The sequence below is a fragment of the Dermacentor silvarum genome, chromosome 1, assembly GCF_013339745.2.
Source record: "Dermacentor silvarum isolate Dsil-2018 chromosome 1, BIME_Dsil_1.4, whole genome shotgun sequence".
Lineage (NCBI taxonomy): Eukaryota > Metazoa > Arthropoda > Arachnida > Ixodida > Ixodidae > Dermacentor > Dermacentor silvarum.
The window spans coordinates 393,695,981-393,767,560 of NC_051154.1; the positions used below are offsets into that span (position 1 = coordinate 393,695,981).

General features: G+C 47.2%; 3 protein-coding genes across 3 annotated transcripts; all 3 read right to left on the minus strand.

Annotated features, from left to right (window-relative positions):
- Positions 1-26,213: 26,213 nt before the first annotated feature.
- On the minus strand, positions 26,214-36,235 carry LOC119446462 (uncharacterized). The gene is made up of 8 exons (XM_049660685.1): positions 36,177-36,235; positions 35,983-36,042; positions 35,306-35,359; positions 34,993-35,052; positions 32,498-32,551; positions 31,454-31,548; positions 28,885-29,107; positions 26,214-26,416 (listed from the first exon to the last, which is right to left on the minus strand). The coding sequence occupies exons 6-8, from the start codon at positions 31,511-31,513 to the stop codon at positions 26,256-26,258; spliced, it is 444 nt and encodes a 147-aa protein (XP_049516642.1). The 5' UTR covers positions 31,514-31,548; positions 32,498-32,551; positions 34,993-35,052; positions 35,306-35,359; positions 35,983-36,042; positions 36,177-36,235; the 3' UTR covers positions 26,214-26,255.
- Positions 36,236-36,454: 219 nt separating this feature from the next.
- Positions 36,455-43,321, minus strand: LOC125942485 (uncharacterized). The gene is made up of 4 exons (XM_049660679.1): positions 43,203-43,321; positions 42,022-42,116; positions 40,427-40,721; positions 36,455-36,932 (listed from the first exon to the last, which is right to left on the minus strand). Exons 1-4 carry the CDS (start codon positions 43,207-43,209, stop codon positions 36,712-36,714), a joined length of 618 nt encoding a protein of 205 aa, XP_049516636.1. The 5' UTR covers positions 43,210-43,321; the 3' UTR covers positions 36,455-36,711.
- An 8,183-nt stretch (positions 43,322-51,504) lies between these two features.
- Positions 51,505-53,703, minus strand: LOC125942486 (uncharacterized). Its single transcript, XM_049660680.1, has 3 exons — positions 53,444-53,703; positions 53,285-53,384; positions 51,505-52,432 (listed from the first exon to the last, which is right to left on the minus strand). Exons 1-3 carry the CDS (start codon positions 53,689-53,691, stop codon positions 52,289-52,291), a joined length of 492 nt encoding a protein of 163 aa, XP_049516637.1. The 5' UTR covers positions 53,692-53,703; the 3' UTR covers positions 51,505-52,288.
- Positions 53,704-71,580: the final 17,877 nt, after the last annotated feature.

Genomic DNA, 71,580 nt, shown 5'->3' on the forward strand with positions numbered 1-71,580 from the left:
TTTTCTACGATATCTCGTTGAATGTGCGTAGCACATCGCACACTTCTCGTCAAATCTGTGCGATATGCATACATCTCGCACATTTCTCGCACAATTCGCGTACAAATTTTTCAATAGGGTGCCCATTGCCAAGATATATTGCAGTGCTTATTGCCAATGCATTGAAAAACTATACGTTCACTAAGAAAAGTGTGCTTCAATTAACATACGTTTTACACATGCCTAATGTTTTTGCAGTAAGAAGACCTGCTGAATTAAGGAGCTACAGCCCAGCAGCCTGTTCGAAACCAGGTTTATCAAGGTCGATACCTGTAATGGACGTTACTCGGAGGCACTCATATTTAATGTTGATTGCTAGCTTGTCTAGTCGTGTTTACTTTTTGCAATAAAAAATGTTATTGCTGTATGTGTTTCGTGTATTGCACAAGCGCAAACCTGCATGCCGCCGGCCGGCGAAACGCCGCAGGGGCATGGGGAGAGGGAAGGAAAGGGAGACGAGGGGGGCGCTAGAGGGGAGGGTGAAAGAAAACGGATGTCAAAATCCTGATTGTAGCAGGATTCAATCTGTATTTTTTAAATGCTTGTAATGGTCTTACAAAATCCCATTTCAAGACAAGATTTTTCGAAACTACTTTAAGCAGGATTCTAGAACTTCTTGCAATAGTCATATCCGCTGGACATTAGCAACGATATACGACCGTTTATCACCTTCTAAACGGATTGCACGGATTTTTTAGTGCGTCTTTCAGACGTTCATTTAGTTTTGGCGAATCGGTATGGAAGCAGTTTTCTATCGCTTTTGTGCTAGCTGGGAACACGCCTTCACTCAACGCTTCTCCTCGACTCAGCCAAGTCGAGGCGACGAGCGTTCCTTCACTCAAGGCGCCGTTGCGTTTCATGAACACTACTTCACATTTCCTCCGTCAAGGAACGCCTTGAAAATGCGACCTTGACTCGAGTGAAGTGCGCCGACCGAGAAAAGCGTCTGATATCGAGGCTATTCTTAAATGCGCTTAGCAAAAGCCCAATTATTTAAGACAGATATGTGTTTCCGTTAATTTAGCTTCGTTATCAAATGACAACACGGCGCAATGCACAAATTTAGCTCGGCAGCGCTGCCACTGTTAGCGTTAGACTGATGGATCAAGCGGGAGCTGTGTTTGAGGTCTGGCAACGATCGCTCCCCAGCAGCTGAGCACAGCGCATGGCTGAGAAACAAGAAAATTTGCGCCCGCATTTGTCTGCCGCTCATTCTTTCCTTGTGCTTAATTTGTGGTTCACGTTGCAGTTGTTAATCGTAGTTATCATGGATGATGTTGGCCGTGTGTGTACTGTGACCGAGCCGGATTGACTTCGAAGGAGGCAACGCATGGAACTGCCGATGGGCAGCTTTGTTTACCTTCAAGACCAAGTGCTGCTGAAAGCTTTCTGAAACAGGGACAAAAAATAAAGGTGAGTGAGCAGTTTATGCACGGAACCACATTAGGCTGTTGCGGGTTTGGTGAAGTTGCCGCCGCGCTATCAATAAAACGTGTCCGATGTATCCAAGCATGACTGGCTCCAGTTGCTCATGCTGCGGGCATTAGCACCCGAAGCATACTATTCGAGGCAGCATAAGACTGCGCGAGACGTTATTTTTTTTTCTTTTTTGCTTTGGAGCTTGTGGGATATTCGGCGCGACAATCTTTTATCGGTTCAGCTGTTTAAATATAAATTCAAAAGGCACCGCTCCGCGCCTGTGTCCGATGATCATTCCCGTACCGCGTAAAAATCTTTCAGTAGAGAAGAAGCAGTTGTAGCATACATGTGGCAAAATGCATATGGTTGAGTGCGTAGCTCCGGCAGTTTTAAGGAAACAAACGTTTTTCAGTCCTGTACTTTATTTTAGAAGCCGTGGTGGTTAGTCGGTTTGTTCAAATTGTAGCACATATCGTCAATGAGCCAGCACTGGTGCCTGTATTTCCAGTGCTGCTTCACTTCAAATATACGCTACGCAATCTTTTACTCGTCCCAAAATTCACTTGTCAGTAGTTCATTGCCCGCATTAGTGTTTTTTGCGTCTTACCTTTTTTCAATGTGCTATGTCGTAGCATCTCCTGCACGTTCCATAAACAGTGCTTTCAAGTTCACGCAACGGCTAAGTTTTTTTTTTTTTTAGTTGAGCTATGTCTCTTGTTTCAGTTGCTTAGCTGCACTGAACTTAGCGTGCGAACGCCCTATATACATATCATTTTTGACATTCTGCTGCAGGATGTGGGCCTTGGAAAGACCAGCTGATGGCAAAAAGTCAACGTCTGTGTTGCACGGTAAGGAATGTGACTGACGTTAAAGCATCGATAGATACGGTGCCTGCCTGTTGGAAATGCACCATCTCGCTTCCCCTAAAGAACCTAGGTGCTGCGGAAGTACTTGACTGATCTGCCCGGTAGTTAGTCTGTGGTTATATTTCATAGTTATCACTGATAATATTGATGTTTTGTCAGGCCACATTGATAAAATGGTGAAATGCACGCCGTGTTATTTAAAACCGCAAACATGAAACAGCTATCCCATAATGAAATCAAACGCGTATTTCATTCCTCTTCAACAGTCATGTATTATTGTTTTGAAGAGCATAGTTACTAATATGATGTGCGAAGTCATGAGTTGCTCGTAATGTGTTACGGTTGAGACGTGAGCTTTGTTACTGCCCACAATTTGTAATGCAGCCCGTTAGTATTTAGTGGAATGCTGAAGCTACGTTTGCATGAGCAAGTGTACATCAAGAAATATATCATAATTGTAATGGTTGATCTCAGCTTTGTTGAACTCATGGTAGTAATGCGCTCTATACTGTACTTTTCAGCAACGCCATTGTGACTGTCTGCATCTCCATTTGGCCTGTTGTGGGATCCCACAAGACACGCTTTGTTCCTGGGTCAATTACTGAACTTCTGCAAGCCCCATGGAAGCCAAATGTCATCCGCATCGAATGGAACAAATTCATGGTTCCGGCCTTAATAATTCATCTTAAGCTGAAGTTAGAACTGGAGCTCAAACAGCGTATATTCTGTATAGATTTACCACTGCATACCGTCCGGTGGCCACACCCGACGGTATGCTACTGTCTAGAACACTGCTAGTCTACTGTCCAGAACACGGATGGTGTTTTATTCTAGAATAGCTTTGTCAGTAGTACTACTGCTTGTGTTTGTAGGATCAGAGTCCACGCTCTTTTTGCAATCCTATCAGAACACAAAAAGACGTGGATAATTTTAATTTATTGTTTCAGAGATTGGCACTTCAATTGACCAGAAATAATTCAGTGATACAGACGGCTTTATTAAATATGGATTAAGAAAAGATACCTGGATGAAAAATACAGACTTAAGCAGCAAGGTGCCTATGAAGGCAGATGTATGCAAAATGCCTTTAGTAGTGATGTTTGAGCTGTTAGGATGTCAGAAAAGATATTGAGGTTTTAGCCAAAATAGTGCGACAACTACAGTGCAGCACGACACATTAACTGGAGCTCCACTCTTCTACGCTTGCAGACCAACGCAAGCGCAGCGCCCTTGAAAAGGCAGTTGCTCTGCGTGGTTGCGTTGGCAGCCTGGTTCCTGCATAAGAGAAGGGGTTGGTCATAAACATACAATGATGTTAACGCACATAAAAACTAGCTTTTAACTAATTTACTAGTTTGATTTTCATAGTAAATACATTAGTTAAGAATTTTCATTGTGTTCAGGAAACCGTTTTTTTTACATTGATGAGCTCGGACTGTTTTCATTTATGTTTGCAAAGATACAGTTTTAGGCTGGTTTGGCGTTTGCACAGCCAGACCGACATACACCAATCTAACACTTACATAATGCACTCACTAAAAGCTGGAATGTGCACAACAAATATATGTGACATATATCTGCTACCACTTGCTAGCGTTTTCTGTATTAGGAGCTGAGTCAACTGCTACAGCCTTTTTTATTACAATAAAGATAATGTGATGTACAAAAACTATCCTCTGTTGTATTGTTATTCAATGTTTTGTATTGGAATAAAATATTACATTCCCTCTGTATACGTGCAGGTATAATTATGAAAACCATTTCATGGTTGCTCACTTCCTCGTTGGGCTTGGATTTTCATTAGCATAAGCTAATTAAACTAAATATTTTGAAGCAAGGATCACGTAATTATTGCTAACGACTGTAAATAACAGCTACTGTCACACGTCCCACGCAAAAAACAGTATACTTTTTTGGTTTCCCTATAGCATCTAACTGCATGAAATTATAAAGAAACAGAAAAGTGAACGCACCTGGTCGTTTTTAGAGAAGCTCGCCTTGCTGTGGTACGCTACCCCGTCCTTGGAATAGCGTAGCAAGTGATGCACACGAGTACAAGCCGCTCAGGCGGAGGGAATTCCGGCGCTCGCGCAGCCAGACCAGCGATCGAGCACACAGGCACCCACTAACGGCAGGAATTTTCGCAGTTGTTTTCTTTTCATAGGTTCGAAGTGCGCCGCAGTTATGTATCGTGCAGCGTTTCAAATGGTGCTGCTTTGTATGATCCCCCGCGAGAGACACGGCACTGGCGCTGATAGTAGTTTCGGAGCACTCACACGAAGAATACACGTATGCAGGTCATCAACTGGCTCATGCACAGAATAAGACGACAGGTCACTGCACTAGCTGGCAGTCTTCTTGACAGGACGGCCGGTCTGTCTCGGTGCCACAGTAGAATTACTCCGTTTCCGAAGCGCTCCAGGGGATTACACCAGTCCGTAAAACGATGCCCTTGAAGATGCGCAGCATCGTTAACCAAATAAAAGCTGCGAAGGCAACTGGCGTCCAACTGAAAAAGCCGACGAGGCGAGCGACAGATCACGACGCAACCATGTTTGCGCACTATCTTCACTCAAGGAGCGATTCAAGGTAGCTGCGGGGCTACCTTGAGATTCTCGAGTAAAACGCTCGACGTTTCCTTCACTCAAGGCGCGTTTCGAGTGGAGGGCGATTTGTGAAATGAAAAGCCGCCCTCAAGGAGCATTTCGAGTGGAGGGTCGAGTCGAGGTGCGTTTGTGAATACGGGGGTAAGGCCCGGATTCCGAAACGCTCCTTTCCTTACTAAGGACGTCTTACACGCTGTAAGGCGACCTGGCGTCAATTCTGGAACGTCCCTTACTAAGGGGCACTAAGTTAAGGCCTTCTTGGTGCTTCCTCACGCTTAGGAAGCCGGCATGCTACCTTCATGCTTCCTAACCGCGCTCCTCTACCTGAACGTATGCTTCTCCGCAGGACTTTGCACGCGGTACGCTCGGCTTGGATAAGTGCCGTGCGCAGCCAACGCCGCGGCAGCCAGCCGCCGTGTATTGACGTCCATTTTGGCTCCGCAGACTGCGCTTTGTGCCATTTCTTTTGTGATTCCGTTTTATTGCGATAGCAATTATATGGACACTTCAAGCGGATTTCTGCCGTCGGCGTCGCCGTCGCCGTCGCCGTGAGGTTCCGTATAGATAAAATCTTCACCGCGTGCCGTATGCCCGAGCGGAAGCGTGCGGGGACGCGCGCTATCACGGAGAGCGAACGCACTCAATCTCCCACGCGCAAGCAAGGAAGCCGGAAGCCAGCGCCGGAGGGAGCGGTGGGGGGGGGGGGGGGGGCGCACTTTCACTCTGCCAACAACCGCGCTCGTCGCTCGCTCGCACCGTCTCTTATCTCCACACGGCTCTGACCTTTATGCGCCGCGTGCATTCGCCGCTCAGTTTCCGTTGAAGCGATAGACCGCACGTACAGTGGTGAGCACTGTTAGGGTGAACACGCGAGCGCGTGGCCGACGGCACTATCAGCGCCGCGTTACAGCCATCGTTGGAAACATTGCACATGCGCAGCATGTGCTTTGCGAAACACTCTTTCCACCGCGCGCATCACGTCATCGATACGCTTGTTCGTCGTCTGCTAGCCGCATTTTTTGTTCGCTGAGCTGATACCTTCTGCATTTCAAGGTCCATCTGGATTGAAGATTGGCGCGTGAAGGAAAAAAGTGAGTGTAAGAGGGATAATTATTAAACTTTTTATTCAAGAAAATTGCACTTTTGCAATTCAAGTTAAACAAGACCATGAGAACAAATATAAAAACATGAGCAAATCTAATAGCGAGTCATGTGACCACTTACAGCAACGACTGCAGCTATTCTGGACGGTAACGAGTCGTAAAGTGATCGAACATATTGCCGATCGGCTTTCAGCCTTTCCCACTCGTTGCTGACTTGCGCCCACAACTGGTCCGAAGTCGCGGAATAAAGGGGCTTCCTTGCCAAAGAAGCTTTCAGACGGCCCCACACGTTTTCTATCACATTCAGGTCCGCTCCTTTCGGAGGCCATTCCAGTAGCTGCATGTGCTGCTCCGCCTGGAACTCCTTGACAGCCCGCGCCGTGTGTATCGGTGACCGGTCCTGTTGGAACAGGTAATCACCGTCTGGGAATAAACTGCTCGCATATGGCAACAGCACATTGTTCAAAATGTTGCAGTATTGTTCCGACGATAAGTGTCCACGTATACGTTGCAGGGGCCCTAAACCATATCTTGAAACAGCACCCCACACGTTCACACTCGATCTCCCACTGGCAGAAACACCTTGCACGTTGTCCGGGTCGTTCCTGCGTGGCATTGTGACGTTAACTAAAACAATTGCTTTTCAAAGCAGGAAGTTTGCCTCACCGTGTGCCTGGTAGTCTCCAAACACGCAATCTTTGGTCTTGTCGCGTCGAAAACGTCGACTCATCCGAAAAGATGACGCGACCCCACTCTTCTGATGTCCATGCTTCGTGCAGCTCAGCGAACTGCCGTCGTGCGTCCTTGTTTGCCGCCGTTAGTAGTGGCTTCTGCGCTGCGACGCGACTGCGAAGGCCCGCAGTACGCAGGCGACGTCGAACAGTGGTGTCCGAAACGTCCAAATCCAAGTCCTCGCGTATTGCTGGGGCTGGCAAGAAAGGGTTACGAACAGCAGCTGCAACTATGAGGGCGTCTTCATCGTCTGTGGTAGCTTTAGGGCGGGGCGCGCGGGGTGCATCCTGAATGCGACCTTCATACTTGTAGGCTTGAATTGTAGGCTGTTCACAGTCTTCAGGGGCCTATTAACTAAAGCGCCAATATACCGCTGGGAATAACCTTTCAGGGAAAGATCGACAATTGAGCGCCGTTCATCATCGGGAACCCTAGCCATAATACGATCTGGCGACAGAATGAACGGCTGCGAAAGATGTTTGGTTGTTTTATATACGGCGTTGCATGCACAACAACTTTGAAGGGAACGAATAGACACGCCCCCATAGATATACAAGTTTTTTTGTCTTGTTCTGTTCAAGCACAGATGTTTAAAGAAATCTTAAAATGCAGGATGCATGGGCTTAGAAAACAAAAATGCGGCTAGCAGACGACGAACAAGTGCATTCATGACGTCATGCGCGCGGTGGAACAATTATTTCGCGGAAGGCGTGATGCGCATGCGCAATGTTTCCAGTGATGACCGTAACGGGGCGCTGACAGTGCCGTCGGCCACGCGCTCGCGTGTTCACCCTAACAGTGCTCACCGCTGTACCTTCGCCGCTGCGGCGTATCCGCTTGCTGCCAGAGTTTTGACGGTCGTTGTCTGCAGTCATTCAGTGTGATCTATTCATGTTTGTTTGTGCGCGCTCACACCACGCTTGTTCATTCAGTTAGTAATACTCGGGCCACATTTTCCAACGCACGCTACACATGTAATGCTGCCCGGATCGGCAGTGCAGCGCTACAGGTGTGTCCCTTCGTACGCGCTGCCCACGCGAAGCGCTTCTCATCAACACCACCGTTTCACACGCGCCTTCTCGTGGTCATCGAGTCTCTCTTCATGTCGGTCTACTTACGCCGCAGCACACCTGCTTACTTAATCAGCTCATGTTTACTACAATTCATATTGCTACCAAAGCCGCTCACCTTACTTCGTATGACATTGCTGTGTTGCTATCGCATTCATTGCTTCGCCCTTAGGGCGAAACTGTGACATTTTTCTGTGAAAAGCGAGCGGCGAGAATGACGGCCTTGCGATATTTATCCGAAGACGATAGCTTCGAAAGCTATGCAAGGTTTCTTCGGCGTGTAAGTGAACTTCTTTACGGGACTGTGTACAAGCCTCCGCCGTTGACTCCAGTCTGGCATGTGATTGACAGGCATTATCCACTGGAACACTACAACGAAGTGGAGTTTCTAGCCCGGTATCGTTTTTCCAAGCGAGCTGTTGCAACCATACTGACAGAGCTGCAACTGCTTTGTAACACTGACAGCAGAGGAGCGCCGCTACCTGCTCTGTTGAAGGTCCTCATCGCACTGCGTTTTTACGGAACGGGTGCCATGCAAACTGTTGTAGGGGACCTTGTGCGTGTATCCCAACCCTCTATATGCCGATGCATTTGAGATAAGACACAGCTGATATGCCTACGTCTGTATCCCAAGTACGTTCGGCTGCCAAACGCCAGTGAAGCGAGGTCAGTCATGACTAGGTTCTATGCCATTGGAGGATTCTCCGGGGTTACTGGGTGCATAGATTGTACTTATATACCCATTAAAAGCCCCGGTGTAGACGACGCAGAAGAGACGGAGGAAGAACGAGCCACACGCCTCGAGAAGCGTCGTAAGTACGAAGTGGCCAGGCGAGTGGATTCAGATGAGGATAGCACCCGAAACGTGTTCAAGTCACTGGACGACAACCCCTTATCCTCCCGCCTCACCGACCATCTAGCCGTCTTTGTGGCAATTGAGAAACAACAAGATGAAGACTTGCATAATAAATACGTTACCATTTAATAGTGTCTAGTCTTTAATATAACCATAACTTAACGAGAGGTAACAACCAAACCTAAACATTCAGACGTAGGAAGCTAAATGAAAAAGACGTAACCGTAGAGAGAACCAAGCTAAACAATAAGATTAACCGTACCTCTAGCTACGCACACCCAGGCATAACTGAGTTAAGCCACAGCCAATTTTTCTTCCTCCGTGAAATAAGTTTTGCCCGGCATGGCACACACACACACACAAACACACACACACGCACACACACGCACGCACACGCACACACGCGCGCGCGCGCGATACAAAACGCAGGCCAAAAAGAAAAAGAAAGCGACGCCTGACCAACCGAACTGTCAGATGCTGCCAAAGTTGCTAGGCTGGGCTTGCTTTCCTGCCATGTGCATCATTTTTGAGCTATTTTTACGTCATTGACGAAAGAAATGGTATTTATGCCCTTATATAGAAGTAGAAATGCAATTCTAACAGCGCCGGAAGTTTACTTTGGCAATTCATTAGAAATATTTTGCATATTTTCGTAAGTAATCTCAAAACCAGAAGCCTGTAACGTTCCACTTCCTTTGGTGAGGCGTAAAGTCCCTAGATTTTAGGCAAAAAATATATCTAGGGACTTTAGTGAGGCGCTCCTTCCGCAAGGAAGGTAAAAGGAAGCTTTTAGAATTCGCGATGGCCTTCTGAGGGCGCCTAACGTTTAGGTAGCATGAAGGACTCCTTGAGTAAGGTAGGGAAACGGTCTAAGGTTAGGAGCATTTCTGAATCCGGGCCTAAATGAACGTCTGAAAGACGCACTAAAAAATCCGTGCAGTCCGTTTAGAAGGTGATAAACGGTCGTATATCGTTGCTAATGTCCGGCGGATATGACTATTGCAAGAAGTTCTACAATCCTGCTTAAAGTAGTTTCGAAAAATCCTGTCTTGAAATGGGATTTTGTAAGACTAATCTGCATTTAAAAAATACAGATTGAATCCTGCTACAATCAGGATTTTGACATCCGTTTTCTTTCACTCTCCCCTCTAGCGCCCCCCTCGTCTCCCTTTCCTTCCCTCTCCCCATGCCCTTGCGGCGTTTTGCCGGCCAACGGCATGCAGGTTTGCGCTTGTCCAATACACGAAACACAAACAGCAATAACATTTTTTTATTGCAAAAAGTAAACACGACTAGACAAGCTAGCAATCAACTTTAAATGTGAGTGCCTCCGAGCAACGTCTATTACAGGTATCGACCTTGATAAACCTGGTTTCGAACAGGCTGCTGAGCTGTAGCTCCTTAATTCAGCAGGTCTTCTTACTGCAAAAGCATTAGGCATGTGTAAAACGTATGTTAATTGAAGCACACTTTTCTTAGTGAACGTATAGTTTTTCAATGCATTGGCAATAAGCGCTGCAACATATCTTGGCAATGGGCAGCACTACAATATATTGGTCCAAGCGCACAGTTTTCGAGCATTCCACCTTTATTAACATGGTTCTAACATTAACCGATCACAAGGGAAATTCCCTTCTGTTGCCTTGAAGACATACTTTACATCTAACTGAAGGTGTTGCATGTACACTCGGCCACAAAATATTGCGGGGGGCGCGAGCGCATGGTGAAGCGGTCCTCCTCTCCTTCTAGCGGTGCACCCCTGGTGTCGAGACCGACTCTTGCGCGCATGCGCGTCCTTCCGTGACCGCAAGCGTGCATGTTTCCGCGCTTGTTACTTGCGCGCCGGCGATATCCGAGTGTAGCCGCGAGGTGCGCTGTGGCGACTTCGACAGCCCGCGCCGCTGCGGACGCTTTTTTGTCGAAACACGAGCGCAGATATATATCGCCCGGTCGCAAGCGCAACAAGTCATTTTTTTCTACGTTGCCTCTTTACGTGGCCAATCATCGTTCTTTTTTTTAAGAACGGTACGTTCTCCCGCAGAACAGCGTGGCAGAGAAAAAAACCTAGTATACGGGTCTGCAAAGACTGCGCTGGCTTCTCGCCCATACGTATGCCTTTAGATGACAGGCGACACAAAAAAGTGCTGATCCCTGTCGTGTTTCCACAAAAAGCGGCCGCAGCGTCGCGGGCTGTCGAAGTCGCCACAGCGCACCTCGCGGCTACACTCGGATATCGCCGGCGCGCAAGGAACAAGCGCGGAAACATGCACGCTAGCAGTCACGGAAGGACGCGCATGCGCGCAAGCGTCGGTCTCGACACCAGGGGTGCGCCGCTAGGAGGAGAGGAGGACCGCTTCGCCACGCGCTCGCGCCCCCCGCAATATTTTGTGGCCGAGTGTACAATCGCCAACCAGTGTAAGTGTCGGCTATTTTGCTAGCTTTCAGGAGGCTGTTGTCTTGACTAGTTGGCGACTGGTAGATGACAGCAGCCTCCTAAACATGTGCGAAGTAGGTGCCAATTAGCATTCAAAGAAAGGAATAGATAATGCATTCCTGATAATGTTGTACGAGAAAAGAGGTAAGTGCGTTACACCACCCCAATTTTATTTGCCACAGATCACATAGCCAATTCAGAAATGGCGCAGGCTTGAGCATATACCTAAACACCAATCTATCAAACACATCGCATACTTCAAATTGAGCAAATATATTGCGATTCCTTAAAAAATAAAAGACAGCAGACGAGTGCAACCTTCAGTAACAGCGACTATTTGCAGCACGGCTGCTTCAAGCATATACAGTAAGAACTTCAGTTGCTTGTAATTAAACCATTAAAATGTTGCATGCCTATGACTTGCCTGTTTGAAAACCTCCACACAATAACATTGCGAAGCAGTTGTAAAGTATTTTTTTTCAAAAACAGTGAGTCATCCACACACAAGGTGGGAACATAAGCCGTAATTTTCCACCCACTTTGACCTTGGTGACATTTATAGTTACGCAATGGGTTGAAGGTTAAGCTCGTGCAGTTTATAAATCAATTATGATCTAGAGTGCTTGCATATGCAATTTATTGCTTACACCGAAATGAGCCCACACACTAAAACCCACACATGGCGCGCGGCGACGATTTCATCGCCGTTGCACTTTATACGGAATATCACGGCGACGACGACGGCGGCAAAAATGCGCTTGGAGTGCCCATATAATTTCTGTCGCAATAAAAGAAAAAGAACCGCGGCGTAAATTTCTCTCTCTCAAATGGCAAGGTCGCCGTTACGTCGTCGCGCCGTAACACGCGTGTTCGAGTCGATGTCGCAACGTTGCGGCTGCGACGCAGAGGGAAGCAACGACAGAGGCCCAGTCCGGCCAACGAAACTGCTCACAACCGGCCAACGCTCGCTTCAACGGCAGGAAAAGAAAGGGCGGGGGTTAAGCTGGCGCCGGGCCGGCGGCGGGCGCGCACGCAGACAGTCGAAGGTGGGGGAGCTACTACGGAGTTGAGAAGGAGAGTGAGGGGAGCCACCGAAGCGACGGAGTCACCTCTGCTGAAGCCAAATCCGCTTCCCTGACGCCCTCGTCCCTCACCTTCGACGTGTCCGCGCGCGCCCGGCGCCGCCCGCTCCCTACAGCATCGTTTTCTGCGAGCGTTGGCCAACGTGGGCAGTCTCGTGGCCCCTACTCGCCATCTGCTTGCGCACCGTGATATATAACGACTCCATTCGTACGTCGTGCTGTGGTGCACGAATACTTCAGAAATAAGTCCCTCCTTTAATTCGAACAAACTTTCGGGCTCCTTCGAGTTCGAATTATCGAGATACGGCTGTATATGTGTCACGCTGAAAATTTAATTCGTACGATTTAATATGAAATAACAGTTACCTTGCTTATTGGAGTTCAGGAGTTTCGTGGTGGCCCTTTGGGCGGCGGCGTTTTCGTCTACCCCTTTCGGCACGTGTAGAGGGTACATGATCGGTGTCTTCACCCTCGCGCGCCTTCTCTCTTGCACGTAGGTATGTGCCTGCATAGTAAGTTACAAAAAGACTCTTTATTGTTATGCTGATAAACTCGGAGTATCTATGTTTATAATGTAACAGCAGTGCCTATTACAACTGTATATTGGAATTTTTCTTTTTTTAACAGAATTTTGTTACTGCACAGACTTGCAAAAAGAAAACGCCAGTGATACCTTAAAATTTATTTGTTGCAGGACTGAAGCCAAAAATTGTTAGGTATCCCGAAAAAAGATGCTGTAAATAGCTACACTGTCGGATTATGTTACAAAAAACAAGGCAACAGTGCACTACATACAGGGTGTTTCACTTAACTTTAGCCAAACTTTAAAAATATGCAAGTGCCACGTACCAGGACAGAACCACGGTAATGTTGGAGATACTCAGATTAATTTTTGCGTTCCGCCTAGTTAGATAATTAGTTCTAACTAATTAATTAACTTCTCAATCACTATAGTTAGATGAAAAGAGTCAATGAGAAGATTGTAAATCAACATGAGAAACCCCTGATACCGCTTTCTGTTTCTCAATATGAGCTACATAAAGTGTTTTTCCAAGTGTGAAAGATGCCTGCAAATACACGCAAACTGCCTCGAGCGGCCAGTCGTTCGGCAGTTTTGCGTGTATTCGCGGGCATCTTTCACGCTCAGAAAAACACACGAGTGATCTCGCACAAGAGCGTTGACGGAAGAATGCTGTGGCTACGCGAAGATCGTAGCACGTCTCATCATTCTGCGCCAAACGGGAATGTCATCGTCATCCTAACGATCAATGGTCAACGAAACGTCACAGAGGTAATTTTAGACAGCTTTGGCAAACCTGAATACGCACACAATAAAAGAAACGTACGCAGACGTTAACATGCTTCTTAAACAATATTAGATATTCCAGTTAAAATCAAGGCGCTTTCATTGCAAAACTTCATTACCGCCTAAAACTTCCACCTAAAACTCCCGCCTGAAAACCGTAAATAATTAAACACGACAGGTGTCAAAGTGGCAGTGACTACTTACGTGAGCAAAGAAGATGTGGAAGGCAGTCTGGCACTCCGCAGTTCATGAACGAATACGCGTCAGGAACTTAACGGCTGGTCCTGAGAAAAATAACGGTGAATGTAACGGCGGGTTCAAAAGTTACGCAATCTGGAGGGAAGCTGCGCGGACAGCGCAGTCCGCTCGGCTGCTCAGACTGCGTCGGCGCAAGCGATGACGCCGATGAGCCGTCGCTAGAGTGACCTAGAATATGGGAGAGTGTCCAAAGCGCCGGCTCCGGCGAGGGCCTTTTTCTGTGAAATGCTGTGCCGCGCCGCTGCTGCTCCGGACCCGTGGGCTTTTCGCGCTCGCGAAGCGCGCGGGAAGCGAGGGTCGTCTGCTACGCGCTGTAGTTTTTTGCGTTCGTCTTCAACGCAAAGCACCTAAACTCTAACTTCTACAGCGTGGTGCTGCATGGAGCTCACCAATATCTGAGCGTTTCTTTGTGCTTGGGCAGCAATATAATGCAAAAACTAACGTATCAAACTCATCAGCGCGGCCTAGCTCCAGTGCTGGAGTTCGGGAACGGTATTACGGTAACTGTGCGTGCGTATAAACGCGCTAAATGAGCCCGCGCAACGAAAGAACGTAAAAAAATATACGTTATTCGCATGGGTACGCGGGCGATAGCACCACGCTTGCAAGAATAAGAGTAACAAAAAATTTCACAGTTTCGCCCTAAGGGCGAAGCAATGAATGCGATAGCAACACAGCAATGTCATACGAAGTAAGGTAAATGCATTCCTTAGCAATATGAATTGTAGTAAACATGAGCTGATTATGTAAGCAGGTGTGCTGCGGCGTAAGTAGACCGACATGAAGAGAGACTCGATGACCACGAGAAGGCGCGTGTGAAACGGTGGTGTTGATGAGAAGCGCTTCCCGTGGGCAGCGCGTGCGAAGGGACACACCTGTAGCGCTGCACTGCCGATCTGGGCAGCATTGCATGTGTAGCGTGCGTTGGAAAATGTGGCCCGACTATTACTAACTGAATGAACAAGCGTGGTGTGAGCGCGCACAAACAAACATGAATAGATCACACTGAATGACTGCAGACAACGACTGTCAAAACGGTGGCAGCAAGCCCATACGCCGCAGCGGCGAGGGTACGCGCGGTCTATCGCTTCAACGGAAACTGAGCGGCGAATGCACGGCGCATAAAATTCAGAGCCGTTGCGAGATAAGAGATGGTGTGGGCGGAGCGACGAGCGTGGTTGTTGGCAGAATAGAAGTGCGCCACCCCCCCGCTCCCTCCGGCGCTGGCTTCCCGCTTCCTTGCTTGCGCGTGGGCGATTGAGTGCGTTCGCTCTCCGTGATAGCGCGCGTCCCCGCACGCTTCCGCTCCGGCATACGGCGCGCGGCGAAGATTTTATCTATAGGGAACCTCACGGCAACGGCGACGACGACGGCGATGCCGACGGCAGAAATCCGGTGGAAGTGTCCATATAATTGCTATCGCAATAAAAAGTAAATTACTCGCGCAGTCAAGTGAAATACTTGCGTGCGTGCAGTGACCGCTTCGCTCAACATTACGCGCTTTTCGCTCACGACAGTGGCGCACCGACGGGGGGGGGGGGGGGGGAGGGGCTGTAACCTCCCCCCCCTGAGGCCGAGTTAACCCCCCTTTTGTTTAACCCCTTTTCTTTTCTTGCGCCTTTGAGTACTGCAACTAAGATGATGTAAGACGCGGAATCGTCTACACAAAGTGCATTTTTTGACAATTTCCCGTGAAGAAATTGAAATTAGTGCGGTTTGGAAGGTATTGGCAAACTAAGGCAAACTGTCAACCCCCCCCCCCCCCCCCCCTCTGGGAGAGATCCTGGGTGCGCTACTGGCTCACGGTCAGTAGTGGTATATGTAAGGGAAGCAAGAGAAAGAGCAAGGACGGCCCTAACGCCGCAATATTGGCTTATTTCGCTTCAGAGATTGCGTACACAAACAATTCTTGCTGTGCGCTATCTCTTCAACACAAACTTCGCGCATGATGTACGTTAAGGTTCACCGTGAGCGAAGGTTTTTTGAAATTCAGAAATTCGAAAGAAAAGCCATTCGATCCAGCCAATATAGCTAAACAAATATATTTATTTTTCGACATTGAAATGAATAGATAGCTATTACTGGCCTAGCCATTTACTAATTTGTGATGTAAAAGTTATTACTGCAATAACCTTGTTTTAATAATCCGTGAATCCTCTCTGACATTACCAACATGTCACTTCTCATTATATTATAGTTATTGCGTAACGTGTGATTTTTTACTTAAACTAACAAGCCTTCATGGCGCGTGACGATGTTTGTGTTTGCATTATATTGAGTGGAAAATCGTCTTGAAGATTACTGTCTCTGATGCACTACAAATATCGCTATTGATTCTACATATCCCTAAAATAGTTACCTTCAATAACAGCAAAAAATGAAAAGTTTATGTTCTGGTGTTTCGTTGCCTCTTTCATTACGTAACTACAAGTACGTAGTTATTGATAAGTAAGTATATTTGCTGTGTACGAACCAGCGAGAATACGAAATAAATATTCCCAAAGTTACTTTCATGTTAAAATTCGCTTAGTGTTTGCGCTCTTGCAACATAAGAAGGCGAAAGACGAGTTGCACATACGTAATCCATCATGTTCGTTTTCTGACACTTGCTCGTAATTATGGAATGAGGCATACGTATACAATGTTGCACTGTTAGCGTTTCATTTATTTTGGTTTGTCTGGTTTTTTGCCGCGTATATTTCTCGCACGGTTGTACTGCTAAGCTCGAGGACGCGGGTTCGATTCCAGGCCACGGCGGCTTACATTTCGATGGAGGCGAAATGCATAAAACACCCGTGTACCGAGATTTAGGTGCACGTTAAAGAACCCCAGGTGGTCGAAATTAACGGAGCCCTCCACTGCGGCGTCTCTCATAGCCGTATTGTGATTTTGGGGTGTAAAACCCCAGAAATGATCATTACTATTATTACCCTTTACCTGTGCTCTCAGTTCTTCATGATATATGGGCAAGTTAGACACGTTGAGATCGAGATTGGCATTCAACACGTTTTTATCGTCACACCCACAGCATCAGAGGGATTTCTGGCCGTCGTCATATGACCACACGTCATATTGTTATCGTTAATCGTGACGTGAGTGCAAGTATGTCAAGTTACTAATGCCATGACCCATCAGTCATCTTAGCCACACATTAGTGCCTTTCCACACTATAATTTGGTATATATACCAAGTGAACGAGCCGCGAGAGTTACGCGCTTTGTATTTATTTTTGATACCGCGGCATCGGCCAACAGACACATTGCGCTTCCCAAGAGCCCAGTTAAGGATTTCGCCTTAATAAAGAAACAACAGAGCACGGGATGCAGTCTTGTAAAGCAAATTGAATGCAATAAATAAATGAAAGGAAACGATAGGGTGTAAAAAGCATTAGCATGAGCTAGCCATATCTGCTACGTTCTCTTCGTTATTATCGCGGTGTCCAGCTTATTTTCTTCTGCAGCACGTTCACGTTGCTCATTCCACGCATAACTAAGTGAAGTAAGCGCGCGGAATGCGTTACTCAAACAGCCGCGTAAGCGCGGACCAAGCGAGCTAGAAGGAAATAGACAAAATACCCGTATTCACAGCCGGCAAACGCGTTCTCTGTGCGGTAAGTCACTGCGGTATTACCTGGCGGTGACGTGGTACTTAATATATCCCAAATTATCGCAATGTTGGCTAATAGCAACGAAAATATCAGGCTCGTAGCAGACGCCCACCGCCTTGGCGCGGCTTCCGCAGCGGAGAAAGCCCACGATGATGATGATGATGATTTATTGGCATCCCCTTTGAAACGGGGCGGTGACAAATAGTCACCTAGCCTGCTTGATTTAATCAGGTATACTATACATATTCTTTATCTAGCATTTTTGTATACCTCTCTTTATTATTTTTATTTTTCAAAAATTTACCTTGCACCACTGCCTATGATTTTAAGAGATCAGGTCGTATCCATCTTTTCCCAGCTTTTTTTCCACCAGTACTCCAATCGTCTCTTGCTGATCTCTACGGCTGATCTGTTTATGTTTCCTTCCACTTTGAAACCAAGCGCTTCTGGGAGTTGCACGTTACCTACGGTTCTCGCTGGGTGGATCCCGTCGCATTCCATCAGGATGTGCTGAGTGGTTTCTGGATCTTTACTGCAGCATGCACATGTCTCATCTAGTTCCGAATATTTCTTCCGATATGTTTTCGTCCTTAGGCAACCGGCTCGAGCCTCAAATAGCAAGGCACTGCCCTTTGTGTTATCGTACAGATTTTCCCTTCTAATTTCTTTCTTCTCATTCTTGTAAATCTCCATTGTCCTTTTCGTTTCCATTCTTTGCATCCAATTCACGGTCTCTATTTCTCTCACTTTCTTTCTGATGACCCCTGGTTGTCTATTTACAGTTTCGATTATCCTGTACTTGGTTGCCAACTTCCTTGACCTCTTCCTCCATTCTGTGTCTACGCTTTTCATGTAGAGATACTTATGCACTTTAGCCGCCCATTTATTTTCATCCATGTTCCTGAGCCTTTCTTCAAAACTAATTTTGCTCTGTGCTTCTCTGACTTCAAAAGAGGCCCAACCCACGTCACCCTGCACTGCCTCATTTGTCACCCATGCCACCCTGTCACCCATGCCTCATTTGTCAACCCATGTCACCCTGCACTGCCACGGGCCCGGTACAGCAGCGCCGCGGCGCGGGAGTTCACACAAAAAGGTCCTCGCTCCTCCCATGCATTCGCGCGGCGCTTTGGACACTCTCCCATATCTCTCCCATATATATTTGGTCACTCTACCGTCGCGCCACTCCTCGCTTTGTCAGGTAGCCGCTATGATACGTCGCGGCGCTGCATCCTCTTGCGACACACGCTGCTGCAATGCAGAAAAATACTGAATGTGGCTTCGTACTCCGGTACCTGAAGCACAGAAATGCTAGCTAATTTAACTAAGAAAATACTAAATGCGGCTGCTACCATAATGCTAGCGCCACGTTACAAAGATAATTTGAAATAACAAAAGTCGAACTTTTTAATGCCTCATTCTTGGCACTTAGCGGTAGGTAGGTAGGTTCCTAAATCGCTTTGTAATACAAGAAAGTGATGTGCAACCTATAATGAAATCGAACCTCTGCCGTGGGGCACAGCAGCCGGTTCTCTAGCAACTAGACTACGGTGTCTTTTTCTTCCTTTCGGTCAAGGTAAAACAGGTTAACCAAACCGACAAAACGAAAACAGCGACAAACAATATCAAAACATTTTACAGTTTGAACCGTCAGTCCAACTTGGCTGACATTGTCATTTAAAATTCTCTGAGCGTTGTCAAGGGATCTACCCTCGACAGCCACTCAGGAACACAGCAATCATGCGTTCTAAATTTTTCTTCAAACAAAAATGGCAATATTCGCCAGGAGGGACAGATCGCGTTGAAGTGTATCGAGGACTGTTCAACAATGTCCTCGCGTCGATGACAAAATCAACGTCGAAAGTGGTGCTTAGTTTCTGGAGAAGTTCAGAAACTGCGACAAGCGGAATTCGGTGACTTGTAACCCATGATGCAAGCCATCCTTGAAATTCCGCACATTTACGTGGACAAAGACTTGCCTGATTTTCTGCAGATGATGATGCATAGTCCGAAGAACCTCCATTTTCGATGCCCGCGCTCATAGGAGGGTCGTCTTGTGGAACAAAATATTCTCTAGAAATGTCTTGCGTATGTGCTTCTACATTTTCTCCTTTCAAGGCAAGGTCACTTTCGTGAAAACTGTACTTGGATTGAGCATCCTCATGTGGCGAGGATCTTCTTCTTTCTGGGGTTTTTACGTGCCAAAACCAGTTCTGATTATGAGGCACGCCGTAGTGGAGGGCTCCGGATTAATTTTGACCACCTGGAGTTCTTTAACGTGCACTACAACGCAAGCACACGGGCGTTTTTGCATTTCGCCTCCATCGAAACGCGGCCGCCGCGGCCGGGATTTGATCCCGCGATCTCGTGCTCAGCAGCGCAACGCCTTAGCTGACTGAGCCACCCCGGCGGGTCATGTGGCGAGGATACTTCACTAGAAGCATGGGTACTACTTTCATTAACCTACCATGATACTTATTGGACGGTACTCATGGCAACAGGACTGGCAGATATCAGTTCGTCATTAACTCTACGCCTCTTCTGACGGTCTGAAAGGTCAGCGTAACTTTTCTTCTTTATTGTGGACTTCATTATGAGCATAAAGAGCAAGTGGCTGCCCATTCAGTGCTCATTCAGTGGCTGCCCATTCAGTGCTCACAACACCCGCACCTGGGTTGATTGCACTCTCTTCTAACAGGGCGAAGCAAAAACAAAAACCAACGTCCGTTTTTCCCGCCAAAAAGCAGAACAAAGAAAACAACAACAAAAAAACAATAATTGTAGGCTGCTAGAACAAGCGATTTTAAACGTCTTCTAAAATCCGCCTTATAGCAAGATTTTTCCATCCCCATTGAATCCTTCTCGATGTTGACTTCTTCAATCTAGATTTTTGACGGTCAAAACGAAATATCCATGAATAAGAATGATTATATCTATTTTGTGCTAGCTGGGAGGCAGCAAGGACTTGTGCCGGAGTTCGGACTTCTTCCCGAAAAGACCACTGCAATCAAGGCCAAGTCAACTACCAAAATGGCAGCACCAGCGTCCCCCATCCTGCTGCAGCAACCTCGGGAGCCACATACTTTTCGTAGATCATCCGCTGAAGACCCTGAAACCTGGCTGGAGACATACGAGAGGACCGCGACGTTCAACAAATGGAGAGACGACGACAAGCTGCGCCATGTTTATTTTTCATTGGATGATGCTGCTCGGACCTGGTTTGAGAACAGAGAGACCACCCTGGTGACATGGGACCTATTTCGTGAGAACTTCGTGAGGACTTTCACGAATGTCGTGCGAAAAGAAAGGGCCGAACATTTATTAGAAACCAGAGTGCAATTCCCGAACGAGAACATCGCGATCTTCACGGAGGAGATGACTCGCCGCTTCCGCCACGCCGAACCCGATATGTCTGAGGAAAAGAAAGTTCGGTTCTTGATGCGGGGCGTCAAAGAGCATCTATTCACCGGATTGATGCGCAACCCGCCCAAGACGGTGGCAGAATTTGTTTCGGAGGCCACAACGATCGAAAAGACGCTTGAAATGCCAGCCAGGCAATACAACCGCCGTGCACTGACAAACTACGCCGAAGCTCAAGCGCTAGGCGCCGACGACCTGCGCGAGACGATCAGAGCGGTTGTACGGGAAGAGTTGCAGAAATTATTCCCAAGGTCGCAGCCTCAGGTGACTTCGATCACTGACATAGTTAAAGAAGAGATTCAGCGGTCACTGGAAGTGCCAGAAGTTCCGGCATCGCCTCAACCACAGCTGCAAGCGATGACCTACGCTGCCGTGGCCCGTCATCAAGGCCCCCCTCCGCGCTCCCGCCAGGGCCCCGTAACGCCGCAGTACCGTCGTCCACCGCCGCCGCCGCCAGCACGCCCGCCCGTCGCCCAGCGCAGCTACCAGAGGAAGACGGACATTTGGCGCGCCCCCGACCACCGCCTGCTCTGCTATCACTGCGGGGAAGCCGGCCATGTCTACCACCGATGCCCATACCGCGAGATGGGCCTACGAGGGTTCGCCGTCAACGCGCCACGTCCACAGCTTGGCGAGCGACCACGCGACATCGCTGACTACCTCGCCGGAGCCCAGTGGCAACCACGACGACCCTCACGCTCGCCGTCACCAGGACGTTACCTGTCGCCGCAGCGCCGGCCATACACTGGCCCAGCCCGGGGCCGGTCCGTGAGCCCCTATCCGGGAAACTAAAGGCAGCAACCGATGGAGGTGCGGTTGCTGTACGACGCAATTCCGAAGATCCTCCGCCACCGACGAAGAAGATTCGCGAATCATCACGACGAATTATCAGCACGCCGCCTGGCTCTTGCCTTGACGACAACACTTCGCCGCCGAAAGAAGACCTGCCGACGCCACTAGCAGCAGCGGGGCAAGCCGACGCAGCCGTGATCCGACGCCACGACTTAACCGCAACGCCAGACGACGGTCTACCGACTTAGACGTGCTAATCGATGGTCATAACGTCACCGCTCTCGTCGACACTGGAGCCGACTATTCCGTCTTCAGTGGCCCGTTCGCCGCCAAGTTGAAGAAGGTGAAAACGGCCTGGCAAGGACCCGATGTCCGGACAGCGGGAGGCCACCTAATAACGCCGACTGGAATCTGCACAGCGCGAGTCACGGTAAACAACCGCACTTACCCGGCGAGCTTCGTAATCCTGCAGCACTGCTCCAGGGATGTCATCCTAGGCATGGACTTTCTTAATCAACACGGTGCAGTCATCGACTTAAAGTCCAAGTTGATAACCCTTTCAACGCACAACGCGATACCACCGGATACAAGCATAAGTTACCATGCCTTGAATGTGCTTGAAGAATAAGTCACCGTTTCGCCTCGCTCCAGCGTAATGATTTCCGTCGGTACCGAAGTGCCTGCAGACATGGAGGGCGTCATCGAGGGCGATCATCCCTTACTGCTCTACCGTGAAATTTGCGTCGCTAGAGGCATAGCTGAGCTATGTGCAGGGAAAGCAAGGGTGATGCTCACTAATTTCAGCCCCGAATACAAGCACATTAACAAAGGCACCACGGTCGCCTACATCGACGAAATAGTACAAGCCAGCAGTGCTTTCGCCTTCACGGATTCCAGTGCGCCTGCAACGACGACTATAGTATCTGAACCAACTTTCGACGTCAACCAGAACCTTCACAGGCATAAGAAAGAACAACTAAACGCTCTGCTCCTGCAATACAAGGACTGCTTCTCGTCATCGTCAAAAGTTCGACAAACCCCTGTCGCCAAGCACCGCATCATAACCGACGAAAATGTCCGCCCACTCCGTCAGAGCCCGTACAGAGTTTCGGCGCGCGAACGCGAGGCCATAAGGCAACAAGTCGACGAAATGCTACGCGACGACATCATCCAGCCGTCCAAGAGTCCGTGGGCGTCCCCCGTGGTGTTAGTGAAGAAGAAGGATGGAACCCTACGTTTCTGCGTCGATTATCGTCGCCTAAACAAGATCACGAAGAAGGACGTATACCCCCTTCCACGGATTGACGATGCCTTGGATCGACTCTACAACGCAAAGTATTTTTCGTCGATGGACCTCAAAACCGGCTACTGGCAAATCGAAGTCGACGAGAGGGACCAGGAGAAGACTGCCTTTATAACACCAGATGGACTGTTAGAGTTCAAGGTCATGCCGTTTGGTCTTTGCTCGGCACCTGCAACTTTCCAACGCGTCATGGATACAGTACTGGCAGGCTTGAAGTGGCAGACTTGCCTCGTCTATTTGGACGACGTTGTTGTGTTTGCCTCAATCTTCGAAGAACACCTGCGGCGCCTTGAAACAGTTCTTCAAGCAATCAAAACCTCCGGACTCACTTTAAAGCCAGAAAAGTGCCACTTCGCATACGAGGAACTCTTGTTTTTGGGCCACGTCATCACAAGTCTGGAGTGCGCCCCGACCCTCAGAAAACTGTGGCCATCTCCAACTTTCCTCCGCCCGCTGACAAGAAGGCAGTGCGTAGATTTCTTGGACTGTGCGCCTATTACAGGCGCTTCGTCAAGAATTTTTCACGGATCGCTGAGCCACTGACGTATCTCACGAAGGCCGACGTCGAGTTCAACTGGGAGACGCCGCAAGTGGAAGCATTTGAAGAACTGAAGCGATGCCTGCAATCGCCGCCAATACTTGCGCATTTCGACGAAAACGCCGATACCGCAGTCCACACCGACGCAAGCAGCGTAGGACTCGGCGCCGTGCTTGTGCAGAGGACTGACGGACTAGAAAGGGTTTTAAGTTACGCTAGCCGGTCGCTATCGAAGGCGGAAGCAAATTATTCCACAACAGAAAAGGAGTGCCTCGCCATCATCTGGGCTACATCAAAGTTTCGCCCCTACCTCTATGGCAGGCCCTTTAAAGTTGTGAGTGACCACCACGCCTTGTGTTGGCTAGCTAACTTGAAGGATCCTTCAGGTCGCCTCGCACGATGGAGTCTGAGACTTCAAGCATTTGACATCACTGTCGTTTACAAGTCCTGGCGAAAGCACTCTGACTCCGACTGTTGTCTCGCGCCCCCGTCGAACCGCCGCCACAGACGATCAGGATGACGACACTTTCTTGGGACCGATCAGTGCCGACGAATTCGCCGAACAACAGCGAGCCGACCCGGAACTATGGAGCCTTGTAGACTACCTGGAAGGCAAGACCGTCATTGTGCCCAAGGTGTTCAGGCGAGGATTGGCGTCGTTTTTCTTGCAAAACGACATTCTCCTAAAGAAGAGCTTCTCGCCTCTCCGAGCCAACTACCTCCTCGTGGTACCCTCAGCATTGCGTCCAGAGGTTCTGCAAGCTCTCCATGACGACCCAACGGCTGGACACCTCGGTTTTTCCCGCACGCTCGCGAGGATACAAGAAAAATATTACTGGCCTCGCCTCTCTGCCGACGTCGCCCATTACGTAAGGACATGCCGAGACTGTCAGCGACGCAAAACACCGCCGACAAGGCCAGCCGGACTTCTACAGCCGATCGAGCCACCTCGCCGACCGTTCCAGCAGATCGGAATGGACTTACTCGGGCCTTTTCCGACGTCGACGTCCGGGAATAAATGGATCGTCGTAGCTACGGACTACCTCAAGCTACGCCGAAACAAAAGCCTTGCCCAAAGGCAGTGCCGCCGAGGTAGCCCGATTCTTCGTTGAGAACATCCTCCTGCGTCACGGTGCCCCAGAAGTCCTCATCACAGACAGAGGTACGGCCTTCACGGCTGAACTAACTCAAGCCATCCTGCGCTACAGCCAGACAAGCCATCGCCGGACCACCGCCTACCACCCGCAGACGAATGGCCTCACCCAGTCCAAAATTCCAACAAGCTAGTCTGTTGGCTATGCGGAAATCTGGCATGTTGGCTTATGGGCCTTTTAGCTTGTGGGCTTATTGGCTTGTGAGCCTGTTGGCTTGTGAGCCTGTTGGCTTGTGGGCCTGTTGGCTTGTGAGCCTGTTGGCTTGTGGGCCTGTTGGCTTGTGGGCCTGTTGGCTTGTGAGCCTGTTGGCTCATAGGCCTGTTGGCCTAGGCCTGCACATACACAGCCCTGTGTTATTTGGCAGAAAATAAGTCTCTCTAAATGCCTGAAATTATTTTATTATGATAGCAATTACACGGACACTCCAAGCGCATTTCTGCCGTCGCAGTGAGGTTCCGTATGCTCTATGTGCGAGTGAAAGCGTGCAAGGGACGCATGCTTTCACGCGGAGCAAACGAGACTTCTTCCATCACGCGAAAGGCCGTGGGGGGACAGGAGGGGAGACGACGTTTAGCTGCGGCACCAAACGCGTATTCATATAAAAAGTTGTCGCAGTTTCACCTGAAAGGCGAATCGTCAATTGCGATAGCAAATTTGTAGAGAGCTATACGGAGTAATGATAGTAGCTTTATCAGCTGTTTAAACTTGGACATGCAGCAGCACCGGCAACACGCAGAACTGTTGTCGACGCCGTCGGCGTTTTGCCCGCGTTCGCACAAAATGCGTGCGGGGTTGGTGACTGTTGCCGGAGCCTCTGATATAAATAGTCACTTGGTGCCGGAGCTAAACGTCGCTGCGTCTCTTCCCTCCCCCTCCCCCCCAAGGCCTTTCGTGCATCGGAAGAAGGCGCGTTTGCTCTACATATATGGTGATTGTAAAGGAGGAAAGAGACGCCTACTTCTGCAGCCCTTAAGGGAGCACGGCGCAGAACGCGCGTTTGTTCTCCGCCGTGGGTTCACTCCCCGTGAAAGGCGCGTCCCTCGCGCTCTTTCACTCGCACATACAGCGTTCGGCGGCGCGCGGCGACGATTTCATCTCCATTGACGTCATACGGAACCTCACGGTGACGGCAACAGCGACGACAGAAATCTGCTTTGGAGTGTCCATATAATTGCTATCGCAATAAAACGTTGCGAGGTGAGAAGGTGGTAAAGACTTCTGACGCTGCTCGACGAGTGTCCTGTTCTGATCTCATTGAAAACCTCCGAGCTGCCACCAGAGGCACCGGCAACAGTCACCAATGTCGCACGCGTTCGGTGCAAATGCGGGAAAAACACCTACGGCATCAACAGTTCTGCGCGTTGCTTGTACTGCTACATGTCCAAGTTTATACAGCTGATAAAATTGCTATCCTCACTCCATATAGCTCAAGCATAGCTGCGAGTCGGCCTAGTTGGAACAGATTCATTTTCTCAAAATTTTTGCGCGCAAATAAACAGGGACGAAGAAAAGGAGACACAAGGACGAGCGCTCGTCCTTGTGTCTCCTTTTCTTCGTCCCTGTTTATTTGCGCGCAAAAATTTTGAGAAAATGAACCATATAGCTCTCTATTAATTTGCGATCGCAATTGATGCTTTGCCTTTCGGGTGAAACTGTAACATATTTTTTATTTACATCAAGGAAAACAATCGACAAAAAGTTTTTGGTATAAACATCTTCACTTTCTCCGCACGTCGCCCAGCTTCTGCGCGAGATGCTTCCGCACATCCTTGAGCCTTTTTTTTTTGCTCTTCCTCCGGGACATCGCAGCCCATGAATATTCCGAAGAGAGCTGCAAGGAAAAAGCAATCAGCAAATTTGAAAACGTAAAAAATGCAGTTGGGATTATATATACAACGAAGCTTTGTGTAAATGCATAAGGAGTGCTGAAACACATGTTTGTGTTTATTCAATGTGAGTGCAAAGTGAATTTAGATGGCATGTTGGCAAAGATTGCAATGCACCTGCGAATGCAACCAGCGTTACAGGGGTGAAAAGAGGAAAGCTGACTTTCTGCACCATTTGTTTGGGTGCATCTACACCACCCTCAAGGAGGCGCATATGCAACTGTCCACGTGGATGCCAGATGGCACAACGCATGTGCAACGTAAGGCCATCTCCTTTGGTGCCCTCTCTCCGATCTTATCGCGATGCGCCTCCCTCGCCCTCTTAGCCAGCGGCCAATAACCCACACGCGCAGGCCAGCTTCCCACTCTGTTACTGCTGTGGCTCAACTAGTATGAGCCATCGCCCCTAGATGGCGTCGCCGTCCCGCAGCAGAGTGTGAGCTGTTCGGCGATAACGCACCAGCAGCAGCAGGAGGCGGCAGCCACTGTCAGCAAGAGAGGCACGAATCAGGCTCGCAAAAAAGCTTCACTTAAAAAAATCATGTGGATCTCACACACTCTGGGAATCAATGTAAGCGAAACTTTCTGTGCTGTTTGCTTCAACTCTAATTAGCGGTGATGTTGATGGAGTCTTCAGTTATTAGCGCAATACGAGAGTGGTGAGTGAGTGTTTACTTGCATGTACCACCGCTGTTTGCCGTGCGTAGTATACAGGCTGTCATTCACTTGTTTCGTGACTGCACGAATTCTACCCATCCTATGCCTCCACTCTACCGTTATAGCTTCCACCCCTCCCGACGGTTGCAGCAGATTGTTCAATGCTTTTGCAAGGGATATCACAGATAATTACAGCTGTCAAAGGGTATTGTGATGATGCCTGGGAAGTTGCTCAGGGCATTGCGCACATGCTACGCGATGGGAAGGTCCCAACAAGTTTCTCGCATCTCCTTTCCTCTCTGCCGCACTCCTGCCATGTATATACATGCTCTGAACCCCTCACAATGCGGCGTGCAAGACAGCAGCAGCAGCAGCAGTGGAAAAGTCCAAGGAAGAGGCAAAGAAAGCTTTGCTTTAAATACACCTGGAACTCGGCAAGGAAGCTTCGCTTTAAAACAAGCTATACAGGCGCAGGTACAGTCAGACATGCATGTAGCAGTTTTCCAGCACCACCTCTACTCATGTAGATGCAATGTAGAGGGTCAAAATGTTGGACTTGGACAGAACCTATTCGTCAACAAGACAGGCAGAAAAGGCGGTGCTTTTGTTTGGTACATTGCCAGTGCCTCTTCGAAACTGGTAGTAGTAAAGCCTAGTGGACCACTAGTTATGAACTGTGTGAAAACTATGGAATATGCCAAGCCTGAAGTTGTCAGGGCTGCAACTGCATGTTTTACATTTATCCTGCACTTCCAGTAACTGTTCAACCCGCCGGGGTGGCTCAGTCAGCTAAGGCGTTGCGCTGCTGAGCACGAGGTCGCGGGATCGAATCCCGGCCCCGGCGGCCGCATTTCGATGGAGGCGAAATGCGAAAACGCCCGTGTGCTTGCGTTGTAGTGCACGTTAAAGAACCCCAGGTGGTCAAAATTAATCCGGAGCCCTCCACTACGGCGTGCCTCATAATCAGAACTGGTTTTGGCACGTAAAACCCCACAAAGAAGAAGAACAGTAACTGTTCATTTGTGTCAAATAACAGCAGTCTTCGTTTTTTTTTCTTTTTAAGCGGTTACATTCAGTCATCAAGCAGCTTCAAATGGTGCTGACTCCACCCTTAATGTCTACACTGGAGCACGAAAAGTTCGAGACAATGACTGATGTGAAATAACCCATGATCATTCAAGTGTAGGAGAGAAGTCCATCTCTATTCATGTAGCCAGAGAATGTAGATTTTGTGCATGCATTTATCTGTAGCAACGCCATGACATGGTAAAAATACCGTTGCACGCAAGCCTATGTGCATGCAACTTGTTCACAAGCCTTTTTGGCTACCTCGGGAGTCTAACTTCCTCGCAAATTCGTTAATTCAGATTTGCGATTATTAAGACGATTAGGCACCGGTCACCGTGGCCGAGAATCAAACCCCCGAGCCTACGGTAAACAGCAGAAGCCATAGTAACTGCACCATATATATGCATTGCGGTTTTGAGTGATACACGCACCGAAAGCTCCTTTTACTGACAAAGCATAGCCAACAAAGCCAACCTTACACATGCAAAGGGCTCCATGGTCCAATACTTCAGCATACTGAATTCCTATAATTTATGAACATTACAAAGTTTGAAAATCTGAATAAGTGAACTGCACAGTAGCCGGCCACCCCACTAGCAACAGTAGTTCACTGAAGCAGAAGTTATTTCGAATTGATAGAGTACACTGCATGTCACAGTATAAGATCTACATGCAATGTGTTGCAAACCTTTCAGTGAGGCCACCTTCTCGGGGGTTAAAGCGGGCCTTGGCTCGGTGACCCCCTTTGCCCGGGACTTGTTAGACAGGGTTCCCGTCACGCTGCGGCTCCTAAGTTGCTCAGGTGTCCAATAAACCGACGTTGCCATGCGGCAAAACAACGAATCGGTTGAGGCCCGAAACAATGTGCCCCAGGCCTCCTTTTCAAGCCATTGATTGCTCCCAGCGTAGATCTGTAATATGAAGAATGGTATTAGGCATTATATTTCTACACGTACAATGACCTCCATCTAGAATACACTGACAAAGCATGAGCTGCATTTGCCTGTGCTGGTGGATATTACATCCTGCATATGAGTTTTGACATCTCCCTCTTCTGCACTTTCTTAAACGTGAGCCCACTGATGAAATAGCACAAAAATTAATTGTTATACAGTTGAACCTGCTTATAACGAACCTCCATATAACGAATTCCTGGATATAACGAAGTTTTTCTATTCCCCGCCGTTACCCCATAGAAGCATATGTATTTGAGACCTCTACGTAACGAAGTGGCAGCGGGAGACCCCCTCGATATAACGAAATTTCCCCTCCGACAACTTAGAGATTTCATCCCAAATTTTGTCATTTTTGCGCGAGCTGCAACCGGAAGCACCTTTTCCGCCGCGATGGAATGCGAAGCGAGCACACGTGTGCGTGCGTGCGTGTGCGAGGCGGGCCTGCCTCCCTCGACCCGGCGATCTTGCCGCCGCGGGCGTGACCTTTCCCCCTCCCTTCATTCAAACCTGATCCTGCCGCTTGCTGCAGCTGGCCTAGCCCACCAAGCCGGCACTCTCTCCTTTTCCAGTTAATGTTGCCGACGTGCTGGTACACGCTGTGACACATCACACTCGATGAGCGCGGACACGCGCTGTCAAACGCTGGCGGCGTGTGGAGGCGCCGCTGGAGAAGCGAGCGAAGTGACCTTCGTGCTGTTGTTTATCGCTTCAACGCAAGCTGAGCGCCGAGAACACACAGCACGCACAAAGCTACGAGCCGCCAATGCACCTACAATGCTACACTCTGCTACAGTGACTCTGCCCCAGCGCAGATCGCTTTCAAGCTACGGCCCACGCAACCACGCGCCGCCGCGCAGTACGCAGTTGATGCCAGAGTACAGTACAACGCCGCCCCGCTATCCCTCGCTGGTGCCTCGAGCGCACCCTACCAATGCATAGTGATCAAATAATTATGGGGTTTTACGGGCCAAAACCACAATCTGATTATGAGGCACGCCGTATCGGGGGACTCCGAAATAATTTGGACCACCGGGGGTTCTTTAACCTGCACCTAAATCAAAGTACACAGGTGTTTTCGCTTTCATCGAAATGCGGCTGCCGTGGCCCAATTCAATCCCACGATCTCGTGCTTGGCACCCAACACCACAGCCACTAATCAACCACGGCGGGTTGCGCAGGGATCCTGGACAATTGCCACACAAGCATAAATTGGGGAATGAGACTCCCGATCAGGAAACATTCCCCGAAGGCGCTGCATTGCAGGCACCGGAGCACTGCACATGTTCGTCATAAACCACAGGCGTTCGCAAACCGTACAAGCGAAACTGAATTGGTGGAACACGAAAGTGAAATGTGTCTTCACAGAAGCTGTTGCATGTTTGCTTTGTGAACTCAAGGTCCGCTATAGCGAAAGGCGCGCTATTTGCGGGTCGGCAACCGTGTTTCAGGTTTGCTTGGAAGCGCAACTCCCCCCTGCTGCGGAGTTGCTTCGCCAAAGGTACGAGCATTTTGGTGTAGTTCCCTATTGTCTTGGGCTGTCAGTTGAGTTGCGACGATGGCACCAACTAGGAAAACTGCTGCACTAAGTGTCGAGAAAGGCAACAATGTCGACGCGGGAATCTCACGAGGGACACTCCAGCGTGAAGCAGAATGCCTTTGCATGTTCACAGCGCACGCTGTGAGCTCTGCCACTTGCATTCCTGAAGCTCAGCGCAACGCAACTCAAGTGGCTGCCCAAGACACCACGGAGCCAGACCGAGATGCTTGTACCTTCGTCAAAGCGACTCGGCAGCAGGATGCAGCGCACCAAGCGAACCTGTGACATGGTAGCCGACCTCAAATTGTTCGCCTTTCGCTGCAGCGGACCGCGAGTTCACAAAGCAAACATGCAACAGCTTCTGTGAAGACACATTTCACTTTCGTGTTCTACCGATTCCTATGAAAGAGAGTTTAACCATATTTTTCTTTTATACTAAAACTAAAAATGCCGCCATTACCGCGTGCCTGGCATGACCCCCGAGATTAGGCAGCGCCCGCAATGTGGTGAAATATCTCGAAGGACCTGTGCAAGGGCTTATGTCATAGCTGTCAACCTCCAGGTGCATGTGTCACCAGCGCTGTTGTTTTGCCAACTGAGCTTACACAAGAGATGACTGCAATGCAATGCTTTCAATGATCTAAGCGTACCTTTAAATACCAGGCTGCAGGGCCTAGCACACAAGTTACAAATTAAGGTTTTTATCGAACATAAGTTTTCTTTCCATGAAAAAAAAAGCAGCACCCAAGGCATTGTGAAATTACCTTTCCATCGTCTCTTTCGCTGCCAATCACTGTCTGGAGGCCCTCTGGCTGCTCACTCATGAGAGCGTCCTCCAGCTCCTGTGAGGTCCAGGGTTCTAGTATGACAAGCATTCAATAGGGATAAGAATTGGACACAGGCAGAAGTAAATAACAGCTAGTACAACAATAGCTCTCAAAGTAATAAATGTGGTGAAAGTGCGTAGTCCGCAGCCTTATCCTGAAGCATTTCTTTGTGCAGTTCTCAACATGCTGTTCATTTTTTGCTTTGGTGTTGCTCTGCTCGAGGCTTCCACCTGCACTGCCTATAAGCGAAACCTTGCAGTGTTGCATTAGTTTGAGAGCACACTGCAGTAAGTCAAAGGGTTGTCGTGATGTAGAACAGCTCTAGCAGACTACTAGAGCTCAAGTACTATGCTCACAATTTTGCAATGCTTCTAGCTGTGGACAATAACTACGTACTCTGAATAATTTTTTGTAAGCTGTAAACTGTTGCTCATGTGTGGCAATTCATTCTACGGCACTACTTTAACTAACAAAACAACTAACAACCAGGCTACTTTCTAATAATTCATTATTATGACCGTACAGCACAAGTACAGTCAAGAAAGGAACTGGGATAGATGCTAACTCTAAACAATGCTCTGCTACACAAAACGCACCTGTAAAATACAGTGGCGCATGTGCAAAAAGAAATTTCAAAAAAAGGATGGATGCATGATTAATAACTGATGACTTCTACACAATAAATGCTATCTACTCCAAAGCTATCTATCATGCCGCATGAAAATAAACTTGAATTATCCAAGCCAGACATGAAAGGAGCCCTGCAATGCTTCGGAGAAAGCTTGTTGGGCGGCACCAATAGCTCCAATAGCACCATCATGACGCAGTGATTTCGTACACTTCGTGTGACGGAAATGGCATCGAAGAGAGGCATTATGATCATTGGTTAGAATGCCTTGTTCAATTCACGATCGCAAAATATTGCGAGTACTGCTAAAATAAATACATGCAAAAAAGGCATGTTTACGAAACGTTTCTTACCAAGCTCATCTGGGACCGTCTGTTCGCTGCTGCTACATGGCAGTACCCCAGGCACTAGAAAAAACATTTTGATTAGATTTTCTGCTAATTTCTAATTGATTAGTTCTGTTTCAACATCTGCTAACACACATTCCCACTAATTATCCAAGCAAATGCATCAGCTAAGTTGTAACAAATGTTATGAGCCTCACTCGTCCAAAGATTTTCTTTTAGTCACAGAGCACCACAAATGAATGGCACTCATTTTATCATTTTTTGGGTGAATGCTACGCTACTTAGAAGGCACCAGCTTCCCCGAAAGAATTTTTTTTGTTGTTACAGTTTGCGAAAATGTATTGGAAATCTGGCTTTCCAGGGTTTCAGAGATTGTAGTTTGGAGTTGCTGTATTGACAACCGCCATTTTTTTCAATGCTAAAATCATTGTGTGTTTCGATGTTTCCTCACCTCAATTAGGCTTGGAAAGCTCTAGTGGGTCGTGTTCGGAGCTTCAACTTAGTACTGACGATTACGAGGAAGAGTACAAACCTCTGGTGGCCTCGATAGCTTGAATGTGGCTCAACAAAGATGCTTTGCTGCTGGCACCTCTGCGGTTTCCTTTTCTCACAGCGCCAAAAATAATATGTCGTATGTGACCTCTATTCCAAGAAATGTCAACCCTCAAATAGACAGTTTCTGTGGAAATGTTTATCTGCAACTTAAAGGGCCCCTAAACCACCTCAGATAATTTTTGAACATTTCAAGTAAACACGCGCATTGATTACAGAATGCCATCACGATAAACGATGCCAAACGCTGCAGCGCTATGCGCCGCGGGCGCACCACAAAACCAAAAAAACAATGCCGTCCTCCTCCCCTCACCTCTCCGGTAACCCCAGCGGTCGTCACGACATCAGCGGGGGGAATCTGGTGATGTCAACTGCGGAAATGATGTCCATTGGTCGAACAAGAACCTACGACTTCCGGTTTGTCTGCTAGCAGGTACACGCGCTCCCTGCTCGTCCTCGCCGCGTTGCTCGCTTGTGTGCGCTTGTGCATCGGTAATTACAGCCCGCAACGCAAGTGCCAAATCGCTTGTGCTCCAACACAGTCATGCTTAGCGGTCTGATTAGCTGCGCGAACAGAGTGCGACAGTGTTGGCCTTTCCAGACGTGCACGCAACACAGGGTCTATAGCGGCATGCTTCGCATAACACGCGCCGGCACTTCAGCAACAGCGAGTAGCCGAGAAGCGCCAAGTCCACGTCCACGTTACCGGCACGCTAACTCGCCGCACGCCGTTTGCCATTCGCAGGCCACCGTTCGACAGGCGTTTTGCTCGCGAGCGGCGAGATTTCCTTGCCGTACGTAGAGAGGATGAGACCGGGACTCATTTGTGCGGCAGCCTCACCGCCGCTGATCGCTCGACGGCGCCGATATCGTCGCCAGGCCTTTTCCGGTTCCCTTCAAAGCTAAAGCGGAGGGCGCTTCGAAATGAATTAATTACCGACGCTCACAAGCCGCAATATTTTCTTATCGTTGTTATCGCTCTTCGCAATAATTGTACACAAAGAAGAAAAATACGCTGATGTTAGTGGCGCCGTCGGCTGCAATGCGAGCACAGCCGAGCCCGTCGTCTCCCGGCTGCAGCTGATGTTTTCGTTGCCGGTGGCGGAGGCGCTTAGGTTCGCGGTCGTCGATTGGGCCGTTGATGGTGCAGCGGGCGGGGCGCCGGCCGAACTGCCGTCTACTTTGGACACCTCTCGCGCGGCAGACTGGAGGCCGGTTCGTCGTCCGTATAGGTGCCGCTAGCATGGCTAGCGTGGACGTGTCTTAACCGAAAGTAGGCAGTGTTTTGAGAAGCGCGTTGGTGATGACTTATGTCACGTGACATTTCGAGCAGCACTCGGCGAGGAGGGGAGACCAGCCGACGAGGAGAGTAGCAAAGGAAAGAGCGAAACGAGCGAGGGGCGTTTTTCGATCATCAAACCGCGTGTAACTCCGCTATTACCGGCACCATTTCGAAAAATTCTCGCGGCTACGTGTGCGTTGTAGACTCGTGCACAACTGCAACACAACTAAATTTCAACCTCTGGGTAGCTTAGGGGTCCTTTAAAACCACTGACAGACAAAAGAAATTATCAATTGAAATGCTGATATTGCAATAACGAAATCTATTCATAAAAATAAGGCTTAGGAAAAATTGAGAAACAGCGATGTTTAAACAAAAAAAAAATGTTGACTTAGTAAAGCCAAGGCACTTCTGGATAAGAGTGTGCTTATCTGAAAGCCTTCCACACAGATTGGTATGGACATTATAAATGGGTGAGCACGTGTACGGACATTATAAATGGGTGAGCACGTGCTTGTGAATAGTGCTACAGGTATGTAGGTGAGTATTGGTGAAAGTGACTAGATAAGTATGAGCGCGTACACACATAACATATTGGTTAGCAGGAGCAAGTTTCAGCTCACAATCTGTTCATGAGAACTAAGCAATGGTGTCTGAGAAATCTTACCAAGCTGGTCTGATGTGGACCCTGCGGTGCTGGTAGAGGCCGTAGCAGCAGTAATGGATCCTGAAGATAATGCACAAGCAATGTTGTTGCATATCAGCTCTGCAATAATTTGTGAACTTGAGGAAGCTTTATGAAAGTGAAAAAAAAATGCCATGCACCCAACAGTAGCATGAAGCTACACAGGAAATTTGTAGCTTTGTGCTGCTGTAGGGTAGAGGAGAATTTTTGCTTTCAAGGGTAATTAAGACTGAACAGTCACACGTGAGTATGGCAAACAAGGAAAACCGGCACTGTCCATCAAGTATTAACTTACCTGGGGGTTGCACTGCTTCCGATTCATCGGCGCCAGATGGCCTGTTGCTAGGTTCTGCAATGAACACACCAACAAGTGTTTGTGTATTCTTTCATATATTACAAAGTAAACATGTCAATGTAGCAACTTGCAATGACACAGCTGATTAACTTCTGGGCTTTGAACAAGCAACCCTCGCCAGAGCAATCTCTCTCATTGCCTTGAACAGCATTCGCAACATTCTTCTCCTGCCTTGTCCCATACTGGAGCCAAGGGCCTATGGTATGCTTATTTCACGAGCTCCACCCTTTTCCTTCCTTTTTTTCTGCATGAAATATTTCCAAATTTGCTTGGCAGCATTTCCCAGAAAACCTGTCGTGTTCTGCGAATTTGTGCACTGCGGCCAAACCCACGGTAAGCAAGAGCTGTGCTGACTCCGCTAATTTGGTGTAGCGCAAACTTTTGCTTGAATTTTCAGCTGTTTTAGGCACATGCCTATGCACTCTTTTCCAGACATGACCATCACGTGTACAAATTTGTTCACAATGTCTAAACCTGGAGCCCCTTATTACGACTCAATAAATTTAAACCCCGATAAATATTTCCATGCAAGCGGCTCCAGATGGAAGCTCTAAAAGCAAATTACTAGTAGTCTATAAGAGCTACTACGCAACACTGGCATATATGAAATCGCTTACCAAGCTGTTGTGCCACACGCTCCTCCGCAGCATCAACGGAAGCCACAGCTGCAGTGGTTCCTGAAGACCATACAAACAATAAGTTATTCCAATGTAGATGAAGTATACTAGCATTCATACATCCATAAAAGTAAAATTAATCTGAGTGTGCTATCAAATTTAAAATTGCATATGTGGACAAAATATTTTCTCACCCACAAGCTGTGATGGCCTGCTTGTTGGCCCACATGGCCTGCTGCGAGAGTGCAGACCCGAGTCTGCAATGATAATGTGCCAACAACAGTGTTTCTGCTACCTTCAACATGGCATCAAGTAAACAGACATGTAAACGTAGTACCTTGCAAGTAACATGACATATGAATTATATTTTGGTTCTCAAAAGGACAAAAAGCAAATTCCAATTCAGGACATGTTGTAGACCCTAGCATAATAGAACTCTACAGCATAATTCTGGGGCCCCGAATAGTTAATTATAAAATGCAGAAAGAACATAACTGGCTTGTGACTACACTTGCCCTGCAACAAGCTACCACGAGCCCTGTAAAGTGAACTGGCAGCAGCTAACCGCATATACATACTCTAGGATGACTGGTTTGACATGTATTTCAGGAGGCTATATCCCATGCGTAAACAGCTGCAATGCACAATATAAAGTTTATTTAAAATGTCTGCAATGTTTTCATCCCAGAATCTAACAACATGCATCCTTTTTGCCAATATATCTAATGGTCAAAATTTAACTGTAGACATTAAATGCAGGTGCCTGGCTTTTGCTAATGAAGTAAAAAAAAATTTGCTGCAATAGTAGTAAGATGAAGACAAACACTGAACTTGGAAAATGAACCATATATGTAGCTTGCCTTTTGCTTCCTGCCCTGATATCCGTGAGGGTACAGGAACTTCTGCCCCCACCACCACATCCAGTGACCTTGCGTAAATCATCTTGGTCTCTGAAATCATTATTAAAACACTATAAGTCTAACTCATCAGGCATGTTAGTGAATATAGATAAGCTGTACATTTGTAAACATAGAGGCAGAGTGTATGAAAAAGAGCTGACTTAATGCCATTTCTTTGCTATTCACCTCATTGTAGAATAACTTTTATCCAGTAACTCTTGAACATACAGATTTATTTATCATGCTTTTATGGGAAATTCGTGGCAGTAGAGTCCATTCAAATATATTTCAAGTTCAGACTCTCGGTATGCTTGCTCGTTTACAAACAAATCTGATCGCTTGCATGAAAGTTCAAAGTTAGGCTATTGCACATAGCTCAATATAACCGATGCCATTGTATGGAAATAGGGATAGTGCAAAACAAACACTGGTGATAAGTGCTTGAAAACACTGCTGCCTGAGTGATGCTGTCCTAGCTTTATGCCTGCCATTTCATTTCGCACTTCGCCCCACGAGCTGGTGCTACAGCACACATAAAGGCACTATTCTAAATGAGCATGCGAGGCATAAACCGAAGACATACCTCCAAAGCACAGAACCACCTAGCCCAATTTTCAACATTACTAATTATGAATTCCAATGATAAAGTGAATGCAACTTTTGCTGCCCTTTTTGGAGCAACTGTTCCAATGACAGTGATGGCACGAGTCACGTCTTCCAGTAAGAATGGGAGCACATTTCGCACAGCGACAACATTGTAGACCACTCGAAGCTGCTCCACAAGAACTGACGGAATGAAACGCAACTCCGCATGACGTATGCCTTCATGCATGCTTTTTCAGTCATTTACTTCTCACTGCGCTTAATGGCACAAGATAGTTGTGGCTTTCGTGGTAATGGCAAATGCCATAAAATTGCCATGGCATGCAGCATTGTTTTTGCTGTTCGATAGTGAGCACTCTCGCTTGTGCAAAGAATCGGACACAGAGAGCAATGCTGAAGCCACCACTTATGAGTGGGCATTCAACAGGACTAGCGTGTACTAGAGCAGGATGCCTTTGCTGGCAACAAACAGTGGAAGCCGGTGACCACACACAGGGTATCCTGGGTAACTCTCACTATGCTCCAACAGCGTGGGTTGCATTCCAATCGTCTATTAGGAGTCACAGCTCTACGCCAGAAAGGGGTGCTCACTTGAAGATTAGGTCAACTGCTTTGAATCCACCTGTGGAATTCCCCATGACCACTGTAGGTTTGTTTCATTCACCTGCACCACTGAACCAGTTCACAGTGTGGCACGAGCAGCTCAGAAATGGCACAGCTCAACTCTAGCTGTGTAGGTGTTATGTTTTGCCAACCTAATGTGCATCACCCACGCAAGTTTAAGAGGTTACAAGTCACAGGTATGGTCAGCTTCAGAACCACACCCTACATTTCCTTGAGCACAGTAGACACGCGTAAACAAGGTTTCAACAGCGTTTAAGCTCATGTGCTGTGTTGTCTTCTGCGCTGCTGCTTCGCACCTGCATGTCTGCACCAAGTCAGCATCATCAGTAGGGAAGTTAAAAAAAATGTGAACTAGTCCTGCACCTTTCCTGTACCGTTTGAAACAACCATGGTTCACATGACGTCATTGCTGCATCACTAAAACAAATGACATGGTGCAGCACCTTGTGAACTGTTTATGTGATGCAGGTGAAACGAATAGACCTTATTCTAGCCATGTGCACACAGGCTAATATGGTTTCCTCATGGGCTACCATGGTGAGCTAACTAACTATTATTGATGCAGAAATAATTGATACAAGCAAGCTATGAAAGACTTAATCTTTGCTCAACTTTCACTTTAGGAAAACTTAGCTGCCTATTTAAGGTATTAATGTGATTAGCATTCTCGGGGTATTTCATGCACTTTATAGTTTGCCTATCTGTGTCTCACCGTTTTCTTGCCGACTTGGGTCGCTGTATTGTCCATTGCCTTATGATTAGCGCATTGGGCTTATGTGCTGGGGAAACAGGTTTTGAGACTAATCCGATCAACTTGGGTCGCTGTATATTTGAGAATGTGTGTGTGCTGCTCTTCATTAACCTGTTTATGCCAACTTGGATTACTGGGTATGTGCTACTGTGTAGACGCCGCTGTTCAATCAATCTCTTTCACTTTACCTTGGGTCAATCGGTATGTGGAACTGGGTATGTGCAGCCCGGTTCCTCGCCAGGCGAACGCTCAAGTTTCCCGACTTCGTCGCACCGATGATAATCAAGACGATTCGGCTCTCGTAGCATACACTGACGCCAGTGTTAATGGTACCACGATTCACACAGCTCTCGTGTGCCCATTGATACCAGAGGCAGGCCAGACGTGCTCGTATGTTGCCGATCCTGCACCGCCGGCTTATCTTGCCAAGCTTGCTGCCATACGGGATGTCTTGGCCGCGTTGCTCCCCTTTGTTCAAGCTGCTCGATATTCTCAGCTCATCATTCGCACGGACTCGACTCAAGCCATCCACGACATATGTAGGGTATCTCGGTCCTCTCTTCTCTCGGATAGCATTCACCGTATTGCTGCCACTACGAATTTAGTGATACGCGTTCAGTGGGTGCCTCGAGCAGCCCTGCCGGGTCTACTTGAAGCAGATTTGGCAACCCACCCTAAGAACATAACGTACCCACTTCCGCATTTTCCTGAAGACGCTTGCGGACAACTGCTCCGGGAAAAAGAAAACCTCCGACGTACCACACGAGCTCTTATACCTCCGTGTGGGTCAGACCTCCCTGGTGGGTTAACCCGCCGAGAGGAGGTTACGTTACGGAGGCTACGTGTCGGGGTCGCACTCACCCCGTCTGTGACCGCTCTCTGGGCACAACAGTACCACGGTCCCTATGATACATCGTGCCCATTTTGTGACACTACGATTCAAAATGTGACAGTGACACACCTATTATGGACGTGCTCAGGACTTCACCTAAGCCGTCTCCGCCACCTACGGGCAACAGGCCTTCGGCCTGGCCGCCCACCCGACCTTGAACGTTGGATTCATGGACCGTATCATCGTTCACTTCTGGATTTTTTACATGAATCAAGTCTGTTCGTGTATTTTTGATATGCTTTGTATTATGCCTAAGGGCAAGCTTTCGAAATAAAAAAAATTAAAAAAAACTGGGTATGTGCTAAACTTTAATGAACCTCTTTGACAACAACTTCGATCACTGGGTTTGTGCCTTTTTCCAATGCCAAAAAGAATTACTTAAAACTTATCTGGTGTTCGGCAGAATCAAACTCGCGACAAATATATTCAACAATTTTGTCTGAATTCACACAAGCACCACGTGCGGACTTCATGTTGGCACTGCAAGATGGAAAGCACGAAAAAGGAGCCAAGCTGTATACATGCCTCAAACATCAGGCATTTCAGCGGTGGCAATAAAGCGTCATTGTACTGCTTCATTGCTATTGGCATTAACGTTGACATTCATTGTTAGATGGGTGCTGCTGGAATTTTATAAGTAAATAACAATCATAAGAACATGTAAACGTCACTCACCACTCTCAAAAATCTTGGACGCAACTGCATTTTGAAGCACCGAATTAAGCTGCCGAGCTTCAGTTAATTTGGCCTTCAACTTCTCAATTTTCTTGAGGAAGCTTTCGTTCTGTTCATGCAGCTCCTTTTTGAGGTCAGCATTTTCTGCTTCTGCTTTTTCGAGCTCAGCCCGTATATCGCAGCCATCGCTGCAACACATACAGCTGGACGGGCTCTCCTGCTCAATATGGGCAGCCAGGGCTGCCTCAATCGCACCTTGCGTATCGAGGCGAAGCTGCTTTGTTGAAGGTGCAGCCTGCAGTAGTAATTTAAAAAAAAAAGATTGCTGTGGTGGTGCACTAATGCAAAGCTTACTGCCTTTCACAGAAATATGTCACACATAGAAAGTAAGCCTTTGGAACTCAACAAGTCTAAATTTACAATGATGTCTAAACTTCCACTTGTGACAGTGTGATTCCAGATAGCCATTGGATAGAGAGAGCCTTAATAGGCCTTAAACGCTTCGCAATATTGCAGTTTAGAGCTCACATATTTTTATCAATATTGAAAGCACGTAAAATGGCTCTTTGTTTTCTTTTTTACTAATTTCTAACATCACACTGAGCTTTTCAATTTGAAGGTAAATGTTTGAAGAAAAATGCATAATCTTGCACTCGGCTGCGCAACGCTCTAAACAGCGAAGCTGGGCGATCGTAGCCCAGCAATTTCCGGAATGCGTGCAAACTTTTCATCTATTACTCATGATGATAATTTCTTTTCGTGAATCTCGGACTTACAGCCGTCACTGCGCATTGCATAGCGCAGCTTGCAGCACTGACACCACGTTTCAACACTGACACCGCGTTCCAACGCATTGAAATGCCCACAAAGCGTTCCAGCTGACCTGCTCCGTAAATGCGTCTCTTTCTCTCAGTCTCATTTTCTTTATCTCTCTCCTGAGCATGGCGCGCAAAACCTCTTCACCTCGCAGAGCACGAGCGTGCGAACGTGCCAACTGTGGACGAAGACGACGTTGCTCGAACGCAATCATAGGTTGGCATAAATGCACGTCCTACAAGCGTGGCTGTATAGCCTAGTGGTTACGACGCTTGCCTTGGGACCGCGGGTTCGAATCCCGCCTCAGCAAGAAAGTTTAATTTCTTTTATTTCTTTGATAGTTTCTTGAGAGCCACAAAACACGAACCACAAACGACAAATTACGGCTGGCTTAAACAGCGCTGTTAATAATAACATTTCAAAGCTAGCATTCATACTGTTCCCAGAACATAGTGGAGCAGCAAATGCAAAATAAGAAAAATTGACACATGCCAACAGTATTTCACCAAAGGATTCTCTAAGATATAAGCAAACAAAAGGGCTTTGCTCAAATGACGAGTTATCGTAGCTTTGCTTTCAACCATGCTTTTCTGTACAGTAAATTACACATTGCATTAGACGTGCACTGAAAGTTGGCATGTCATGATGGTCAAATGTGTTCAATGCACAGACTCAATTGGCAGAACTTATGTGCTTTCATCGAGCAGATCAAGCAGTACGTGTCATAGTGTAGTCTAATACCCAAGTGCCAAAAAGAAGAAAGTATTGAGTAATCATACCTTCCCTTTCGTCCTCTTCTTCCCTTTCGTTTCATTGAGGTTCATTGTTTTTCTGGGCCTCTTACTTTGGAACATTTCCATTTCCTCCAACGTTTCTGCACGGCATCAGAAAGTAGTGGCATTTGAGCAGGCATGAAATAATATTGCGCAACGCATACACAACACTGACAGTATAGGTTACAACTGTTTTTCTTTTTAGCATCTTACAACACAAATGTAACATTACAATAAAACCTGCACTTAAGTTTTCACTAGTCTTGTTATGTCTGACCTTGACAAGATCTATTGACAAGCATTGTAATTATATCAATGGCAAGATTTGCAGGCAATTAAATTTTTACCAGCAAAAACTACCCACGAGAAAATTAACATGACTAGAATTGAGCATGTGTGTAAGACAGATTGGTGTAATGCCATACCAACTTTAAATTATGCAAGGTGTCAACTTCTTAACCAAGCTATTGGGTTTTTTTTTCACTTTAGTGGAAGCACCAAGATTGTAAATGTATTTCTGTAAATCACAACAGTTGCTCTCGGAGCACTGCATCAACATTTGCACTCTCAGTGCCCGTGCACAGACATTTGCACCATTTTTCCAAGTCAAACATTAACTAATATGATTTGAAATTGGCCCGCTGTTTAGTTTTTTTAACACAATTGTATTTATTGCGTCAACAAATTGATCTCTACCTGGACTCGTTGGGATCAATACGGACAAAAAAAAAAGCCCTAGAACTCCATTCAAGAAGCTTAGTCATGCACGAACACTCAATGAAAATTCTCTTCAATGATATATCCACTATGTCAGGTGCTATATATCTAAGCAAATTCTGTTGACCGAGTTATGCCAGTGGTTCAAAGAAATTGGTAAAGTTTCAAGGTAGACTTTTAACTTCACAAAATAGCTAAATGCTTCTCTCTAAATTTGAAGGCTCGCATTGTAATTGTTTTTTACGATTATCAAATTTTGTTGTATCACGCGACTGCTTATCCAATGACTTAAAATTGGCATTTTAAACCATGATGTCTAATTGTAAGAACTTGGACCTGCAGTGATCCCCAATTGCGAAATTGGGTGCCACTGAAAACCCCAATTGGACTCGATGTTTTCTTTTATTTAACTTTCTCGGCAACCCAATATCACTATACACCGACACCGTAAGGTTTGTGCAGCAGCTTACCTGTCATGTGGAGCACCTTAGCTTCATAATAGCCACCGGAGACACTGTCGTCGCCGTGCCACCATACTTCATAGTCTTTCGTGCCGTCAAAATCGGCAACGCTTGTCGGACGAAATCCTCTAATCGCACTCGGTTGAACAGCTTTGCTTATCGTAGTGGTTGTTCATCTGTAGCAACGAAACTGAAAACACCAAAAAGCGCATTATTTTAAAAGCAGTAATCGTACACCACTGTAAGTCATATACCAATTTATATTTTACATTTATACGGTGGATTTAGCCAATTTAGTTCTCTAAATCGGAGATGCCGCACAGGCAGAGTGTTGCATTAAGGTACAATGTTGGGCTAGCTGAAATTAGAAAGATTACACATTACAAAGAGATGCAAATTATTTTATATAGTGTGTTCTTGTGCGAGCTTGGCGGCACCCACCACGACCTCCATTCAAGCCACGAGAAAAGCTTTTTTTTTTCCCCCACTAAAATAAAGTCGAGCGAGTTGGTATGATTCATGTCACTGAAAGGCACGAGTAACAAAAAAGGCAACACGGCCGCCGGAGTTTGCCTCATCCAGTCCGTCTTTCTGAGCATTTTTTTTTTCGTGTTTGCAAGTGTGCCCTGCATTGTCATAAAGCCTTTTCCTTCCTCCGTGCAACTAGCCCGCCAGCATGCACATTTATTATGAAACGAGGGATGCGGCTGACATAGGACTAATTCAATATATTCACATATTTATATATTTCTTAGACGCAGCAAAATAATGTGGAATGTTTACTTTTGGGGTAATTTGCTTTTCAAGATTGCGAAATATCGCAAACTTCTGTTGTAAACAGCCCGGCAACTACACGCTCAAGAAAGCTCAATTTTGGATAAATTAGAGTTTAAGGAATTTCCATTTAGGACGCAAAATTTTATTCATGTACCTTTATTAGTTTTAAACCGCAGCTTAGTAGCTTTAATACCTTCCCGCAAAAATGGGCAAAAGTAGGACCAGAATTCTAAATATTGCTTAATTTCGGTCGAATTATTAAGAAAACTAATAAAGGTACATAAATGAAATTTTGCGTCTTAAATGGAAATTCCTTGAACTCTAATTTATCCACAATTTAGCTTCCTTGAGCGTGTAGTTGCCGGGCTGTTTACAACAGAAGTTTGCGATATTTCGCAATCTTCAAAAGCAAATTACCCAAAAATAAAAAATTCAACATTATTTTGCTGCGTCTAAGAAATAGATAAATATGTCCTAAAGCTACACAGCAAGCCGCAATGCAGAAAGTGCGGTAGTTTCTTCTAAATATGGTCACAACTGAGATACAGTTCGCAAAAACCATGTATCTCATGCTTGTTCATGAACAATTATAGTTAAATCACATTAATCAATTTCTTTACATCATATATAGTTGGAATCTACAAGAATTAAGCGTTTTTTATGGTATATACGACAAATTTATATCCTAAGCAGAAGAACCACCACGGTTGCTCCAAAAGTACTAAAACGGGGGGCTCGTGCCGCGGGAGTGGGACCGCCACCTGAAAGCATAGGCCGATGCGTAGCGTGCGCAGATTACGCAGAAAGTATTAGTGAAATTTTGTATCCATATTCATGCATCCCCCCCCATGCAGGGATCCCCCCCCTTTTTTTTGTAGGAAGCCAGTAAAATGTTTTCAGTGCAACTAGCATATAAATTCCGTTTGTAGCAAATATATTTACATCGATAATAAAACCTACGTTTCCTTTAAGGCTTTCGTTCATCTGCTACACACGAGGTTAAACATTATATAGATTAAATATTTTGGAAAACTCGGACAGAAAACCCTACCTTATCAGGCGACAACAAAAGCACAAGCTTTCCTGCTAGTCTGTTCTTTCGTTCCTCCATGTGGGAAACTATCATCCATCCATCTATCCGTGCATCTATCCTCGTGTTGCGCAATTTGCACGATTCGCATTTTTAACGAACAAAAAACGACTACAGTTCCGTGTTCTGCTCCGTGACTGAGGCACGTTCGGCAGCTAGACCGAAATATAGTGCTGAATGAAATGTCGCAAATACCGCCGAAACCTTACTGGCAGTATCTGCAGCCTGGATCGAGCAGTCAAGTCCCAAGGCAAACTCGGAAGTACGTGTCGAAAAGGATCACCAAACTTGCCGCCGCTACTACTAAGGTACGTATGCATGCATTGGAGGCTTCATGAACTTTTTGAGATATAAATTATTGGATTACAAACACGAAATCTAGAGTGGATAACAAGCAGCATAGCTATGTGTTACGAGAACGAAACACCTAGCGCCGTCTTTACAGCCGGCATTATCGAAATGATTCAGTGTGGCTCACGTAGCATTTTCGGTGTTCCGCCACTGCTGCCATCGGTTCTTCAATGCCCGTTTACTGCCCCGCGAAGCACGCAACAGCGCAGCACCGGCACTCGCCGCGGTAGGCGATGGCGTTGCACTGCTGAGCTCGAGGTTGGATCCCGGCCACGGCGGGATCCAACCCGCCGTTGCCGGGATCATTTCGATGTAAGCTAATTACTGCCCGTTTCTGGAATCCCATATAAAGAATAAGCATTTTAAAACTCGGACGCAGCTGACTTCGCATGTTATTCGTGGTCCAATACATAACTGCTTTGCGCAATTTAGCTGGTGTGTGTCAACATCCCTCAAAGCTTTATTGCAAGCACCTTTTCCAGATAGAATGCTTGAGTTTCAAATGATCTCTGTGTGATGATAATCCTTTTTTATTTGCTCCATGCTGTTTCAGAACACGCCAGCCAACCTGCACAGCCCTTCCACAGATGCCACTTGTGGCATTAGTACTCAAGACCACAGTGATGATTTAAGGCAACCCAGCTCCAGCCTTGCAGAAATATGTGCTGGTCCAAATATGAGTGCAATTGCAGGTTCTTCGGAAGAGGAGGAAACTGGCCAAGCTATGAGTGCAGCAATTGCAACTTCTTTGGAAGAGGAGGAAACTGGCCAAGCTACAAGTGAAACCGATGTTTCGTGTGATGAAGATGCAACAAGCTTCAGCGGGAGTGACCTCAATTTTGCTGCAGAGTTGAGCTCCGATAGTGATCCTGTTCAAGAAACAGATGAAATGGACAGTGATGATGAAGGAAGTGAACAGATGCATGATGCCGAAGGAAGTGCGAGTGAAGCTGCAGGAGATGATGATTTCATTAAATATTTTGAAAAACTCGCACAGGAAACCCTACCTTATCAGGCGACAACAAAAGCACAAGCTTTCCTGCTAGTGCTTACATACATTGTCACTGCAGGACTTACATGGGCACAAGTTCAAGGACTTTTAACTCTGATCAATGCCTTGTTTGGGGAAAAAGTCGTGCCATGCACTACCTACTCCCTGAGAAAGCTGTGGAAGAGCAAAAAAGAAGCGTTGAGGGTGCACTTATATTGTCAAGCCTGCCATAACTACCTCGGACTTTCTTGTGATGCCAAAAACAAGTCCAGTGTCACCTGTGCTTCATGTGGTGCAGAAAAGAAGCTTCAAGAGTTAATGAGTTCCGGGAGTTTCTTTTTAATGTTTAACTTGAAGCAGCAGTTGCTGGAACACTTGAAACAAGTTAGCAGAACCCTCCACACCAACTTGCAGAAACTGTCATCAGGGCCTCTCGTGCCAGGCGTTTTTGTTGACATCACCGACGGAAGTTTGTATCGAAGTGTACGAAAGCAGTTAAACGTGGCCTGGAGTGACATCACATTGACCTTCAACAGTGATGGGGCACCTGTGTTTAATTCCAGCAAGAGCACAATTTGGCCAGTTCAAGCGATGATAAATGAGCTTCCAGTCTTGATGCGGTGGCAAAATGTGCTCGTCTCAGGGCTATGGTTCTCAAAGACTCACCCACCGATGCATCTCTTCTTGACAAAGTTTGTTGAAGAAGTTACCAATGTTGCAACTCTAGTGTGGTCTCATGCTGGAAGGACCGTGAGATCAGCAGTACACGCAGTTGCTTGTTGTGTGGACTCTCCGGCAAGGGCAGCTATCTTAAACAGCAAGCAGTTTAATGGATACTTTGGGTGCAGCTGGTGCTTGCAGCAAGGTGAAGTTATTGATGGTAAGTGTGCTTGACTCTGACATGTTTTCTGAATTTATAACATATTTATCACCTTTGTTTTGAAGATACGAGTAAAGCTGTTTTGTGATTTTTATAACAATCGTAATATCTGGGCACTGAAAACTGCACCAACGATGCTGTTACATTTAATATAGTGCGTTTTTAGAAATGAGGTAGCACAGTTGAGCCACAAATGCAGGCAATTGCATGGATGAAAAGCTCCAGAATAGATTACCAAGCTGAATTGAAAACCGTCATTTTTTTTCTTTCAGTAATTCCGGAGTGGAAAGAAATAGTAACATTCTAGGTCAGTTCTGGCTCGAGCAAAACCTAATGTTCATTCCCGGTTTCTGGTTTTCGGTTCAGTTTCGGTTCACTTACAACTTGCTGTAGGGTGCAAAAATAACTGATGCTGTTCGAATGCCTTCTTTTAATGTGACGCATGAATTGTTCAAGCAGGTTGCTGTTATCAATATCGTCAGCTGGCAATCATATTTATCAACTTTTGTTGTGCTACTCCAAAACCTGAATAAAATTAATGTAGGTGTTTCAGGCATTTGGTCGGTTTTGCGATTGGAATTCCAGAAAAAAACTGGATTTCGGCAGTCAGTTTAGCCTAGCAAGTGTGCAGGAGAGCGAAATCACATTTGTATGGCCGGTTAAGAGCATACTCTTGTTTCAGGGGGACCTTAAGTGGTTATTAATTGCAGTGCAGCAGAGAAGCGATCATTCTTAACAGCAGAGCTGTTTCTTGGTTGCGTCGCGTAGTGCGAATAAAAACTGCTACTGGCGATGTCACCGCACATTGCCTTGACATGGGAGGTTAAGGCGAGGTGAGGAGAGCATGTGCGCGCTATGCTCGGGAGAGAGAAAGAGAAAATGAGAGCGAGAAATTGTAGCAGCACTAACGAGGCAACGCGCAGAGCTGCCGCCGAAGCCGTCCGCGTTTCCCTGCATTAGCGCCAAACACTACACATCATCATTGTGTGTGTAGTAATTGTCACATGGGGTGGAGAGGGGGGGTTGAAATCAGACTTTTTCTCTACACTATGGCACATCTCTTCAAGTGATAGTAGTCGGAGCATATGTGCAGTGAAAGCAGGTTTGGCAGGTGTGATGAGATAATTAGATGGGCCACATTGCATGTGCTTCATGGAGAGCTAGAGCCTAGGGATATATGTTCTATCTTTGCGTTTAATTTTTCATTCTTTTTGGCCTGTGTCATTAGTCAAGTGCACATTAATATATCTGCCAATTTTTCATTTACATGTTCTAGCAAGCTTTAACACACAAATAATTTTGATGCATAAAAAAATTTTCTTTTCAGGCACACTGAAGTACCCATTTTGCAACCAAGTGCCTGACAGGACGCACAGTGGTGTATTGAAAGCAATGGTGCAAGCGGTGCAGAAGAAGGAACCAGTGTTTGGCATCAAGGGTGCGATTTTGTACGCGTTCCAAAATGGAACGGAGGCGTTCCGTTCCATCGAGCCGCACACGATTGGTCAATTTGAACCGTGACGAACGCCATGACGTCAATTGTGACGTGAACCGTGACGTCTTGCTGCTGTCAATCATTCCGTGTCGTCTGCTAACGGACGAACGCAACGGAACGGTTGCCGAGTCCGTCCGTTTCGATAGAACGGATTAGAACGGCTGCCAGACGACTTGGATTGGATTAAAACGTAAGCGCTTGGGACAGTTAGCCTCTTTCGTATCCGGTTCAATCCAAATCGGGAATCCCAACAGTTGGAGAAAATGGCGTTTTCTTTCTCTGCCGTGTCTTTTCGTGTCGCCTGTGCGGCTGCTGCAGTCGCGCAGAGACGATGCCGACGTAGATGATGCATTTAAAGAGTTGACGGAGGAAGAGTTCCGTCAATATTTTCGTCTGTCCAAACGAACAGTGCGTCGCTTGTGCGACGAGCTTGACTCCATCATTGGATGCCAGCGAGCCAGTGGCCTTTCCACAGAAAGGAAGGTGTGCGCGCTGCGATTTTTCGGCACTGGAAGCTTCCGGAGGAGCGTTGGTCGCGAGGAGCAAATAGGCATGGCGCAGCCGGCCGCGAGCAACACCATCCAGGAGGTGACGGAGGCCATCATTTCCGTGTCTGCCCGGAGAAAGTTGGTGGACTTTTCATTGACACCGGCTGCCAAGGATGAGGCAAAGGAGGCGTTTGCGCGACGCGGTGCCATTCCAGGCGTGCTAGCGTGCGTCGACGGCACGTTGATCGCCGTTATGAAGCCAGAGGGACTCAGCCCGGCCGACACGGCGAGCTTCATGTCGAGAAAGGGTTATTACGCCCTCAACGTCATAGTCGTAAGTACCGTTGGAATGTTTTACTTCAAACTGTAGTCGCCATTTTTACTCGCCCATAGTAGCAATTGTTCAGTTTAATGCCCAAGCTGGCATAACTAGTAATGTAACGATTAAAAGAGGACATGCGGGGAACTGTGTACGAGCTCGTTGAAGTCTGACATGTCAGCGGTAATGATGAGTGCCATGTGTTTCTGTGCATGAGCCGTTTGCCGTACCAAAATTGTGTTTTCGTTCTGGCGTGCATACACAATGGAGTTGTGCATTTTGGAGGTATTTAGGAACATGGGCAGCAGTCGTAGCAAAAATCGATACACTATAGGGAAGATACGATGGAAGCATTTTGAACAGGGAAGTACTTACAACCATTGCATGGGCTGGATTTGGCGTGTATGGATGTTCTTGCGCAATTTCGTGCCCCAAGTTTTCATTTAGCGATCACTTAGTGCAAACCATAGGCGTGCGCACAAAGGGCACCAAATGCGAAACCCTGTGCACGCCTATGAGTGAAACAGTGTAGCTGCTTATACCAGCGTAAATGTATGTATTGTTTTCTGCATATGAATGGCTAAAAGGGATTTTGAGCATATCTGCAGCGCTATTTTGTATTGCTCCTCATTGCAGGTGTGCAACTCGGAACTTTGCATCCTTGTTGTGGACCTCCGGCTCCCTGATTCGGGCCACGACTCTTGGATGTGGCAGCATAATCCACTGTGTACGCGCCTCGCCACACAACTGCAGCCTGGCGAGTCTCTGCTTGGTAAGTATTCGTAATGTGTACCCCTAACTGGGGCAGAGCACTTTAGTTGGTAACAACTTTGTTGATAGTCACAGGAATATTGATGTCACAGGAATGGTGAGCTTTCATAACACATACATAATTTATTTATACAAATTGCAATGCCCCTAGGCTATCACAAGGCTGTGTTTGTACAGTGGAAAATACATTAAAGAACTTGTATACACACCAAGTACCCCTCCATACGGATGGTCAATGTTTCCAAATCAAAACATCCGACAGATTATGATAATTTAAACACAAACGAAGTAAAGTTATACAAAAATCCTTCAAAAAGAATGCCACAGCCGTGGACTCGGAAACAATTGTACCCTCTTCACTGTGCAAGAGGCTCCAAGGTTTGCATAAACCTCGGACACTCTTGCACAGGTTTGCATAATTTTCATAAAACACACCAGAATGATCACAACCGCCACATCCTGTGCATTCGGGCGCTCGGTGTACATTAGTAGGAACGATGCAATATGCTTGCTAGCCACCTCTTGTGCTAGGTGTATGAAAACTTCCATGCAAGCATGAATACGCAGACGAGGCAAGCAAGTAAAGCGTAATGAATGCGGATTCAACCACAAAAGAAAAAATCTAGCACTGAGTGTTGTGACATTATACTCGTCACATCATGTCTAAATGGGTAGACGTAAATTAACGTGAAAGCACAAAAAATACAAAGGTCAACTTTATTACATGGTATGACGACAAGTACAGAGGCCAACACACATCTCTAGAACGCGCAAATCATGTTTGCAGGACTGCGCTGGCGAATCTGATGACGACATGTGGCACAAAATCTGCTGTATGTGAGCTTGCGTGACTAAATGTACAGTTCCCATTGATTTTTATCGACCTGGTGGTCGGCTTAAGCTTAGGTGGCTACTTTGGCCCTCGCAAGTGTGTTCTAGACATGAGTGTTGACCTCTGTACATCGTGAACCTTGTACATACAGCATGCTACACGTAGCAAAGCATGTGAGAACATTGCAACATGAGCATCACACAATTCGTATTCACCACGGCAAATAAAACTTGCAGTTACATTTAAGTGACCTTGCAAGAAAGTATGACTTTGACAGGTATGTCCATTCCCTTCTCATTGTTATGAGTCACTGACCAGAAGCATTCATTTTTCGACAGCAATTGCAGTGTGATGCTAAAGAACAGGTGAATCATAATTGTAGAAAGGTGAGTGCACTTGCCAGCTGTGATGAAACATAAATTACATACAACATGAATAATTAGCTCTGCAATCTCACAGCACCCAGAACGTGTTACACTTAAAACTTATTCTTGCTCACTTGGAACGAAAACTAGAGGAAACCAATCACCGGCGTGGTGCAATGATGATGGCCATTTTCATTTGTGAAACTATGCAACTTGCAGAGTGACTAGTTTGGTGCTCTGAAAAAAGACCACATTGTAGTTGTACCTTAGCATCACTGTGCCGAAATGAAAATATCACAGTGCAAACACTATGCGGTAACACTTCATAATGAGTGCAGTAAGCTACAAAACATAGTGAAGCAATATAAATATCACAGTACAAAACCCATACACAGAAATCGACAACTACTTGTAATGATTCCAGTGTCTTCGAAATGTGTAAATAAAAGAAAGCACGCTGGCGTTGCAGCTGGATTAGTATAAATAGAAAGAGGAAAATACTACGATACAAAAATGGGTGCACGCATTACACCTTTCGTCCAAAAAATCCTCCTGCATTACTCATACAAGGCAACAATGAAACTTAAACAGTAAAACTCAAAATGAAGCAACAATAAGTGCATAAAATGAAAGTGAAGATATAAAACTCAAAGAACAATAAATAAACAAGATAAATTGAACTCATAAAACAATAAATGACTAAAATGAAATTGAATAGGTGAAAATAAACAATAAATTAATTCCTCCTTTCTTGTTGCAGGTGGCCAGCTACGACTAGTGCCAGGGAGCGCACCTTCTCCAGTATGCCCTCCTGAGCCGCTGCCGTCCTCTCTGCCGCGATGGCGAGCCGGGTGATGGATTGTTCGATCCTTCGCAGCACCTGAAATGAATAATTGTGGTGGAATTGTTCGTGAGTTGCTGATTACTCGCAACCAGCTCATCGCTGGAAGCTGTTGTTGTCAAGAATTGCAACGTGCACAACAATTGCCCACCTCCCTCGCTGTAGCCACTGTAGTGTCTATCCTCCTAACACATCACATATCCTATGGCAATGCCATCCAAAACTACCCCCCTTACCCAAACCTTCTACCCCTTCCTCCGAGTGGCTGACCGCCGCAACTACCCTTCACGACCAACGATTCCTTGGGGACTTCATCGGCCTAGCGCTGAAGCATGCCGCAAGCGACGCCCTGGACTCGGGGCACTGATGCATTTTTTATCACAGAATAAAAAAAAGTGATTTCTCTCTCTCTCTCTCTGTTGAAGAGCCACTGGCCTGATGGCATCCTTTGGCAGTGTCACGCGTCATGTACAAGCTATGCCCTCTTCGTTTGGGCAGACAAGGACCTGTTGGAACTACTTTTCAGTCATCTACTCAAATTCATCTCTTACCACCAAACAACCCTTTTCAGGGCCAACCAACCTTTTGCCCGGCTGTTGATCGTTGGCAAGATAGGATACCGAGTCCTTAATACAGCGCATATTTCTTATTTACATCAAAAGTTGGCTTGTTTTCCAGATTCATGATTCACTTATGATAACAGAGCATAAATAATATTTATGTCCTTCACGTAAAATGACACCGAAGGATCTACCAACCTAAAGCTTCCGACGCTATTTTCCTGTTCACCAACAGTGTCGCGTTCTGCTAAAGGTACCACTTACAGATAATGGCAAACTCTAAGTCGGCACCGTTCAGGAACGCATGATATTACGCCGGCAGTGTGCTTACCTCTTGGTAGGGTAGGTCGGTGACGCCACGGAAGCGGACCGCGCCCGTCAGCTGGAGCACTCGGCCCCGGAAGCCGGGTGCGCGACCCCCTCCAGTGCTTCTGAAAATACACACCAATGTCGAAGGACAAATCGCCCGGACCATTCGACGGTCACTCACATTTGCTCTTGGGCTATAGCGGTAGCATCGCGGCGGGCCTCGTAGACCTGCTGCTTCCTCCACTGGTCGACCGTTTTCACAACGGGCCCTTCCGCGTTCAGCACGTCGGCCAGCTGCTGCCACAGCCGTCGTCGGTCGACAAGGCTGAAGCCCGGCCCCAGCTCGCTGGATCTTAAAGCCAGCTGGAGATGCGGCTCCATAAAAGCGAGCACCGTCTCCCGCTGGCCCTCGGAAACGCGCGGTCCCATAACGGGTGCAGAAGCCGGCACGTTTTCCTACATGGCTCTCCGCACGTAACGGCTCGACCGAACCAACCGCTTCAAAACTCGCGCCGTTTGAATTTTAATAGTGGTGGATACATGCATACAAGCATTGCTTGAAACGGGGTAGTGGATAGCGCCACCACTAAACGTTTCGCAAAATTGCGACACCACCTAGCGCCATTTCAAGACATTAACCGCAATAATTTGTTTAACTCGTTCCGCATTCCAAACTGAATCTTTGAAAAGCAACACCAACACATTTTGCTACTCATTCATAATAGCCAGATATTTCTCAACATGTTAGAAACGCTTCTAAGTATGTTATACGGTCCCCAAGCAGACGTCAAAAGCGTGACGCAGGCGTCCACTTCGCTCATTGGCTCTTTGCTTCCTCTCGTCCTCGCGAACATGGCGGACCGCCTATTTCGTGACGTAAAGAACGAACCGCCTCCGTTCCATTTTGGAACGCGTACAAAATCGCGCCCCAAAGGTCCGTCTACACTGATCAAGCTGCAAGGCTTTGATCTCGTTCGGGGGCTGCCTCCCGACTACATGCACTGCGTCTTGGAAGGTGTGACCAAACAGGTTACTGAAATGTGGTTGTCAGCTACTGGTTCCACATGGTATATTGGGAGGCACTTAAAACTAATCGATTCCAGGTTGCTCTCGATAAAGCCACCAATAATCTTTTCAAGATCGGGACGGCCTTTGTCAGAGCGTGCATTTTGGAAGGCTACAGAGTGGCGCTCTTGGCTTCTATTTTACAGCCTTCCATGTGTCTCTGACATATTGCCACGACCTTATCTGACACATTTCACACATTTTGCAAAGGCCGTGTTTCTTTTATTGAAGGATGTTGTTCTGGAAAGTGAAATTTGTGCTGCTGAGAAGTCTCTCTTAACATTTGTTCAGCAGATGGCCAAGCTTTATGGGCAGAATGCAATGACTTTTAATGTGCATCAATTATTGCACCTCACAAGGTCAACACGAATGTTTGGCCCCTTGTGGGCTACATCAACATTTCCATTCGAAGATGGAATTGGAAAGGCACTGCAGCTTGTGACAGCTGCTAAATATGTGCCTGCACAGATTGCTGAACGGTGCATCATGCACCGAACCTTGAGAACAGTTTCAATGCATATGGAGCTTTCACCCAGTTTTTTGTCTGCCAAAAAAGAGCTAGAACATAGCTATAGGAGATGCTCTCAGACATGTGTTCTTGGACAGGCACAGCCAGTTCTTGATATTCCAGAGGTTCTAAAAGGGCTTTTTGTTTCTAGATTTGGTAACGTTCCAGAAGTGTCCAAGTATTTGAGAGCCCAGGTTGGCACCATGATTATTCATAGTTCAGAGTATTGTGTGCCAAGCAAAACTTGCTCTTGCTATGTTAAAATGTCTGATGGAATGTACTGCTTTGTTCTAGGGATTTATGCGAAGGTAGGCATTATGTACTTTCATTGTCAGCAGTTGATCACCACACCATGTGCATTTGATGTGTTGCACATATTAGAGTGCCAGCTTCCACCTACTTCTGTGAATAATTTCTTGTATTGTTGTGATGAAGTGCCTTTGCAATGTATCTTTTTTAGTGTGTGTAATAAGTCATACTTGTGCGAGTTGCCTAATAGGCTGGAAAAAAATTAGTAGCCACTTGGCCATGCAGCAGCCAAATTCACTGGCAGGTCATGCATGTTCTGTAAACATTCCTTGAAAGGGACACTAAAATGAAACATGAAATCAGCTTAGACAGATAAAGAATTCTTCGGAACCTCTGTTATAAATTTTTCGATAAGTTTGTTAACAGGAAGCGAAGGTCTAAGTTCTACTTTATGAATTTCATGCTGAAACCCCAACTCTGGTACATAAGCGTGGCATTGCGAATTTAAAAACTTTTTTTTACTTGGGCTGTGTTGGCTCAATAAATGTTTCCCAAGCTTTCCATATTCAGTCTCTCGCTCCTATAGAACATAATGTAGTTAATTCTTACCGATACAGAATTAACTAGGTCCCAGCAGATGCCGTCAAAATTCATGACATCACAGTGTGCTGGTGCAGAAACTTCAGGGCAGCCTTGACACCTATCTCTTGTTTTTGCAGCTTTTCTGGCTTACCAAGCGTCTTCTCACAGTAAGAGTGGTATTGTAGAAATGTAATTTACTAATACATAAGAAATCATCTTTCTGTTTAGTGTCCCTTTCACCATAGTGAGTGACTGGAAGTTTCCGCACTTCGCTGTTACAAATATAGTGCATATTGTCACCTGTAGTAGTGGGCATAGGGCAAGCGCAGAGGCGCAAGAAGAAAGAAGTGCGCGTGCTAACCGCCCCGCTCGATAGCTGCCTCTCGCTGCCGTTTTCGCCAGAGCCCCAGCCGTTCCCAATAAACGTCGTCAGCCCCTTTTGAAGACCCGTGGCAAAGTGGTGGAGGTGCTGGGTATTTATCACTCATGCCACAGACTCCTCCTGGGAGCAGAAGCACCAGCCCTGTGTTAGTCGATACTCCCGTCCATCGGACCAGCCGCAGGATCCGGGGACTGCCCCCTGAAGACACCGTAGTGCTTCAGACTACCTCAACCGGTATGGAACGTGCAATGACGAACCGGTATACACTTCAGAACCCGCTGGCGCCGAAGTCGTTCCATGGCGACATCTTCGAAGACGTCGAAGACTGGATGACCGACTTCGAGCGCGTCGCCGAATACAACGAATGGGACGACGCGACTAAACGTAGGAATGTCTACTTTTGCCTCGAGGACGGCGCGCGTACATGGCTTCAAAACCGTGAGGAGCAACTGACGTCGTGGCGAGAGTTCCGCCGTCATCTACTGGACACTTACGCCAGTCCTGATCGCCGCGAACGAGCCGAACGAGCAATTCAGGTTCGTGTCCAGCTTCCCAACGAAAGCGTTACCGCGTTCGTTGAAGATATGACGCGCCTCTTCAGACGAGCAGACCCTGGAATGACCGAGGACAAGAAGTTGCGTCACCTGATGCGAGGGGTGAAGGAGCAGCTCTTCGCTGGTCTGGTGCGCAATCCTCCGCAGACTGTCGCCGAATTTCTATCCGAGGCGGTCAGTATGGAGAAGACGCTTCAGCAGCGCTCTAACTTTTACGAGCGGCAAGTGAACGCGACTACGGACATGTCCACGGCCATCGGAAGCCACAATGACAACCTTCGAGACCTCATCCGCACCGTTGTGCGCGAAGAGATACTGAAGGTTTACGGCACCCCACAAGCCACGGTGAGCTCCATTGCGAGTGTAATAAGAGATGAAGTGCACCAAGCGCTCCGGTCCACCGTTCCTTTTTCTAACACCGCGCCTGCACCTTCTGTACACCACCGTGCGGCCTACGCAGAAGTCTTGCGACAGCCTGCTTCGTCCCCGCCGCTGTTTGTTCAAGCCGCTCATCCGGTTGCACTCCCACCAGCCCAACCGGTGCCATACATCGAGGAACGACGCACGCCTCCACCGTTTCCCCATGCCGCTTCTCCGGTTGTGCTTCCGCAAGAGCGACCAGTGCATTACGCCGATGATCGACGCATGCCCCCTCGGAAGTCAGAGGTTTGGCGCACTCCGGATCGCCGTCCTCTGTGTTTCCACTGTGGTGAGGCAGATCATTTGTACCGCCAGTGCCCATACCGACGCCTCGGGTTGCGGGGCTTTTCTGCCTATTCACCGCCACCCCGACTGGGCCAACGACCTCGGGACATTGAGGATTATCTGGCTCAGCAACGCATGCCACCGCCTACCGGGCGGCAGTCACGCTCGCCGTCGCCAAGGCGATTTTCACCATCGCCCCAGCGGTATTCGAGCGGACGGTCGCCAAGTCCCCGCCGGGAAAACTAACTACAGCGACCTTTGGGGGCGAGGCCGCTGGCAGTCGACGCGCTGAAGACCTCCGATCGACGCGAGTAAACAAGGGTACCGGTACGCCATCAACTGAACGGAATGACCGGCTTTCGCTCGACATACCGGTGGTGATCGACGGTTACGCGGTTAGCGCTTTAGTGGACACCGGAGCGGACTATTCTATATTAAGCGGGAAGATGGCGACGTTTCTGAAGAAAGTAATTACACCTTGGCATGGCTCGCAGATTCGTACGGCTGGCGGTCACGTCGTTACTCCACTGGGAACCTGCACGACAAGAGTTCGGATTCGAGGATCGACATTCGTGGCGAGTTGCCTTGTCCTACGCGAATGCTCCCGCGACGTCATTCTCGGAGTTGACTTCCTGCAGGAATACGGCGCTGTTATTGACTTACGGGGCGGTGTAGTCACCTTCTCAGCCGACCAAGCAATCGACGCAAACGACGACAATCGACGTGATGACGCGCTACGTGTTTCCGCCGAAAGTGTTACGCTTCCTCCACGAGCCAGTGTTCTAGTCGAAGTGATGTGCGGTGGAATGCGCGAAGGTGGAGTGGTCGCAGAAAGTAACTTAGCGCATCTACTGACACAAGGTGTTTGTGCGGCCAGGTGCGGCCAGGAGTGTGCTACAGCTTCGTGATGGCCGATCTAAGTTGCTAGTCACCAACTTTAGTAATGAGCATCGACACCTCTTCCGCGGTACTTCGATAGCGTTTGCCGAAGAAGTGGAACACGTAGCTGAATGTTTTGCCCCTGAACCAGTGAGGCTGGCTGACAAGTCACTGGGCACCGTCGACATTAATCCCGAGTTATCTAACGACAAACAGGCAGCACTGCACGAGCTCTTGCTTGAATTCAGGGCATGCTTCGCAAGCTCGTCTAAGGTACGCCAGACTTCGGTTACAAGGCACCGGATCATCACATGCGACGACGCACGCCCGATACACCAGCAGCCTTACCGCGTGTCGGCAAAGGAACGCGCGGCGATTCGTACGCAAGTACAAGAGATGCTTGAAGATGGCGTGATCGAACCTTCCAACAGCTCATGGTCGTCTCCAGTCGTTCTTGTCAAAAAGAAAGACGGAACGCTACGCTTTTGCGTCGACTACCGGAAGCTCAACAACGTAACTAAAAAGGACGTGTACCCACTGCCACGTATCGACGACTCGTTAGATAGACTGCGGCGTGCCCAGTACTTTTCGTCACTCGATTTGAAAAGTGGATACTGACAGATCGAGGTAGATGAACGAGACCGCGAGAAAACTGCCTTTGTGACTCCCGACGGCCTTTACGAATTTCGAGTGCTCCCTTTCGGTTTGTGTTCAGCCCCAGCAACGTTCCAGCGCATGATGGATACTGTCCTCGCTGGATTGAAGTGGCAGACTTGCCTTGTGTATCTTGACGACGTAGTTGTCTTTTCTGAAACATTTGAGCAACATCTTCATCGCCTGCGGCATGTGCTAGAAGCGCTCCGATCGGCTGACCTCACGCTTAAACCAGAGAAGTGCCACTTCGGTTATGAAGAGCTCAAGTTTCTCGGACACGTCGTCAGCGCCAAAGGAGTTCGACCCGATCCCGACAAGCTTGCCGCTGTAGCAGCTTTTCCTCTTCCTGCCGACAAGAAGGCCGTCCGACGCTTCCTGGGCTTGTGCGCGTATTATCGCCGCTTCATCGACAACTTCTCGAAGATTGCGGAACCCCTGACTCGCCTTACCAGGGATGACACGCCATTTGCCTGGACGAATGAGCAACAAGCGGCCTTCGCTGAACTACGCCAACGCATGCAGTCAGCACCCGTCCTGGCACATTTCGACGAAGAGGCTGACACCGAGGTGCATACTGACGCCAGCAACATCGGCCTTGGCGCAGTACTCGTCCAACGTCAAGACGGCATTGAACGAGTAATAGCCTATGCTAGCCGCTCGCTGTCCCGTGCCGAGGCGAACTACACTACTACAGAAAAAGAGTGTCTCGCGGTCGTCTGGGCGATCACGAAGTTTCGCCATTATCTCTACGGCCGTCCCTTCAAAGTGGTGACAGACCACCATGCTCTATGTTGGTTGGCGAACATACGCGATCCTTCAGGACGGCTGGCACGGTGGAGCTTGCGGCTACAGGAGTTCGACGTCACCATAGTTTATAAGTCTGGCCGCAAGCACGAAGACGCCGACACGTTGTCGCGTGCTCCCGCCGAATCTTTCAGTCGACAGTCAGAGGACGACGACGGCTTCCTGGGCGCCCTTACTACGTCGGACTTGGTCAAATCGCAGCGTGACGACGCTGAAATTCGACCTCTCATCGACCACTTAGAGGGCCGTGATACAACCATACCACGCCATCTACGTCGCGTCTTGACGTCCTTCTGTCTACGAGACAATGTGCTGTACAAGAAGAACGCCCGCCCGAATGATCGAGCCTACCTCCTAGTAGTTCCCAAAGACTTGCGGGACGATATTCTTTTCGCTTGCCACGACGAGCCTACATCTGGCCACCTCGGCTCCTCACGAACGCTTGCTAGAGTGCGCGAGATGTATTACTGGCCCGGACTTTCAGCAAGCGTCAAGCAGTATGTGAAAGGCTGCCGTGAATGTCAGCGACGAAAGTCACCACCCCTGAAGCCCGCCGGGTTATTGCAACCCATTGAACCACCTCATAAGCCATTCGACCAAGTCGGCTTGGACATTCTTGGGCCTTTTCCTCTGTCAACCGACGGCAACAAGTGGGTGATTGTCGCCACTGACTATTTAACCCGCTATGCCGAGACAGAGGCGCTCCCACGAGCCACGGCTTCTGAGGTAGCGCAGTTCTTCATGTGTCACATTGTATTGCGCCATGGTGCCCCAGCCACTGTTATCACAGATAGAGGAACGGCGTTCACGGCACAGCTCACGGACGAAATTTTTCAACTAAGCAACACCAGGCATCGAAAGACGACCGCTTACCATCCGCAGTCCAACGGCCTTACGGAGCGATTAAACAAGACCATCACAGACATGATCTCTATGTACATCGACGTCCAGCACAAAACATGGGATCGTATCCTGCCTTATGTGACCTTCGCGTATAATACCGCCGTACAAGAAACAACGCGCTTCACACCATTTCGCCTTGTCTACGGCCGCGAAGTACAGACGATGCTGGACGCTATGCTTCCGTGCCACGACGCCGAGAACCTAACTACTGACGCCGAAGAATTTGCTCAGCGCGCTGAGGAGGCTCGCCAGCTCGCGCGGCTGCACATCGGTGAGCAGCAACACGCAGATGCACGGCGCTATAACATCCGTCACCGGCAAGTGCGCTACAGTCCCGGCGACCAAGTGTTGGTGTGGACCCCTGTTCGCCGGCGTGGCCTTTGTGAAAAGTTGCTCAGCCGGTATTTTGGCCCGTACAAAGTGCTGCGCCGCATTAGTGACGTGAACTATGAAGTCGTTCCTGACAGTGCGGCGCAAACACGGCGCCGACAACCACCTAGTTCTGACGTAGTTCACGTCGTACGCATGAAGCCTTACGTTGCGCGTTAGTGATTTTTACGCGCCCATTTGCACCTAATGCACTTACCTCTTCGTTTCTAGAGAGGTAGAGAATTGTTTCTAGCTACGCTGCTGTAGCTCTCGCTGTGTTCTGTGCGCGAGCATCTTCATTGAGCGTGTGTTGTTTTTTTTTTGTTGTTGTTTTTTTTCCTTTCCCACACCACTTCTTGAGCATCGAGCCGATGCTCTTTCCGAGGAAGGGGGGAAATGTTACCTGTAGTAGTGGGCATAGGGCAAGCGCAGAGGTGCAAGAAGAAAGAAGTGCGCGTGCTAACCGCCCCGCTCGATAGCTGCCTCTCGCTGCCGTTTTCGCCAGAGCCCCAGCCGCTCCCAATAAACGTCGTCAGCCCCTTTTGAAGACCCGTGGCAATATACATAGAAGGTGGTGGTTATGGTTGCGTAGCCACCAAGTTCACTGGCGAGTCGTGCGTGTTCTGTAAACATGCTTTTAAGCCTAGGGAGATATTTGTGAATGAATGCTACTGCTTTTTGTTGTTACAATTTGTGTGATGTACAGGCAGTTGGCACGGCCTCGCAGCCACCAAGTTCACTGGCGAGTCATGCGTGTTCTGTAAAGATGTTTTTAAGCCTAGGGAGATATTTGTGAATGAAAGCTACTGCTTTTTGTTGTTTCAATTTGTGTGAAGTACAGGCAGTTGGCACGGCCTCACAGCCACCAAGTTCAATGGCGAGTCATGCGTGTTCTGTAAACATGCTGTTAAGCCTAGGGAGATATTTGTGAATGAAAGCTACTGCTTTTTGTTGTTACAATTTGTGTGATGTACAAGCAGTTGGCACTGCCTCGCAGCCACCAAGTTCACTGGCGAGTCATGCGTGTTCTGTAAATGTGCTTTTAAGGCTAAGGGGAATGTGACTGCTGAATGAAAGCTACCGCACTTACTGTTACAATTAGTGTGAGATACAGAGAAGGTGGTCAGCATGGTCACGCAGTGGTTGATTTCACAGGTAAAATCGATGCCCTAAACGCTGTATTGAATGTTTCACATTTGTTACGCCTCTTGCAGCTGGAACTGTAGATGTGCAGCCGTTAGGAGACTTAACACCAATGCGGGAGCGAGTGGCCTGCGTGACGATAAACTTCAGACTCGTTGCTTGTTGAATGTGGCACAAAACGATAGTAATACCCTGCGAGTCCCAGGAATGAGCGAAGTGCTGGTCAGGTCCTCTGGCACATTCGATAGCTTCGCATTCGGTTGCGCATTCAATGGCTTCTACCTTCGAATGAATAGAAGTAAGCCTCTGCTTGCTCACTACATGCCCTAGAAAAGTAAGCTGGTCGATGGCACACACACACTTGTCATTTAGCTTCAGCCCGGCCTTGGGGAGGCGCTGCAGAACCTTTTCTGAATTCTTGTCATGCTCACTGACTGTGCTTCCCCACACAATGATGTCGTCAATGTAACAAAGAACTCTGCATCCCTGCAAAATAGCACACATCATCTTCAGGAAGGCTGCTGGCACTGAGGCGAGTCCAAAGCAAACCCGTTTGAATCTGGAGAGACCATTATGTGTGATGAAATGTGTGAACTGACTACTTTCGATTCTCAGCTCCAGCTGGTGATATGCCTCTTTCAAATCCAGCTTCGAAAATCTTGTTGCTCCTGCCAACTGGTGCAAAAGCTTTTGTGTGCGGGAGTGGAAAACCATCTACACTAATTGCTTTGTTGACTTCTCATAGATCAACACATTGGCCTATTGTACCATTTCGTTTTTGCACAACACCAAGGGGGATATCCACTCGGCAGCGTCCATGCGTTCAATGATGCCGCACTGTTCCAGGTGCTTCAAATCCTTCGACACCGTGTTTTGTAACACAAACGGCAGCCTACATTGTTTTGAAATGACAGGTTTGCTCGACGGGCAAATCTTTATTTGATGCTAAAAACCTTTGGCCAGGCCTACTTCCCTGGGGAAGAGATGTGAAAAACTTGTCATGCAGTCTGGCTGGCAGCAGTGTTGGTGATTGCACATTGATCTGAAGACAGCTGAGTGTGTTGCCTTGAATTCGAAGTTGAAGGCAAGGTATGGCATTAAGTCCCAAAAGCAATGATCTGCATTTTGCCACATAAAACACATGTGCGTGTCTGTTTGTTGACGATCTCCGCAAGGAAGCAACCTCTCACTTGAATTTGCTTACGTGAGTAGTCCAATAGCCTTATGTTAGCAATGGTGAGCGAGCAACCAGCCAAGTGCTTCCATAAAATTTTGTCGTTGAGAAGCGAGACAGAAGAGCCGGTGTCCACGATAAAACGCAGGCTTAAATCGTTAATACCGACGTCTACATGAATTCGCTTTCCTGGTGTTTCGTCGGTGCTCGGGGTCAGAACGGTAACCGCATTTGTTGCTTCTGACAATTCCATTTTTCCGCCGTCTTCTTGACGATTGTACTTGCTTTTTGACTGGCACACTGAAGCAAAATGACCTATCTTCTTGCATTCTCGGCACCTTGCATTCTTGGCAGGACAGTCCGGTGCATTGGCGCGATGTGCATTCAAGCCACAGTGATAACACGCACTTGAAGACTCACTTGCCGGCTTAGCAGTGACCTGGTGCACCATTGTATCAGGTCTGAACTTTTTCATTGCACCCTGCGTCAGCTCTACGCTTCTGCCTATTTCAACTACTCCACACTGAGCGTCAAAACGGAGCCTTGAAACAAAAGGTGCTCACGTATCTGCTCCGATGCTGCTCCTTCCAAAAGCTGGTCACGCACCGCCTCTTCAGTTCAGTCGCCGAAGTCGCAGCATGCGGCGAGCTCACGTAAGGCAATGGAGTAAGCCTCGATGGACTCCCCCATATGTTGTCAATGCTTTGAAAAATGGTGCCGCTCCATCAATTCGTTCACCGTCGTAGCGAAATGCTTGTCTAGCACTGCAAGTGCCTCTTTAAAAATGTCGGTGCTGTCTTTTTTGATGTCTGGTCTGCATTGTCTGGCACTAGACTGTAGTACACCCGCTGCCCCTTCAGGCCAAGTGCATTGAGCAGTATTGCTTGGCATTGCTTCTTCGGGAGCTTCGAAGTAGTTGAAAAACGCTTGCTTCCATTGCCTCCAGGGCACACTTGCAGAGCCCTGCAATAGCAAGAAATGATGGGGGCAGGTGGCAGTTGAACATGGTGGCCGTAGTCCTTAATCCTCGTCGCCATTTATGTTGTATCTGGAAGAAGGCGCCGCATCGAAAAGGGCGCGAAAGACAAGACACGGATAGCGAACTGCTCCTGTCAACGAGCCCGATCGTACTACCTTTTAATTATCAAACAGAATATATACAGTTGCCAAAAATAAAGAGCACTAACAAAGGTTGCTAATCTAAACAAGAATGTGCTGCTTCCAGCTAACACAAGTGACCATAGACTAACTACAATTGAAAGAAGTGTAGTGTTAGTGCATACGGGAGTTGCAAGCAAGGCACTTTAGCTAGCGTGGGAATGATTGCTTATGTGTATTGGTATAAACATTCTCTTTCTTCCTTTACATGTTATCATGACATTGTAGTTTAATTAATTTACTGCATTATTAATATTAAATACATAGGAAAGTTTCCACCGACTAGAGTTGAACAGAGGACTTTGAGCACAGTAGCCGGATATTTAAACCACTGATATGTCCTTTGGCAAGACCGACAGAACGCCCTTAGGGATTTCGCTTGGGCAAGCAAGCGTGTTGAGATGCTTGGCAAATTTATATTTGGCCGTCCGTCTCTGGGTCAACAGAGTGACAACTGATTATATGTACAGTAGATGTTCAATAATTCAAAGTCGAGGGGGCCCCAGAATTTTGTTTGAATTATCAGATGCAGGTATGATTATGTCTTCGGACAAGATATCAGCTGATGGCTGTAATGAAATATCCATGCAATCATATTTTTAAAATAAACTGCAAATTCGTGACTGCTTTCTTGCAGTATGCAACTTCAAAACAAAAAGTTCTCGTAATCCAGCAAGGACAGCTTTTCAGCTTGTGGTTTTTATTGCTTTGACAAGTGCAGACAGGTTGTTGGCTTTAATTTCATATGAGCACAATGTTCAGCTAGAAGTGACTAAAGCAGCTGATATTTCTAGTATGCGCAAGCAAGAAGTACGAATTAAGAGATTTAACCGAATGGTGCAGTTTGAATTAATTGATTGGAATACATTGAAAACACAGCAGGCCGACCACAAATGTTAAATTTGTTTGAATGAACTGAGAGCACGGAATACAAAGTTGGATTAGGGCAAGTTTACTGTACTGTCAACGGGCGTCGTATGCCCCGCTGTACTCTTGTCTCGATTCCAGCTGGTTCCGTTTCTTCATGCCGACGGTTACACGGGCCGCTTGCCTCCGTGTTTGTGTGAAGTCTGATGATGGCAGTGAACTGCTTGCATAGCTGCATGCATATTACATATGCAGGTGGGCATATGTAATTTGATTGGAGGACCACCAGCAATGCAGAGCAAAGCATTAAAGCACGCGGCGGTGCAGGTGATCTTGTGACTAGTGCCTGCCCCTGTCTCTCTCACGACAACTGCCCTAAACCAGTGCCGCTTGACAGGGTTGTGGATTTATGGCTTCAATAGAAATTATTTAGATCTGCCACTTAGCTGTGTGCAGTATGCCAGAAGCAGTAAAAAAATGCTATTTAGGAAGTTTTTGGAACGACACTTGTACAAAGATTGTATAGGAGGACTAGGTATACTAAAAGTGCATCACAGATGTCAACAACTTTTTGTATCACATAAATGGGTAATCTATTTGTGAAGAGCAGATATATTTTTAAAAATGAATTATCCACTTGAATCCTCATATTGTTAATTGAACTCTGGCATGAAGTGCAAGGGTTGATGCAGAAGAAAATTTGCTGTTCTGAGATCAGTGTTTAGTGTGTTTCTCTACTCTACACGCCAGTATTATAACTTTTTCAGCAACAATAGATCACCAACCAAATCAGTCGCCATACTGTAACATGGCCTAGTGGGACATCATGCCTTTTGGATAATGAGACAAGTCGCCCACCTGACAGTAGCATGAAGATTCGTGCTACTCTCGGTTGGATGACTTTTTGCTTTTATCAAATGTTCTCCCCCTTCTGCATTTCTGCTGTACTGAGTTGCCTCTCTTTAGTCAAGTACTTGAAAACGAGTTTTGGAAATTGTGATGTTGCAGTCATCATGGCTTGCTTATTATATTTTATAAGTAATTAGTGCAGAAGAATCATGTTCCTCCGCATTGCTGTGATAATAAGTGGGCTGTGAAGCTTGTTCGTGTGTTGTTTTGATTTTCTCTGATCAGTCTCAGAGGGAGGTCTTCTGCAATCGACTTGATTGTGACTGTGCTTGGTGTATATCTGTATGATTCCTACATGTGTTGTCATGCTGGCAATTTTAGATTCCAAAGTTTAATGTATATACATATATCATGATTAGTGGCTACTTTGTGGTAAAAATTGTTGTTTCTACCAGTGTCTTTTTTTATCATAAACTCTCTGGTGCATATTAGAGATGCCTTTGTGTGTGAATAAAGGATGACAATGACAAATGTGTTCAAATGCTTGGTTTTTCAGCAGTTTTGATTGACTTGCTGTTTTAAACAACACTACTGCTGCCTAGAGCTTGACAGTGGCATTATGATGAAGCTTTTCAATTTGGACTGTTTGCATCTGCTGCCTGGATTGGCTCTTTGATAAACCTATACATACATATGCACTGCAGGCCCGTAGGCAGGGGGGGGGGGCGATGGGTATGGGCCTTTTCCCGATCCAATTTCCCGAAATCTTCATCTTTCCGTGCTTTACCGAAAATAATTACTGCAAAATAGATGCTTTCGTAAATAGTCGAGGCCCCAATGTTTCTGTAAGCTTAAGGAAGTGTGTGGTGGAAGCTAAGTGGCATTTTAGGTTTCCCTGTTTTTGTTTATGGAGCAAACAGCAATAGCTAAGGGAGCTTGCCACACACACTGGCATCTACTTGGTGCAGTGCAATGTGCGGGGAAGCAGCAGTTAGCTCTGAAATGAGAAAAGGCGGGTAGACAGGAAGAGCTGCTGCAAAAGTTGAACGTGCCTTTTGTAGAAACCCGCGAAGGACCACACAGGAAGAGCGGTCGATGAGCAAACATGGCGTTTAATGGCACAGTCACGATGACGATGATAGCAGGTGAGTGAGGAAGAAGTTTCTACATACTCCCCGCCGCGACATGAAGGGTTATTTCCGTGTCCTTGTCAAAGAGATAGTCCAGTTACACCATATCAGAACAATCCTGAAGTTCCAGCAGGCCAGATAAGGTAAAGGAAACCTCGCACGGGCGGCGCTGTTCACTGGTTCGTGTAAATTCCCTTTGTGGTCTGTATTCATCAGGGTCTGGGCCTTGTCCTTGTCTTACCGAATGCGCAGTTGTGCTTTGTTTCTTAGTGTAAATTCTGATGTGCACACGTAGTGGTGTTAGACGATGTTGCTCAGCGTTGAACATCAGTAGCTGGCACTTTGTATTCTGTGGTCGTTGCTTGATCTTCGTTGAAACAGTCTGAACGTCATCAAGGGGTGTCCAGCGTCGGCAAAGCACTCGGCGAAACGGACACTTTGGCTTGTCTTTGCACTGCTTTGATTTTACGCAGATGATATCCTGTCTCGGTTGCATCATTGTTCTTGCTTTTCTGGATATCTGCGGCAGTAGTAGTCTTAATGGTTGGATGTTGGTTGTTTGTGCCATGTAGGATGCAGCACTAATATAAATTTATTTGGTAAAATATGCTAGAGACATCCTCACCAGCAAACTATCACGCCAATGCCCAAGAAATTACAAATCTCGTGAATGTAATATATTTTTGGCATTATTAATTCTCACATTAGGATCCCTCTCTGCACTTAATAGTGCATTCTTTTACGAAATGGAGGCACAGGCGTACTGCAATGTGCTGACAGTCTGCCTCCATGCACACACTTTATTGTGTAGTTCTTTTAATCGATCATGAAGACAATGGCCAGTCTTTCTGACAGTGTTTGCTACATGTAAGGTGCATGAGGTATACAATATCTGCAAACTCTACAAATGATTTTCTTGAGTTGGCTGGTTCAAGACGGGTGATGTGGGGATGGCCTAGAAAGGCCTTGTTATTGCAGTAGACATAAATGGGTTGAATGGTGGCTGCACGTCACTCAAAAAAAGTAACAAGAAGACATGAGGCAAACTAAAGACTGTGTGAGCACTGACTAACACCAATAAAACTGATGAATAGGAAGAGGCTGATTATGAGGGGAGATTATGGGGTTTTACGTGCCAGAACCACGATCTGGTTATGAGGCACGCCGTAGTGGGGAACTCCGGAAATTTGGACCACCTGAGGTTCTTTAACGTGCACCTAAATCTAAGTACACGTTGTTTTCGCATTTCGCCCCCATTGAAATGCAGCCGCCGTGGCTGGGATTCAATCCCGCGACCTCGTGCTCAGCAGCCCAACACCATAGCCACTGAGCAACCACAGCGGGCTGATTATGAGGCTGAAGGGCGTACTCCTTCTCAGACAATTTAGACGGCTGTTGGCTGACCATGTGTAATTGGAGCTAATTATACATATTTCAGTAGTGACACTATTTCATATATACTTAAGTGCAAATCTTCAACTTCGTTTATCTGTGCACTTTAGCGTGCATTTAAAGCATTGTTTTGCTCCATAGAATTATATAGAACACTGTGCAAGCTTGACAATATTTATTTCTGACAAAGACAGAGTCTCGTAAATGCTGCACTGGCTACTTCAAGATGTTGTGGGAGTTTTATTCGTGAAGAGCATGCACACATTCATTACTGAACATATCTCAACCAAACCTGCTGTTCCAGTGAAAGTATGCTGTTCTTTTGGCAGGCATTTTAGCAGTGTGTAAAGAGGACAAGCTTGCAATACTTGGGCTAAAGGAACAGTGGGTTTGTATTTCAAAATGTTGATTGTATAATAGATGCATGTCTATTATGTGTACACAACTTGATAGTGAATTTGTGTATGCATATATTTCACTTACAATATTGGTTTTAAACCAAATGCTATATGACTCACGTATTTTTGATGGTGCAATTCAAGCAGTATACTGCTTGCCGAAAATCACCTTTGTTTCAATATTCTAGGCAAATATATATAATTGCTAGATGCACTGATAAGGCTTACACAATTCATAAAATACCTAGTTGTTATGCGTAATTAAGTGTTTCCATACTTCGCTGCTTGCATTTCGGTCGTAGGTACCGTACAATATATGTAAACAACGTTATTAAATTCGATACCGCAAACATACCATTACTGCGGTACTGTTTCCAGCAGTGCGCCCATGGAATGGCGCGGCTACCTCGCGCATTTGGCGCCCGGTGAAATTGTCAACGAAGCTTCACATCAGCAGCGTTAGGCAATTGGAAACTGCAAGCTAAGTTTGTATGGGTGTTCTGTGCTGCAAGCATATGCGCGAATAAACAAGGCCGTTCACGTCAGTTTCTTGCGTGATGACGTGAGACAAAATATCAAAACAATGATTTCTACAATAACTCGAGATCTGCGTCGGAGAAGTGCTCCATCGAGTCGAAATCGCACATTCAGATCGAGGCGGTTTTCACGAGCGCACTCATTTTGGTCGAGCGAGGCTGCTGTGTCAAATGGCCGTCGCTTGCTGACTGTTTGGCGTATAATAAAAAACAGCCAGTGCATCTGAAAAGCTAAGTGTGTCAGCATAACATTGCGTACAAATGTACCCGTCTACATAGCCACATTTCATTCAGCGAAACGCCGCGGCGATCAAGTGCGACGTACCGGCAGCCTTCGCTTCCCCGCTTCTTGTGTATATGCACTGTGCGAAGTTCCGGAAAAGTGGTCGATTTCAAATCGCTGTGGCCAAAACTGGATCATAAAAGCAGTTGTCAGTTGAGATCCACCGGTGGGGTGCACGTACGAACTCGATCGTTGGCTGCGCTATACGTACGTATCCTCCGCTGAACGTAAAAAGGGCTCATTGAAGTTTGTGCATTCCAACTTCGGAAGAATGGTCCGATATTTTCGGAGCATGAGAAAGTATAAATACACACGGAGGCGTTGTGGAAATCGCGATGTCGCTGGACGGTTGTTATCGCAGTCGATCGGCAGCTTCGTCGGCGTTCTGAACATACGGTAGTTCGAAGCCCGCACACTGCGACGACTCGATCGCGGTCGTCGGTCACGTCGTTGTTGGCCTAATATGACAAAATTAAGTGATCTGCCGACTAGTTTGTTTGTGAAACGCATTTAAGAAGCCCAAAAGTTATCCTCAGTATAAAGCACCTATAATAATTCTGCCATATGACGCGCAATCGTATTGCTGTTGGAAGGGTATGTTGGAACCATATTTCTGTGGGAAGGTCGCCTGTGGGAGGTTTGAGAGACCTACAAGAATCTCATTGGTGTGGGAAGAATGCCCATAGAGCGTCCTGAGGGACCCACAAGAATCTTATTGCTGTAGGTGGGACGCCTATAGAAGGTTTGAGGGACCTACAAGAATCTCATTGGTGTAGGAAGCATGCCCATAGAGCGTCCTGAGGGACCCACAAGAATCTGATTGGTGTAGGTGGGTCGCCTATAGAAGATTTGAGGGACCTTCAAGAATCGGAAGGGCGCCCACAAGATTTCTTGAAGGACCCTCAAGAACTCTGTATGTCCAACAAGATCGTTCTGAGGGATTTTTTGACTGGGGCATGCTTGCAGAAATCAGTTATTGCAATTTCCGATTGGTGTAAACTTTGGGGCATGGAAATAAGTGTACATAAAACAGTCTTGCTATGAGTAACACGGAAAAAGGAACCTAGTATATTTTCTTATGTTCTAAACGATACAAAAATAACTGATGTTGAAAATACAAATACTTAGGCGTCACATTTACTAACAGATTCTCCTGGTCAGACCATATTTCCCTTACATGTTCAGCAGCTTTGCGCAAATTATGGTTCTTGAAAAGGAAACTTGAAAAGGCACCGGTAAACACCAAAATTTTAGCATATAACACATTCGTGCGATCGAAACTTGAATACGCGGCGGTTGTATGGGATCCTCATACCAAGAAGGACATCATGAGTTTGGAACGTGTACAAAGGAAGGCCGATAGATTTGTCTTTGGAAAATATAAAAGAGAGGATTCCCCGTCTCTACTAATGCTTACAAATAAAATCAGTTCACTATAGAACACAGGCGTAAAGTTAGTCGTCTCTAGTTTTTACATAACATCACAAATGTACCCGAGCACAAGAGGGTTGGACCCTGCCGCGCTTAACCGTGCGTGGCTTAGCCGTGTCCGGGGAAAAGGGGATCCTGGAGGTTGAGCCGAAGCCGGGTGTTTGGACCTTTATGGTCCCCCGGCGGAGGCAACACACCTCTTTGGCCTCGGCTTCACGTAGACGGCACCCCCGGACTGACCCACCCAGGGGAAATCGGTAGTTGCCTTTTCCTGTCTCTCTCTCCAATATTCGTCTTTCTCTC

Coding starts and splice junctions, on each gene's coding strand:
- LOC125942485 (XM_049660679.1), bottom strand. Junction 40,722..42,021: donor AGAAGAGGACGAAAGGGAAG/GTATGATTACTC, acceptor TTACTACTGCAG/GCTGCACCTTCAACAAAGCA. Junction 36,933..40,426: donor GTCCAAGATTTTTGAGAGTG/GTGAGTGACGTT, acceptor TAATGATTTCAG/AGACCAAGATGATTTACGCA.
- LOC125942486 (XM_049660680.1), bottom strand. CDS start 53,691: ATGGGACCGCGCGTTTCCGAGGGCCAGCGGGAGACGGTGCTCGCTTTT. Junction 53,385..53,443: donor GCTATAGCCCAAGAGCAAAT/GTGAGTGACCGT, acceptor GTGTATTTTCAG/AAGCACTGGAGGGGGTCGCG. Junction 52,433..53,284: donor CCGACCTACCCTACCAAGAG/GTAAGCACACTG, acceptor TATTCATTTCAG/GTGCTGCGAAGGATCGAACA.
- LOC119446462 (XM_049660685.1), bottom strand. CDS start 31,513: ATGAGTGAGCAGCCAGAGGGCCTCCAGACAGTGATTGGCAGCGAAAGA. Junction 29,108..31,453: donor GCGAAAGAGACGATGGAAAG/GTAATTTCACAA, acceptor TTCATATTACAG/ATCTACGCTGGGAGCAATCA. Junction 26,417..28,884: donor GAAGGTGGCCTCACTGAAAG/GTTTGCAACACA, acceptor TTTTCCTTGCAG/CTCTCTTCGGAATATTCATG.